Source organism: Triticum urartu, chromosome 3, assembly GCF_003073215.2.
Source record: "Triticum urartu cultivar G1812 chromosome 3, Tu2.1, whole genome shotgun sequence".
Classification (NCBI taxonomy): domain Eukaryota; kingdom Viridiplantae; phylum Streptophyta; class Magnoliopsida; order Poales; family Poaceae; genus Triticum; species Triticum urartu.
The window spans coordinates 498,300,882-498,372,970 of NC_053024.1; the positions used below are offsets into that span (position 1 = coordinate 498,300,882).

A 72,089-nucleotide genomic window follows, 5' to 3' on the forward strand; every position below is an offset into this window, starting at 1 on the left:
TCTTGATCCAGCAAGGGGGGAGGAGAGGTTGACGGAGATCCAGCAGCACGACGGCGTGGTGGTGGATGCAGCAGTGATCGCAGTAGGGCTTCGCCGAGCTTCTGCGAGAGGGAGAGGTGTAGCAGGGGAGAGGGAGGCGCCAAGACTTGGGGTGTTGCTGCCCTCCCTCCCCCCCTTTATATAGGCCCCCTAGGGGGGTGCGCCGGCCCTAGGAGATGGGATCTCCTAGGGGGCGGCGACCAAGGGGGTGGAGTACCCCCCAAGGCAAGTGGAGGCGCCCCCTCCCCTAGGGTTCCCAACCCTAGGCGCATGGGGGGGCAAGGGGGGGCGCACCAGCCCACCAAGGGCTGGTTCCCCTCCCCACTTCATCCCATGGGGCCCTCCGGGATGGGTGACCCCACCCGGTGGACCCCCGGGACCCATCCGGTGGTCCCGGTACAATACCGGTGACCCCGGATCTTTCCCGATGGCCGAAACTACACTTCCTATATATAATTCTTCACCTCCGGACCATTCGGGAACTCCTCGTGATGTCCAGGATCTCATTCGTGACTCCGAACAACTTTCGGATTATTGCATACTCATATCTCTACAACGCTAGCGTCACCGAACCTTAAGTGTGTAGACCCTATGGGTTCGGGAGACATGTAGACATGACCGAGACGGCTCTCCAGCCAATAACCAACAGCGGGATCTGGATACCCATGTTGGCTCCCACATGCTCCTCGATGATCTCATTGGATGAACCACGATGTCGAGGATTCAAGCAACCCCGTATACAATTCCCTTTGTCAATCGGTACGTTACTTGCCCGAGACTTGATCGTCGGTATCCCAATACCTTGTTCAGTCTCGTTACCGGCAAGTCACTTTACTCGTACCGTAATGCATGATCCCGTGATCAACCACTTGATCACATTGAGCTCATTATGATGATGCATTACCGAGTGGGCCCAGAGATACCTCTCCGTCATACAGAGTGACAAATCCCAGTCTTGATCCGTGTCAACCCAACAGACACTTTCGGAGATACCCGTAGTATACCTTTATAGTCACCCAGTTACGTTGTGACGTTTGGTACACCCAAAGCACTCCTACGGTATCTGGGAGTTACACGATCTCATGGTCTAAGGAAAAGATACTTGACATTGGAAAAACTCTAGCAAACGAACTATACGATCTTGTGCTATTCTTAGGATTGGGTCTTGTCCATCACATCATTCTCCTAATGATGTGATCTCGTTATCAATGACATCCAATGTCCATAGTCAGGAAACCACGACTATCTATTGATCAACGAGCTAGTCAACTAGAGGCTTACTAGGGACATGTTGGTGTCTATGTATTCACACATGTATTACGATTTCCGATAACACAATTATAGCATGAATAAAAGACAATTATCATGAACAAGGAAATATAATAATAATCCTTTTATTATTGCCTCTAGGGCATATTTCCAACAATATGTTCATGTTGTTTCCTAGTGATCCGTGCCTCTTTTGAGGATGACCAGTAAGGATGATTTGTTAATCTTGTGGTGCTCTATCCATCCATGTCTTTGTTTGAAATTATGGAGCACCCTAGCTTGAGTCAATCGAGCTCTACCTTTTCTATTTTGTAAATCCTGGCAGATTGTCTACTTGTTAGCGATTTTGCCGAGGATGTTGTTGTTGATCCGTGTATGCTATGTTGTTGTTGTTGCCATGTCTAGCTTATATGATATGTATTCTTGATGGGTGTATGCTTAGTTTGTCATGCCTTGCTCTGTAGTGAGTGCATCGAGCTCGTAAACATGCCTACTCGTTAACAGATTTGCATGCTCCAGTTTTTCACTAAGTCTGTAATCTGATTATGTTTTTGCCATGTTCACATGCTTGCAATTGTATTTTCTGATCCCTTTTGGCTCAAGGTCACTAAGGGACTTTTATTAAGCTCTTTGAGTAGCTTCATGGCATGCTTTACTTTGCCATGTTAAGTTCCTGTAGCATATAGTTTTATTGCTCTAAAGTGTGCTACCTGATCTGAAATTCCAGGCTTGTGTTAATTTCACTAAGTCTGAAACCTGTTTAACAATTGCACTTTTGCCATGCTTGTTTGAGCATGTTAATGGATGAATTGGCCGTAACTCAGTGTTCATCTTTTGTCAAGTATCATGAGTGGATCCCTGCCATGTATTTTTTTGCCATGTTTGAGTGTTGTAGCATGTTTAACTTGTTGCATTTATATGGCTACTTGCTGTTTATCGCAGACCGGTGCCATATTTGTTTTGCTTGCCATTTCCAAACCGTGCCTCCGATTCCGGTGATCTTTATATCGATTTCAACCGAAATCACCTCACCTTTCAAGTGGAACACTTGGATTTCCAAGTTGAGGCCAGGTTCAATCATTCCTTGTCAAATCATGCATATGCATCGCATACCACATTCCGCATATCATACCATGTTCATGTGTTGGTTGTTTACTATGTTGTGTGCTTCTTTCCGGTGTTTGCTTCTTTGGGTTGGTTCCGGTAACGTCCCGTTTGTGAGGACCCATTCGACTACATCCGTTTGTCTTCTTCATGGACTCGTTCTTCTTCCTTGCGGGATTTCAGGCAAGATGACCATACCCTCGAAATCACTTCTATCTTTGCTTGTTAGTTGCTTGCTCTTTTGCTATGCCTATGTTGCGATACCTACCACTTGCTTATCATGCCTCCCATATATGTGTGTGTGTGTGTGCGTGTGTGTGTGTGTGTGTGAATATCATACAAAATATCAAGTTCATTGTTTATCATATTTAAGATAATTATAAGCCAATATGAATGGATGGTGGAGAAACAATTTTCTTGATGAGTATACATGTGGTTCGCTACAAAACTACAAGCTAAAAGCATATCCTCACACAACCTCTTTATCTCGGTGACGAGTGAACCAAAAGCGACAATATGATGACATAGGTCAAAAGACACCTCTGCACAAAAAGGTTACGTTGGACGACAGATTGCAAGCATGCACAATGAAGATAACCATGTGTACAGTTTTGTGACTTCGGTGCAAGATAAGCAAGATATCTATCCATGTTTATACATATCTTCCTTTTGTGAAAGATAATAATTCATATAAACCTCTGGGATATCTACTTTCGGCGTGGAAAGTCTATGAGTCCAAAATGGAGTGATAAACATGATAGCAAGCTGCATTCATAACTAAGATACCTCTAATCCACATGAAACTTAGTTTCTTCGATAAATCAATAAATGGTCACCGTACAAGATTACAAACCTCCCCATATAAACCAGATATCATTAAGACCCACACAGAGGTTAATCTAAAAAGCCAGTTACATCGAATCATATCAAAAGTCATCATGATATAATCATCTTTCTTCAAGAAATGCAAATAACCTATTTGCAGACATGATATGTCTCCAACATATCTATAATTTTAGATTGTTCCATGCTATTATATTATCTGTTTTGGATGTTTTATATGCATTAATATGCTATTTTATATTATTTTTTGGACAAACTTACTAACCCAGAGCCCAGTGCCAGTTTCTGTTTTTTCCTTGTTTTTGAGTTTTACACAAAAGGAATATCAAACGGAGCCCAAACGAGCTGAAAATTTACGGTGATTTTTTATGGACCAGAAGAAGCCCACGGAGCATCGGAGTTGGGCCAGAAGAGTCCCGAGGCAACCACAAGGGTAGGGGGTGCCCCCTAGGCCACGCCCCTGGCTTGTGGGTCCCTCGGGAACCCCCTGGCGTGAGACTGACGCCAAAAATTCTTATAAATCCTGAAACCCCGAGAAAGAAACCTAGATCAGAAGTTCCGCCGCCGTAAGCCTCTATAGCCATGAAAAACCAATCGGGAGCCCATTCTGACACCCTGCCGGAGGGGGAAACCATCACCGGAGGCCACCTTCATCATCCTGGCGGTCTCCATGATGAGGAGGGAATAGTTCACTATAACACCCCAAATGTAACTTTCCATATTTGTAACTCCGACTATTGCCATTTTCGGCTTTAAGTTATGAGATTCCCTTCGTGGTTGGGTTTTGTCTTTGTTTTGCATTTTGTTCATGTCTTGCATTCCATATCATGTCATCATGTGCATCTCATTTGCATACATGTTCGTCTTATGCATCCGAGCATTTTCCCCGTTGTCTGTTTTGCAATCCGACACTCCTACATGCACCGGCGCACCCCTCTTGTCTCTTTTCGTGAACAAGTGTTAGACGTTCTCGGAATGGGTTCAGATTTGCCAAGTGGCCTTGGTACACCACCGGTAGACCGCCTGTCAAATTTCATTCCATTTGGAGGCCGTTTGATGCTCCAACGGTTAACCGGGTAACCGCAAAAGCCTCTTGTCTATTGCAGCCCAACACCCCTCCAAAACAGCCCAATAACCCATCCAAACAACTTCCATGTCCTCCGTCGTCGGATCACGATCGTGTGGGCGAAAACTACACCTCATTTGGAAACTCCTACCTCCTCCTAACTATAAATATGTGCCCTCCCCGAAATTCTCGGGCAGATAAACCCTAACCTAACCCTCTCCGCCGCCGGACACGTCCGGTCCGCATCGGACGAGTCGCCGCCGCCGCCCGCGGCCACTGGTGTGCTTCCAACTGGCGCGCCGCCGCCTCCCACCACACCGGCCCGCGGGGTCCGACCGCCTCACCACACCTCCCTGCTCCGCCCTCCGCCGTCGTGCTCGCGTGCCGCCGTCGCCACTTCGCCGGCCACCGCGGCCAACCGCGTCACCGGCCCGCCACTTCGCCATCGCCGTCTCGGCTCCGCCTTGCCCCGCCGTTCCGCCCGGTCGCCGCTCTGCCGCGTCGTCCGCCCGCTCGATCCGCTCCTTCCCCGACTTCGGCGAGCTCCCTCCGCTCCGGCCGGCCATCTCCCTCGACTCCGGCGTGGATCTCGGTGATCCTCGAAGTCCGCGCCAACCGGGACCAAATCCACCCATCCTTTTAACCAAATGCCGCCCGGTGTCCCGATCCACTCCGCCCCGGTACCGCTCCGTCCCGCGTTGACTTTCGCGGAGGTGAAATTCCGCCAGGTCCCGGAGCTCTCTGTTATTTTTATACCCTGTTCGTCATGCCATATCTCCATGACCATAGCTCCGTTTGATGCATATGATATATCAAAATGTTCATTGTGAGATGCTCTTCATTTCATTCCATTGTGACATGCTTGTTTGAGTTCGTCTTGATGCCCTAATCATTTATGCAAGAGTGCTATAAAATGTTTACTGCTACTACTTATCAGATTATGATGATTTGTCATTTTTGTCACATTTGATGTGTGCTCCATATGAGCATGAGCTCTACATGAGTTTTGAACCACATCATGACATGCCTTCGTTTGCTATGATATGTTCCTGTAGCATGTTGTTTGCTTGCTCTAAACATGGCTTCTGGCATGTTAGTATTTTCACTAAGTCTGTGAAGCTGATATCTTTTGGCACTTTTGCATGCTTGTTTGAACCGCTCTTGTGTGATTTAGCCGTAGCTCAGTGTCTTTTTTGTCAAGCATCTTATGTACATCACTCCATGACTTTGTTGCTATGTTGGAGTGCAGTAGCAGTCTGTTGCATTCTAGTATGGCATCGTGCTGTTAATCGCAGAATTGTGTCATTCTTGTTTTCTTAACACAGTAAGAACAAAACGAACGGTAAACGTTTGGCACCTAGGCAAAGGCTACTAGAAATATAGCTAAAGCTGGCTTTAGTAGAGTAGAAAGGTCGCCGTGTGAACCAAACGGTTCAACTACGGATAATCATTCTTTCCCTTCCGGAGCATGCATATGCATTGCATATCATGTCTTGCATGTCATGTCATGTTTTGCATCATGTGGCTTGTGTATTGCACCATGATTGATTGTTGGTCCTTTGCTTGTGTTCTTGCTCTGGGTAGAGCCGGGAGACGAGTACATGATTGAGGAACCTGTTGAGTACGCTAACGAGGATCAAGCTTTCGACAACTCTGAGAACTTTGCAGGCAAGATGACCATACCCTCGAAATCACTTCTATCTTGTTCGCTCTATTGCTATGCCGCGCTTCCTACCACTGTCTATATCATGCCTACCATATTTCCATGTCAAGCCTCTAACCCACCTTTCCTAGCAAACCGTTGTTTGGCTATGTTACCGCTTTTGCTCAACCCCTTTTATAGCGTTGCTAGTTGCAGGTGAAGATGAAGTTTGTTCCATGTTGGAACATGGATATTGTTGGGATATCATTATTATATCTTATTTACTTTAATGCATCTATGTACTTGGTAAAGGGTGGAAGGCTCGGCCTTTTGCCTGGTGTTTTGTTCCACTCTTGTCGCCCTACTTTGCGTCATACCGGTGTTATGTTCCTTGATTTTCCGTTCCTTACGCGGTTGGGTGTTATGGGAACCCCTTGACAGTTCGCGTTGAATAAAACTCCTCCAGCAAGGCCCAACCTTGGTTTTACCATTTGCCTACCTACCACCATATACCTTTCCCTTGGGTTCTGCAGACTCAAGGGTCATCTTTATTTTAAACCCCCCTGGGCCAGTGCTCCTATGAGTGTTGGTCCGAAACGGGAAACCTGCGGGGCCACCTTGGGGTAACTTGTGGTTTGGTTTTACTCGTAGCTTGACCTATCCGGTGTGCCCTGAGAACGAGATACGTGCGACTCCTATCGGGATTTGTCGGCACATCAGGCGGCTTTACTGGTCTTGTTTTACCATTGTCGACATGTCTTGTAACCAGGATTCCGAGACTGATCGGGTCTTCCCGCGAGAAGGAATATCCTTCGTTGACCATGAGAGCTTGTGATGGGCTAAGTTGGGACACCCCTGTAGGGTTTTGAACTTTTGAAAGACGTGCCCGCGGTTATGAGCAGATGGGAATTTGTTAATATCTGGTTGTAGAGAACTTAACACTTAATTAACTTAATTAAAATGAATCAATCGCGTGTGTAGCCGTGATGGTCTCTTTTCGGCGGAGTCCGGGAAGAGAACACGGTCTCGTGTTATGCTTGAACGTAAGTAGCTTCAGGATCACTTCTTGATCACTTATAGCTTCTCGACCGTGTGTTGCTTCTCTTCTCACTCTCATTTGCGTATGTTAGCCACCATATATGCTAGTGCTTGCTGCAACTCCACCTCACTACCTTTTTCCTACCCATAAGCTTAAATAGTCTTGATCTCGCAGGTGTGAGATTGCTGAGTCCTCGTGACTCACGGTTACTTCCAAACAGATGTAGGTGCCGATGATGCCAGTGCAGGGGACGCTACCGAACTCAAGTGGGAGTTAGACGAGGATTCGGGCCGTTACTATGTTTCTTTTTCGGATGATCAGTAGAGGAGCCCAGTTGGGACGATCGGGAATCTAGCAATTGGGGTTGTCTTTCTTTATTTTGGTTCCATAGTTGGACCTTTGATTGTACCTTGGATGATGTATGGATTATTTATGTATTGTGTGAAGTGGCGATTGTAAGCCGACTCTTTATCCCTTTCTTATTCAGTACATGGGATGTGTAAATATTACCCCTCTTGCGACATGCCTACCATGCGGCTATGCCTCTAAGTCGTTCCCCGACACGTGGGAGATATAGCCGCATTGTGGGTGTTACAAGTTGGTATCAGAGCCTTCCCCAATTTAGGAGCCCCCTGCTTGATCGAATCGCTGACGTTGTTGAGTCTAGAACAAAATGTTTTGAGTCTTAGGATTATATATATCGGAGAGTAGGATTCTTTTTACTCCTCAGTCCCTTCGTCGCTCTGGTGAGGCCTCCTAACGTAGATTTTTGACTCTTCTCTCCTTAAATTTCACGATTTTTTTAGGATCACGCGGGTATCTTGGAATCGTTCCGATGGTTTTGTGATGAGAACATTGTTCTTGGTGCCTCCTAACATTTAGGGGTTGTGGAAGTGTCCCGGGGAATTGAGCTCTGAGGTGTTGTCGTCACAATTTTATCGTTGCAGTTCTGGAATACCTGAGTTCGCCGACATCCAAAATCTCTTTTATGCAGTTGTTGGTGAGATAACCTCGACGTCACCCAGTACTAGGGCGGGAGTTCGGTAGTATTGCCATAACTCGTATAATGGATGCTTTTCGAAGGTTGAGGTAAATGATTTCCAAAGGTTTCTTGGTTATGTGTTGAAGGATGGATACAGCTGGATGTAGGATTTGTTAGTTTTGGGTGAGATATTATGCTTCCCCTGTATCCCCAACACCTGATTGCATAACCAGAAAGTTTCGGGAGTTTTATAGGTGGGAATTCATGTAGCTCTAGTATTTCTTCCCATAGATATTTGGTTTGTGATTGGGTAATCCTTACCATTTATTTGTTCATATCTGTACCTTGTTGCTTTATTCTTATACCTTTATCTAAGTGGCTTCTCAACCTTAATGGAAGTGTGATGATTTACTTTGGAATTCATTCATTCATCCTTTTTCGAATATTAAGACTTTATGTTGCAATTTCGATCCATTGATTCAGCTTGAATATATGTCTTTCAAGATGCTAATGGATGTCAACCTCTTCAGGATGGCTCCTCCAACGCGTCAGAATCCGGACCGCAATGATGGGGATCAGTCGAACCCTCCGCCACCACCTCCACCTCCGGAGGCATGGCAAGCCGTCATGGCAGCCACCAACGCCAACACTCAGATGCTTTTGCAACTCTTGCAAGAGCGCAACCAAGGGCAAGGCAACCAAGGAAATCAAGGCCAAGGCAACAATTACCCTCAGTTTGCTACCCTTAAGCAGTTCCTCATAAACCAGCCGAAGTCCTTCAGCAATTGTGTCGAGGCCACAGACGCTGACGACTGGCTCGTGGATATCTGCAAACATTTTGAATGTAGCAATGTCAGGCCTGAGGATTTTGTCAAGTTTGCTTCGTTTTAACTCAAGGACCAAGCTGCTGAGTGGTATCAACAATACAGAGATTCCAGAGGAGGTCGTGTGATTACCTGGAATGATTTCCGCCGAGACTTCAAAGCTCATCACATCCCACCAAGTGTTGCTGAGAGCAAGCGTGAGGAGTTCCGCAGTCTCAAGCAAGGCAGCATGTCCGTGTATCAATACAATATCCAGTTTCAGAAACTTGCTCGCTTCACTAAACAAGATGTCCCTGATGAAAAGAGTATGATTTATCAATTCAGAGGTGGCCTTAGAGAAGATATGCAATTAGCTCTCGTGCTTCTTGAGCCGACTAAGTTTGATCAATTCTACAACATGGCACTAAAGCAAGAAGTTGCTCAGCTCAAGTGTGAGGCATCTAAGAAGAGAGTCAGGGATGTAGTTCAATCTTCTTCTTCATCACAAGTGGGAGCTAAGCAACAGAAGTTCTGGTTGCCTCCTCCTCTGTTTCGTCAGCCTTATCAGCAGAAAAGCAAAGGTGGCAATGGATCTTCCCACCCACCCAACCCAGGCTATCAGAACAAAGCTCAGTCTCATACTCCAAGGTCAAGTGCTCCTTATCACCATCCGCTCTCAGAGGTTACTTGCAACAAGTGTCAGCAGAAAGGGCACTATGCAAACAAGTGCTTCAACCAAAGGAACCTTCCACCTCCGCCTCCTGTGAGATCTGCCAGCAATGCAGTGGTCAAGCATAATCCCAAGCATGCTAAGGTCAACATGATGAACGCAGCTCAGGCAGAGGATTCTTCAGATGTGATCATGGGTAACCTTCCAGTTAACTCTATTCCTGCAAAAGTTCTTTTTGACACTGGTGCATCGCATTGTTTCATGTCAAGATCGTTTTTTTCCAAGCATGACTTCACTACTTCACTTTTGGTTAAACCCATGGCTGTCATTTCTCTGGGTAAACATTTGAGCTCTAGTTTGATAGCTCCTGATGTGTCAATTGAGATGGGCAACTATAAATTTCTGTCTTCTCCAATTGTTCTTGGTGACTCGGATATTGATCTAATTCTCGGCATGGACTGGCTTTCTAAGCACAAGGCTTAGCTTGATTGTGCTGCCAGGCAGATTCAATTGACACACTCTTCTGAGGATGTGATCATCTATGCCGCTTGTGATGATACCATTCGACTGTTTTCTCTCAATGAGAAGGGCGAGTTGAATGCCATCTCTCAGATTCCAGTCGTTTGTGAATATCAAGACGTCTTTCCAGAAGAGCTTCCAGGAATGCCTCCTCACCAGCCAGTTGAATTCATTATCAATCTTGAGCCTGTCACGGAACCTGTTTGCAAACGTCCTTATAAGCTTGGACCAGAGGAGTTGAAGGAGTTGAAGAAACAACTCGATGAACAAGAGCGTATGGGTCTGAACAGACCGAGTTCATCTCCATGGGGTTGTGGTGTTCTTTTTGTCAAGAAGAAGGATGGAACGGAACGACTCTGCTTCGACTACCGTCCATTGAACAAGAAGACAATAAAGAACAAGTATCCACTTCCCAACATCAATGAGCTTTTCGAGCAACTTAAAGGTGCCCAACTATTCTCCAAGCTTGACCTCCGTATGGGTTATCATCAGATTCGCATTCATGAACAAGATATCCCCAAGACAGCATTCAGAACAAGCTATGGTTCTTATGAATATACTGTCATGTCTTTCGGCCTTGTCAATGCTCCTCTAATGTACTCTCGCATGATGAACTTCATCTTCAACCCTTATACAAATGATTTCGTCCTGGTGTATCTCGATGACATCTTGGTCTTTTTCCAAGAATTAGGAGGATCATGACAAGCATTTGAGATTGGTGCTTGACAAACTCAGAGAGCATCAATTCTATGCGAAGTTTTCCAAGTGTGAGTTCTGGCTTGACGAATTTCTTTACCTTGGTCATATCATCTCCACCAAAGGCATCACTGTTAATCCCAAGAAGGTGTCTGCAATTGTGAATTGGGAACCTCCTCAGAATGTTAAGCAGCTCCGCAGTTTTCTTGGGCTTGCAAGATATTGTCGAAGATTCATTGAGAATTTCTCTAAGATTGCAAAGCCTCTTTCTAGCCTCCTCCAGAAGCATGTCAAGTATGTCTGGCTGCCTGAATGTGACGTTGCCTTCAACACCCTCAAAAAGAAGTTAGTCACATCTCCTGTCTTGACTCCTCCTGATGAATCCAAGCCATTTGAAGTTTTCTATGATGCTTCCTTGCAAGGTCTCGGTGTTGTGTTAATGCAAGATAAGAAAGTTGTGGCCTATACCTCTCGTCAGTTGAAGCCCAACGAAAGGAACTACCCCACTCACGACATTGAGTTGGTGGCAGTTGTCCATGCATTATTAACATGGAGACATCTCTTGTTGGGAAGGAAAGTGGACATCTTCACGGATCATAAGAGCCTCAAGTACATCTTCACTCAACCCAACCTCAACCTCAGGCAGACTCGTTGGGTCGAAATGATTCAAGAATACAATCCGAGTATCGAATATACTCCAGGCAGGGCCAATGTCATTGCAGATGCTTTGAGCAGGAACGCTTACTGCAACAACTTAATTCTCAATCCCTTCTAACCGGACCTTTGTGAAGCTTTCCGCAAACTGAATCTCCAAGTTGTTCCTCAAGGCTTTCTTGCCAATCTCCAAGTCTCTCCTACTTTGGAAGATCAAATTCGTGAGGCACAACTCCTAGATTCCATGGTGAAGAAGGTGAAAAATGGGATTGCCAAGAGCCAACCCAAATACAAGTGTTATCGCATTGATGACAAAGACACTCTATTCTTCGAGGATCGAATTGTGGTTCCTAAAGGTGATCTAAGGAAAGTCATTATGAACGAGGCGCAAAATTCCCTTCTATACATTCATCCTGGAAGTACAAAGATGTACCATGACCTCAAGCAGTCGTATTGGTGGACTCGAATGAAGCGAGAAATTGCTCAGTTCGTGAATGAATGTGATGTCTGCAGAAGGGTGAAAGCTGAACACCAACGGCCAGCTGGTCTTCTCCAATCTCTTGCTATTCTAGAATGGAAGTTTGACCATATTGAGATGGACTTCGTGACTGGATTTCCCAAGTCCAAGCGTGGAAATGATGCTATCTTCGTTGTCATCGACAAGCTTACTAAAGTGGCTCATTTCCTTCCAATCAAAGAATCTATCACAGCAGCTCAGCTGACAGAGCTATACACCTCCAGGATTGTCTCTTTGCACGACATTCCGCAATTGATATTTCCAGATCATGGAAGCATCTTCACTTCTAAGTTCTGGGACTCCATCCAAAAGGCCATGGGCACCAACATTCGCTTCAGCACAGCCTTTCATCCTCAAACTAGCGGCCAAGTCGAGCGAGTCAATCAAATCCTTGAAGATATGCTCAGGGCTTGTGTCATTTCCTTCGGTATGAAGTGGTAAGATTGTTTTCCATATGCCGAGTTCTCCTACAACAACAGCTTCCAAGCGAGTTCGGGCAAGGCCCCATTCGACAGAGACTGGTGAACGCCAACTTCTTGGCAATGACTTAATCACAGAAGCTGAAGAAATGTGTAAAGTCATCTGTGAAAATCTCAAACCCGCGCAATTGCGCCAGAAGAGTTACTATGATAGCAAGCACCGTGACTTGGCTTTCGAGATAGGAGACCATGTCTACCTCCGCGTCTCTCCAATGAAAGGTACTCGTCGCTTCAGTATCAAAGGGGAGCTTGCCCCTAGATACGTGGGTCCTTTCAAGATCATTGGCAAAAGAGGCGACCTCGCTTATCAACTTGAGCTTCCGTCCAACTTCGCAAATGTGCACGATGTGTTTCACGTGTCACAACTTCGCAAGTGCTTCAAGACTCCTGAGCGCACCATCAACTTCGAAGAGATTGATCTCCAAGAAGATCTGTCTTATCATGAGCATCCCGTTGCTATTCTTGAAGAAACCGAGCGCAAGACTCGCAACAAGTCTATCAAATTCCTGAAAGTGAAGTGGTCACACCATTCTGACCGAGAAGCCACCTGGGAGCGCGAGGATCACCTTCGTTCCGAATATGCGGAGTTCTTTCAATCCTAGATCTCGGGACGAGATCCTCTCATAGTGGTGGAGTGTTGTAACACCCCAGATGTAACTTGCCATATTTGTAACTCTGACTCTTGCCATTTTCGGCTTTAAGTTATGAGATTCCCTTCGTGGTTGGGTTTTCGTCTTCGTTTTGCATTTTGTTCATGTCTTGCATTCCATATCATGTCATCATGTGCATCTCATTTTCATACATGTTCGTCTTATGCATCCGAGCATTTTCCCCGTTGTCCGTTTTGCAATCCGACACTCCTACATGCACCGGCGCACCCCTCTTGTCTCTTTTCGTGAACAGGTGTTAGACGTTCTCGGAATTGATCGAGATTTGCCAAGTGGCCTTGGTACACCACCGGTAGACCGCCTGTCAAATTTCATTCCATTTGGAGGCCGTTTGATGCTCCAACGGTTAACCGGGTAACCGCAAAAGCCTCTTGTGTGTTGCAGCCCAACACCCCTCCAAAACAGCCCAATAACCCATCCAAACCACTTCCATGTCCTCCGTAATCAGATCACGATCGTGTGGGCGAAAACTGTACCTCATTTGGACACTCCTACCTCCTCCTACCGATAAATATGTGCCCTCCCCGAAATTCTCGCGCAGATAAACCCTAACCTAACCCTCTCCGCCGTCGGACACGTCCGGTCCGCACCGGACGAGTCACCGCCACCGCCCGCAGCCACTGGCGTGCCGCCACGTGGCGCACCGCCGCCTCCCACCGCGCCGGCCCGCGGGGCCCGACCACGGCCCTCCCGGCCCGCACCGCCCGACCGCCTCCCCGCGCCTCCCTGCTCCGCCCTCCGCCGTCGCCACTTCGCCGGCCGCCGCCGCCAACCGCATCACGGGCCCGCCACTTCGACGCCGCCGCCTCGGCTCCGCCTCACCCCACCGCTCCTCCGCCGTCCCGTCCGATCGCCGCTCCGCCGCGTCGTCCGCCCGCCGGATCCGCTCCTTCCCCGACTCTGGCGAGCTCCCTCCGCTCCAGCTGGCCATCTCCCTCGACTCCAGCATGGATCCCGGCGATCCTCGAAGTCCGCGCCAACCGGGACCAGATCCACCCATCCTTCGAACCAAACGCCCCCCGGCGTCCCGATCCTCTCTGTCCCGGTATGGCTCCGTCCCGCGTTGACTTTCATGGAGGTGAAATTCCACCAAGTCCCGGAGCTCTCTATTATTTTTATGCCCTGTTCGTCATGCCATATCTCTATGACCGTAGCTCCGTTTGATGCATGTGATATATCAAAATGTTCGTTGTAAGATGCTCTTCATTTCATTACATTGTGACATGCTTGTTTGAGTTCATATTGATGCCCTAATCATTGATGCAAGAGTGCTATAAAACGTTTACTACTGCTACTTATCAGATTATGATGATTTGTCATTTTTGTCACATTTGATGTGTGCTTCATATGAGCATGAGCTCTACATGAGTTTTGGACTACATCATGCCATGCCTTTGTTTGCTATGATATGTTCCTGTAGGATGTTATTTGCTTGCTCTAAACATGGCTTTCTGATGTTATTTCTGGCATGTTAGTATTTTCACTAAGTCTGTGAAGCTGATATCTTTTGCACTGTTGCCATGCTTGTTTGAACCTGCTCTTGTGTGATTTAGCCGTAGCTCAGTGTTCATGTTTTGTCAAGCATCTTGTGTACATCACTGCCATATACTGTGTTGCTATGTTGGAGTGCAGTAGCTTAGTTTCTTGTTGCATTCTAGATGGCATCGTGTAACGCCCTCGATGCGGCTATAGCTCCCACGTGTCGAGGCACGACTTAGAGACATAACCGCATTGAAAGCAATGTCACAAGTCAGGCAATCATTACAACATCCCATGTAATACATAATAAAAGAGGGAGATAACATAGTTGGCTTACACTCGCCACGTCACATCAGAGTACATAAATAACATCCATCAAACAAACACTCATGGCCCGTCTACAGCGCCAAAATGGAAAAGAACCCAACATGCGACAAGGCCCTGAATCGAACCCCAACTAGGCACCACTACTGATCATCGGGAAAGGAAACATAATAACGCTGAGAGTCCTCGTCGAACTCCCACTTGAGCTCGTACTCGTCACCTGGAGCGGAATCACCTGGACCTGCATCTGGAATTATAGTATTTGTGAGCCACAAGGACTCAGCAATCTCGCACCCACGCGATCAAGACTATTTAAGCTTATAGGACAGGATAAGGCAAGTATATGTGGAGCTGCAGCAAGCGACTAGCATATATGGTGGCTAACTTATTCGCAAAGGAGAGCGAGAAGAGGAGGCAAAGCGCGAGCGAGAAACTAGAAGGAACAACCTGCGCAAGCATTACTCCAACACCGTGTCCACTTCCCGGACTCCGCCGAAAAGAGGCCATCACGGTAACACACTCAGTTGATTCATTTTAATTAATTAAGGTTTACGTTGTCTACAACCGGATATTAACAAATTCCCATCTGCCCATAACCGCGGGCACGGCTTTCGAAAGTTCAATCCCTGCAGGGGAGTCCCAACTTAGCCCATGACAAGCTCTCACGGTCAACGAAGGAATAGACCTCCACCCGAGACACACCGATCAGACTCGGTAACCCGGTACAACAAGACAATTCGACAGGTTAAAACAAGTCCAGCAACACCGCCCGAATGTGCCGACAAATCCCGATAGGAGCTGCACATATCTCTTTCTCAGGGCACACTCAGATGAGACTAGCTACGAGTAAAACCAACCCTCAAGTTTCCCCGAGGTGGCCCCGCAGGCAGCTCAGTTCGGACCAACACTCAGAGGGAGCACTGGCCCGTGGGGGGCTAAAATACGATGACCCTTGGGTCTGCAGAACCCAAGGGAAAGAAAAGGGTAGGTGGCAAATGGTAAAACCAAGGTTGGGCATTGCTGGAAAAGCTTTAATCGAGGCGAAATATCAAGGGGTTCCCATTATAACCCAACCGCGTAAGGAACGCAAAATCCGGGAACATAACACCGATATGACGGAAACTAGGGCGGCAAGAGTGGAACAAAACACTAGGCGAGAGGCCGAGCCTTCCACCCTTTACCAAGTATATAGATGCATTAAGATAACATAGCAATATAATGATATCCCAACAATTAAATAAATGTTCCAACAAGGAACGGCTCCAATCTTCACCTGCAACTAACAACGCTATAAGAGGGGCTGAGCAAAGCGGTAACATAGCCAATCAACGGTTTGCTAGGACAATGGTGGGTTAGAGGTTTGACATGGCAATTGGGAGGCTAACAAGCAAAAGGTAGGCATCGTAGCATTGGCAAAGCAAGAGCGAGCAAACTAGCATAGCAAAGATAGTAGTGATTTCGAGGGTATGATCATCTTGCCTGCACAGTTGTCAAAGTTGACTGGATCCTCACAAGCAAACTCAATGGGCTCCTCGGTAGCGAACTCGTCTCCCGGATCTACCCAACAAGACAAACAAGCAACAAGGATACAATCAACCACGTGCAAGACCAAGCAATATGATGAAATGATGACATGCTATGCGGGATGCGATGCGGGATGCAAAATGCAAGATATGACAGGAAATGCATGAACCTGGCCTCAACTTGGAATTCCAAGGGTGCCACTGGATAGAGGGGATGAAATCGCTTGAAAACGATATAAAGATCATTGGAATCGGAGTTACGGTTTGGAAATGGCAAGCGTTTTAAGATATGACACCGGTCTGCGATTTACAGCAAGTAGGCATCTAAATGCAACGAAATGAACATGCTACAGCCACCAAACATGAAAACAAAATACATGGCAGTGATGTGCACAAGATGGTTAACAAAACACTAGCACTGAGCCATAGGCAAATTCATCCATTAAGAGGTTCAAACAAGCATGGCAAAAATGAATATGCAAAACAGATTCCAGACTTAGTGAAATTAACACTAGCCTGAAATTTCAGATCACGAAGCCCTCTTCGGAGCAGCAAAACAACATGATAGATGACCTGAACATGACAAGTAAGAACATGGCATGGAGCTACTCAACAAGATTAACAAAACACCCAAAGTGACCTGGGGCCAAAAGGGTTCACAAAATACTCTACCGAGCTCACGAACATAGCTCGAACACCATCAGTTTTCAGACTTGGTGAAAACTGAGACATGCAGAAATTTAACTCACGAAGGCATGTAAACGAGCTCGATGCACTCACCATGGTGCAAGTCATAGCAAGGCAAGCATATAACCAGCAAGAAGGCACAATATGCTAGCTACACATGGCAAGAACAAAGGCATAGCATGCATGGAACACTAACGGTAGCATCGGCAAAGTCGCAAACAAGTTGACGATCTGACCAGATTAACAATGAAGCAAAAGTTGAGCTCGATTGAGTCAATCTAGAGCACTACACATATGCAAACAAATACATGGATGGATAGAGCATAACATAAATATCAAAACTCCCTTACTGATCATCCTCAAAAGAGGCACGGATCACTAGGAAACAAGCTGGACATATAGCATCATGAACTAAAATATCCCAGACTTAGTGAAAATCACTAAGTCCCTGAAATCAGCAATCTCAGGTACCTCTCTTCGCAAGCTTGCACAAGACAACACACACATCCTAAAAATGCATGGGTGGCACCTCTGGAAAGAAGACCAAATGCTTAACAATTCATCCCAAAGGGGCACAGGCATATCATGCACGGATTAAACATGGAAAAAATGACAAAAGTACATGATGAACTAACGGATCTGCAATTTAACTCACAAAGCCTCCTTCTAATAGCATTTTGGGCAACAAGATGACCTCAAATGCAAATGATGCAATGAAATGAAATGATGTACATGTCGAGACGAAGATTTTGATATATAATATGCCCAAATCGGAGTTACGGATGCAGAGATACGGGTCCTCGAATAGGAGCATATGGAATAAAAATCTAGGGACTTAGTGAAAAAAAACTACCCCAGGATCCAGATCTAGGGTTCGGGCACGCGGCCCGAGACGGCGGCGGATCTCGCCGGGATTCCTGTAGACGACGGCGGCGGCCGGAGAGGAAGTAGCCGGAGCGGGGAGGGGGGCCGGACGGCGAGGAGGAAGCGGCGCGGCGGGCGGTCGCCGGAGCCGGGAGCTCCTCTCCCTGGCGCGGGCGTCGGCGAGGGCTTGGGGCGGCGGGGCGAGGTGCTCCGGGCGGCGGCCGGCAATGGCGCCGCGGCGGCCGGAGCGGGCGAGCGTCGCCGGGCTCGGGAGCGGCGACTGGAGGAGGAGGCGGGCGGCGGAGCGGGCCGGGAGGGCCCCGCACGGGCCTCGCGGGCCCGCGGGCGGCGGCGAACTGGGGACCGGCCCCGGGACACGTGGCGGCGGCGGATTCGTCCCGCGGAGCCGGGCGGACACGTCCGGCGCGCGATTTTTGTCCGGCGGCGGCGGGAGGAGTTGGATCTAGGGTTAGGGGGGAGAAGAACCGTGGATTTCGGAGGGGGTGTATATATAGGCATAGAGGGAGCTAGGAGAGTCCAAATGAGGTGCGGTTTTCGCCCACGCGATCGTGATCGAACGCCCTAGGACATGGAGCAGAGTTTGGTGGGTTTTGGGCCAAATTGGAGGGGTGTTGGGCTGCAACACACACGAGGCCTTTTCGGTCCCTCGGTTAACCGTAGGAGTATCAAACGAAGTCCAAATGACCCGAAACTTGACAGGCGGTCTACCGGTAGTAAACCAAGGCCGCATGGCAAGTCTCGGTCCAGTCCGGAAATGTTTGAACCCCACACACAAAAGAAAGCTAGAAATGGCCACCGGAGGAGAACGAAGCGCCGGAATGCAAAACGGACAACGGGGAAAATGCTCGAATGCATGAGATGAATATGTATGCAAATGCAATGCATGTGATGACATGATATGCGATGCACGAAAAACGAGAACAACACACGGAGACAAAGACCCGAACCCGAGAAATAAATATAAGTTAACGCCGGAAACGGCAAGAGTTGGATACAAATATGGAAAGTTACATCCGGGGTGTTACACATCGTGCTGTTAATCACAGAATTGTGTCATTCTTGTTTTGCTTGCCATTTGCAAAGCATGCATCCGTTTCCGGTGATATTTATATCGATTTCGACCGAAATCATCTCATCTTTCCAGCGGCACACTTGGTTTGCCAAGTTGATGCCTTGATAATTCTTTCCCTTCCGGAGCACGCATATGCATTTTATATCATGTCTTGCATGTCATGCCATGTTTTGCATTATGTGGCTTGTGCATTGCACCGTGATTGATTGTTGGTCCTTTGCTTGTGTTCTTTCTTTGGGTAGAGCCAGGAGATGAGTACGTGATCGAGGAACTTGTTGAGTACGCTAACGAGGATCAAGCTTTCGACAACTCTGAGAACTTTGCAGGCAAGATGACCATACCCTCGAAATTACTTCTATCTTTGCTTGCTAGTTGTTCGCTCTATTGCTATGACGCGCTTCCTACCACTTGCTATATAATGCCTCCCATATTGCCATGTCAAGCCTCTAACCCACCTTTCCTAGCAAACTGTTGTTTGGCTATGTTACCGCTTTTGCTCAGCCCCTCTTATAGCGTTGCTAGTTGCAGGTGAAGATGAAGTTTGTTCCATGTTGGAACATGGATATTGTTGGGATATCATTATTATATTTTATTTACTTTAATGCATATATATACTTGGTAAAGGGTGGAAGGCTCGACCTTTTGCCTGGTGTTTTGTTCCACTCTTGCCGCCCTAGCTTCCGTCATACCGGTGTTATGTTCCTTGATTTTCCGTTCCTTACGCGGTTGGGTGTTATGGGAACCCCTTGACAGTTCGCTTTGAATAAAACTCCTCCAGCAAGGCCCAACCTTGGTTTTAGCATTTGCCTACCTACCACCATATATCTTTCCCTTGGGTTCTGCAGACTCAAGGGTCATCTTTATTTTAAACCCCCCTGGGCCAGTGCTCCTCTGAGTGTTGGTCCGAAACGGGAAACCTACGGGGCCACCTCGGGGCAACTTGAGGGTTGGTTTTACTCGTAGCTTGACCTATCCGGTGTGCCCTGAGAACGAGATACATGCGACTCCTATCGGGATTTGTCGGCACATCGGGCGGCTTTGCTGATCTTGTTTTACCATTGTTGAAATGTCTTGTAACCGGAATTCCGAGACTGATCGGGTCTTCCCGCGAGAAGGAATATCCTTCGTTGACCGTGAGAGCTTGTGATGGGCTAAGTTGGGACACCCCTGCAGGGTTTTGAACTTTCGAAAGCCGTGCCCGTGGTTATGGGCAGATGGGAATTTGTTAATATCCGGTTGTAGAGAACTTGACACTTAACTAATTAAAATGAATCAACCGCGTGTGTAGCCGTGATGGTCTCTTTTCAGTGGAGTCCGGGAAGAGAACACGGTCTCGTGTTATGCTTGAACGTAAGTAGCTTCAGGATCACTTCTTGATCACTTATAGCTTCTCGACCGTGCGTTGCTTCTCTTCTCGCTCTCATTTGCGTATGTTAGCCACCATATATGCTAGTGCTTGCTGCAGCTCCACCTCACTAACTTTTTCCTACCCGTAAGCTTAAATAGTCTTAATCTCGCGGGTGTGAGATTGCTGAGTCCTCGTGACTCACGGTTACTTCCAAACAGATGTAGGTGCCGATGATGCCAGTGTAGGGGACGCTACCGAACTCAAGTGGGAGTTCGACGAGGATTCAGGCCATTACTATGTTTCTTTTCCGGATGATCAGTAGAGGAGCCCAGTTGGGACGATCGGGGATCTAGCAATTGGGGTTGTCTTTCTTTATTTTGGTTTCGTAGTCGGACCTTTGATTGTACCTTGGATGATGTATGGATTATTTATGTATCGTGTGAAGTGGCGATTGTTTCTTATTCAGTACATGTGATGTGTAAAGATTACCCCTCTTGCGACATGCCTACCATGCGGCTATGCCTCTAAGTCGTGCCCCGACACGTGGGAGATATAGCCACATTGTGGGTGTTACATTCACCCTCGGGGTGAGGGTATGTACGAGTAGCTATGTGTTTGATCTCTCTCTCTCTCGTGTTCTTGATTTGGCACGATCTTGATGTACCGCGAACTTTGTTACTATAGTTGGATCATATGGTGTCCCCCCCTACCTTCTTGTGATGAATTGAGTCTTGCTCTTTGAGGTTTCGTTATGTTGGATTGAGTATTGGATTTGAGAACACTTGATGTATGTCTTGCGATGGGATATCTGTGGTGACAATGGGATGTTCTATTGATTCACTTGATGTATGTTTTGGCACTCAACTCGCGGATTCCCGAGGTGACATTGGGATAATCTATGCATAGGGGTTGATTTATGTTTTCGTCCTACATTCTCCTATAGAAACTTTGGAGTGACTCTTTGTTGCATGTTGAGGGATTGTTATGTGATCCAATTATGTTAGTGTTGAGAGAATTTGCACTAGTGAAAGTATGAACCCTAGGCCTTGTTTTCAAGCATTGCAATGCCATTTTTGATCACTTTTGTTACTAGTTACCTTGCTGTTTTTATATTTTCATATTACAAAAACCTATATCTAATATCCATGTTACACTCGTATCACCATCTCTTCGTCGAACTAGTGCACCTATACAATTTACCATTGTATTGGGTGCGTTGGGGTCACAAGAGACTCTTTGTTATTTGGTTGTAGGGTTGTTTGAGAGAGACCATCTTCATTCTACGCCTCCCACGGATTGATAAACCTCAGGTCATTCACTTGAGGGAAATTTGCTACTGTCCTACAAAACTCTGCACTTGGAGACCCAACAACATCTACAAGAAGAAATGTTGCGTAGTAGACATCAACACCCCCTTCCATTTCTACCATAAAGGCCCCTAGCTATATGTTTTATGGTTGTTAGTATGTTTTTAAGCTTTCTTCTGTCAGAACCCTCGTGCATATGATTTTGAGGCAGAGTGGGAAACCTTTATTTCAGTTTTAGCAACAATCCAAAGAGAAAGTAAGATGTCATAGGATCACAAACACCGATTTGTGTACAAAGATTGTGTCACACTCCATACCACTAGTGTACCACTAAGGCAACTAAGTGTGGCTCATGGCAATCGAATGAGTAACCATGTAAATACAACATCAATAAAAGGTAAAATAGCTTTACATGTAAAAACATGTCGTGTACGTTTTCTAGTAACCGGCATGAGATAAGAAAGCCATCAATCTACATCTAACTTTAGGGTACCAAGTTCATTGCTCATCCCGACATATAGATGTATAGACAACTTTGTACGAAAGTGTGCAGTAATCATGATAACCTTTTCAAAATCAAGTGGAAGTTATACCATAATTGAATACATGGTGTAATGTAAGTAAGATATCAATTAACCGACTATGAAAAATGCCATGTCTGCGTTTCAATCGAACACGCACTTGGAAAGTTTACCAGTTTACTGAAAGATATGCAGTTTCGCGAGATATGAAAAACTATTGTACAAATAATTACTCCTTTTGCTCCTCATACTTGTCCATATGCAAATAACATATAAAATATAATGTTCATTGTTTATCATCTTTCATCTTTAAGACGATAGCAAGCCAATATCTGTGGTTGGTGAAGGACACAATTTTCTTGATGAGTATACATGTGATTTTTGTACAAAGCCGCAAGCTAACACATATCCGAACACAACCTCTTTATCTCGATGACGAGTGAACCGAAACTGACAACATGATGACATAGGGTCAGAAGACACGTCGCGCAAAAAGGTTACAATGGATGACAGATTGCAAGCATGCATCGCTAAGATAACCACATGTATGGTTTTGCGACTTCGGTGCAAGATAAGCAAGATATTTATTCATATATATCTTCCTTTTGCGAAAGCTAATAATTCATATAAATATCTACTTTCGGCGCGGAAAGTCTATGTCTGATATGGAGTGATAAACATGATAGCAAGCTGCACTCATATCTAGGATAGCACTCAGTTTGTCTGATAAATCCATAAATTGTCATTGTACGAAATTACAAAACCCCCATATACCATCACAATAGTAGCTGACAGTATGGAAAACCATCTTACATTTTAAGGCATAGAGGGAGTAATATTTATTATAACGTTCAAAATCAAGCGAACAGATCACTCCACTCCAATACTCCATGGCCGTACGATCAAATCGAAACAAGCAGCACGAGAATCTCTAAAGCTCGAATGGACCGAACGAGCCAACATTAATTACGCTCCGAAGGAAGACCTCGAAGTAAATGCGCATTACGCTCGCGATAAAAAACCGTACGGGCCGGCCACACGGGAGCAAAGTGCTCCCACGAAACCCCCGTCGCCAGGGTTCCCTCCTGGCCGCCCTGCCATTCCCCGCACAAGGCCAGTGCGTACCGACGCTTCCCCCACAGCCTGGAGCCGAGCCGCCGTACTTTTCACTCTCTCGCCGTCTCGCGCTCTCCTCCCTCCTCGTTCCCGGGCCTCAGCTCTCAACTCCCTCCCAGTTACTTCCTCCTCCACCTCCTCCTTCCCCTGGCCTCGCCCGCACGCCGCTCGATCGTCGCCTACCTAGTACCTACCATACATACCATCACACCTACCGCCCCTCTCCCCCACTGCCTCTCTCGCCCGCACCGCCAAACCCCCCCGCGTCAGCGATCGAGCCCTGCCCGCCCGTCCGAATCCGAAGCCGCCGGGCAACTCCTTCCGCCGAAGCGAAGCGGGCCGCCTCGGGCTCTCCGCCACCGCGTCCTCCTCCGTCCGCACTGCGCCGCTGGTGCTGGATTGGCGTGGAGATCCACCCGGACTTGTTCCTCCTGCCGCTGGTAAGCCGGCTTTCCCTCCCTTCCCTGTCTGGATTCGTTTCGCTCTGATCTAGTCGGTCGGTCGGTCCTGGCCTGCGAGAATTCGAATCCGAATATATGGGCCGCGCCCTGTGCAATACGTGTAAATGCGTCCGTACCGGGAAATATACTCGCTGCAGGTGCGGATTCGCTCGCTGGTACTCCGCCAGCGTACGCCGCCCATCCGTATGATTCGGTTCCTGTTTTTGCTCGGCGCGCGCAGCATCTCAGGCAGGGGTGTTATTGTCCTGCGACCCCAGAGAATCGGGCTCGAGGTGCGGGCGCCCCTGATTCCTCCCGTTTCGGTCATAAATAGCCGCCGGAGGGAAGGCTTGAGCTACAGCCCGACGCCATTACATGGTCGTCTATGGGATTGTGGCCTATACTATGCTTACTGTATGTTCATGCGTAGAGTGGTCTGTTTTACCTTTTCCATTTTTACCCACGGTTTTTACCGAGTTGCTAAATTTTGGTAAATAAAAGCCTGGATCTACACCGCAGAGTATGCCCCCATGTACTCATATCGGGAGTGGGCCCAGTTAGTGACGTGGATAGGATTATTGCCGACATTTTTGGCTGCCAGCATGAACAGCGCCCACTCGTCATAGCATCTAGTGGATAAAATGTGAGTTAACTGGAACTGTACATCATGCTATGCTTGGTTGTATGCAACAGAATATGCAAGTTGCCCTGGAAGTTTCTGATGAGACATGGGAAACTTTCATGTGATGTTGCGGGCTGGCTTCTTTTTCGGAAGCTGATTTCCATCAGGATGCACGTCAGCTGTTGAGACGTGATTCACTTCTATTTAGTTAGCAATCCTTCATTGTACGCCACTAACTGAGCTTTACTAACCACAAAGGTTGCCCTTTCCCCTGGGCAAAGCCAAAGCCTCACGCAGTTCACATGTCCTCACTCTTTTCAGTTGGATGTTTCTATCAAGTTTTTTTTTTTTTTGAATTTGAAAAGTAACAAGTAGCCGACTGTTTGTCTCAAGTTTGCGCTTATCATTGTACTTCTAAATAGTCTGTTAATCAATCATGCATTTTGTTGTTCAAAAGACAATCCATTCTCACCATCAGAAGTGGACAAGGTGTATAGATGGGTTTAGATTAAGCAAACCCTGACTTGCTAAAAAGTCGAAGTATTTGGTTTCTGCTGCAGAACTGCCAATCAGTTTAGTAGTACTGCAGATGGGGTGAAAGAATCCCCGTGCAGATAATTAGATATAAGAAAAGCTCTGGTCTCTACTAAACTTTGTCTGAGTGGTTTCTGCTTTTCTTGAGATCTGTATTAAGTTTCTTTTTTATTTTGCAGATATCAGCCAGACTGATCAGTGGTCATATTGAATACAAAGCTTTCTCGTATGGTTTTTGTTAGCATGCAAAAGATGGTGCCCATGGGTTTGGAATGAGGGACTACACTACCTAGAAATGGATGAAACACCAACTAGTTCTGGGCGATCTGAAGCTACTTCATGTGAACCTAGTTGGTGGCCGCCAGACTTTTTGGAGAAGATAGAATCTGTCGCCTTAGCAAGAGAACAAGAAGTTTTGGCTGAAAAAGAATCGCGATCCAGTCTGTCAAATTCAAGGTCCTCATCCTGGAAGGCTTCTCAGTTACTGTGGTCAACTGGAACTTATTCAGGGTTCATTCCAAACGGTTTCTATTCGATCATCCCGGTGAGTACCCCCCCTCCAGTAAGCATGTTTTGTTCTTTGGAGACATAGTCCTTACAAAAGAACTACACTAGATTATTTGTGCATGTCATGTGGCTTTTGAGTTAGATGCTCCCAAATTCATGTCAAGCACTTGCTTTCCAAAGAAGATGCTTAATGCTCCATCTAAACTGGTGGCTATGGAAGTGGACTTAATTTGATTTTTTTGTTCTTTTGGTGGCTTTGTATTATTTCAGTGTAGTAACGATAAATCTGAAAATGTAACAAACTGCCTATATTTTTGAAGGGCAGCATTCTTTTAGACCATCACATTTCATATGGTTCAGAAAGTGCCACAGTTTTGCAGAATGTCAACCTTTCCAATGTCTTTTCTCAAGTTGTTTTCTCGGAAAACGAGGAATCAAGTTCCTAGGTCATAAAACTATGGATCATTGGAGAAACACTAGAATTTGGACTTATGATTTCGCAACAATTTTTACTTCTCTTCTCAATCTGATTATTAAGTCCCGAATGATTTAGAGGATGTTCTGCTTTTGTTCAGTTCTTTGTGGTTATGTTTTTTCCACCTGTGGTGCTCTCATACAGGATAAAAAGCTGAAGGAGAGTTTCCCAACAATACCATCACTAACTGACCTTCAAAGTCTTGAAGCAGATGGGCTTAAGCCTGAAATAATTGTTGTAGATGCTGAAAAGGATAAGAAGATTTTCATGTTGAAGCAGCTTAGTGGCGCACTTGTGAAAGGATTGAACAATCCAGCTCTAGTGATAAAGAAGATAGCAGGTTTGGTAAGTTCTAGAAATTATAATCCGATACAACTGTCTATTTTTCACATACGCAATTCCTCATTGGGGGCTTTGTTGATCACTTCTATGGTATGATCTTGGGATACTTTTGAGGCTGAATGGACATGTAAAACCAATTTTGGTTAAAACTTTCGGTTAGAGTAGTATTGGTTACTGATATCTTAGTTAGTCCTTGCATTAGTTACATCAAATCGTTCTTATTGAATTGATGCTGAAGTAAGAAAGAATTAACTTATTGCTTGATGTATCTAATAGAACTTGGCAAGTTATTCCCGAACAGGTTTTTGACTGCTTCAAGGGCCAAAGCTCTGATGCAAGTCCAGGAAGAGCTTCAACCGAAGATACTCACTTCTTTGGAAATAGAGGACCCCAACTTCTTGGGCAGATAAGGCATGGGTCATGCCGACCCCGAGCTATCCTATTTAAAGTTCTTGCAGATGCTGTTGGCCTTGAGAGTAAACTTGTTGTGGTATGTTGACATCCCTTTTCAATCTTTTGTATATTTCAGATATTTCTTTGCGCATCAAATAATATTCCGTGTTCATGTTATATTTAGGATAAAAATTAAGTTCAAATGCTTAAAATTGTTTCCTTCATAGGGTCTACCTGATGACGGTGCAGTTGGATTTGTGGACTCCTACAAACATATGTCTGTGGTAGTTCCGCTGAATTCTATGGAGCTACTAGTTGACCTTATGCGATTTCCCGGCCAGTTGATTCCTTTTTCAGCCAAGGCCATCTTTATATCACATATCTCTGCTGCGGGTGAGAGTGATTCAGCTGAAAATGACTCGTGTGATTCTCCCCTGGAGCCCAACAGTCCTCTATATGGATTATCTGATAAAGTTGAAGCTGAAGGGTATGCTTATGCATTAAATATCTCTAGTTATGCAATTCAGGCCTTTATAGTTTTTCAATATCACTATGAGTATAATGATAGAGAGCTAATAGTTCACTCACTGGACAAAATGTTTGTTGGCATATTGAGTGGCTCACACCCTTTTATGGATGAACTTATACCGTGAACCTTTGAACAGAAAGCATGGCCTCCCACTGTCATTAAAGTTCAAAAATAAAATAAAATAAACAGATAGCATGGTCTGATTATAGAGAAAAAAAATCATTGTTTGTGTTGTGGGGCAGGCTATTAATGACTTTTAAATATAATCATGCAATAGAACTGTAAGATTGATAATTATTCTAGCATATATATGCTTGTTGAAACAAGTAATTTTGTAAGACATGGTGATGTATGCCCCTTGCTGGTTTAGGTTGGTTGGTTGGACATTATTGATTGTATGGTGGAACAGTGAATCTTCACACTGGCCGCAATAGAAGCTGAGATAGGTTATTTGCATGAAGAGAAAATACAGAATATTTGAGAAATTTACGTCGGAAGTTATATCTGACAACATTAACCAAATAAATAAATTGTACAGAAGAAAATCAGTCATGGATATTTTAATTGTATAGTTGTTGTGGTATGGTTCTAAATAGCGTCTGTATCGGCTGATAAATTGCTGATATTGCGGTTTGGGCTGCCTGCTTATATCAAGTATGGTCTGATATTTTGGTCACATCAGCCCCAGTATTGGTCATATCGGCCGATATTTCGCTCATATCGCTCTTTCTACACCAAATCTACGAGCATGGTATCCGATATTTTGAACTTGAAATTACCATTAGAAAAGGTTACATGCTCAGGTTGTATTGGTTCTTTCATTATTTTTTTGTGCAATCCTTCTGTTAATTTTTCCTAACTTTCTAGAGTTTATATTTGAGCAAGATAAAAATATTCCATCTCTATCTCAGTACAGAATCGAAGCTTCATCAAATCTATCTGGGCGTTCATTGCGTAATACAATGTTGAGATCGAGAACATTCTCAGAGGGGAAATTAAGGTATCACCTAATGATATAATATTAGTCACTATCCATGGTAAATTTTGCTTTAGTATACACCCCATCGGGGATATGGCTTTTGAATTCTAGTCACTTACAAAGCACAGTTCCATACTTTCCTCTGATTGTAAGTATTATTGCAAGGATAATAATCATTTTTATTGCATAGTACATACTACATTACATAAATCAATGTACACATGCATGCGGTGGATTTTGCCATGCCTGCATGCAGAATTTTAAAGCAAGTTAGCGTTCCAACCCAACGCTTACATCATACTCTAGGGTCATCTCAAGTTCTCAACATCCATCTTATAGCCGCGATAGCTTCTTGGCTTGGGCCAGCCCATCTTACATCAAGAGGGTCTCCTGGAAGGGGCGTGAGACAAGCTGCTGGACAAGTGTCTTGCAGTGGGAGTTGGAGAAGCTTGCACATTCTGGAACATGTCTGTCAGTGTAGGAAGTAGATCGACATAACGAAGATGAGTTGGGAGTCAGTCGGGTGAAGGAGGCCATGACAGAGGGGTGAGCTGAGTGGTGTTGCAAAACTGGAATTCATCACATTACCAATTAAGGACTAGTTTGAATCCCCACCTTTGATCTACATTAAAACTCGTAAACTATTAAAAATGTCGTGCACCACACGTTGTGCCCAGCATGGTACGCCGGCATCCCAATCTTCAGCCCACCACCCCTTGCAGGATGTGGGACCCATGCCGTATTGTGCTCCCCGCCGAGGGGGTTGGGAGTGTGTTCTGGTGTGATGCCTAGGCAGGCGTGCCCTCAAGAGCGGCAAAGATCTTTGATATCTACCAGAACATTGATTCCTGGTCCTTCACCAATAAGATGGAACTCTTCGGAGAAGATTGGCATTTCCAGAAGTATGGTCGGCGCTCCGCTGCGCGCTCCCTAGCTCTCCCCTACCCACCTAGCCTCCAGCCCCGCCGCCGGTGACCCCTCGCCGGCTGCCTTCCCCCCTCCCCCCCTCCTGCCCCTGCCCCTGCCCCCTACCATGGCGGACTCCGGTGCTGACCCTGTCGACCGTCGCGTGGCCCTCTCTGGCGAGCGCGTGTCCTCTGGCGACGCTCAGCTCGGAGAGCGAGTCCCCGGCGCGCTTGTACAGCGACGTCGCCCGCACTCCGCCGCCCCCTTCGGCCCCATAGAGGCAGACTCCATCGCCCTCCCACGGCTCCACGGCGGCGCGCCCCAGCCTGCCGGCTAGAAACCGCCTTGGCCCCCGCTCGGAGGTGCACCGTGTCTCAGGCGGAGACGTGGTGGACGAGGACGGATACCAACTGCCTCGGCGCCGGAACCGCCGCCGTCACCAGCGACAGGCGGCCACCCCCAGCCCTCCGGTGCCTCGCCGACGGAGCCCCTTGCCCGAGGAAGTCGCCGGGTTCTGCTTCCGTTGCCTGGACCACCGCCACCGTGTGCGCGACTGCACCAACGACATCCGGTGCCACACATGCTTGCAGTCTGGCCATGACTCCCGTTCCTGCGACCCGAGCCGCCGAGACGTGGCGCCACATCGTCAAGAGCACGCCAACCCGGCCGTCCCGGCACACGCGCGGCCGTTGTCCGCGCTCATTCCGCTGCCGCCCCCCGCAGGCCGCAACCCCTGCCATGGCGCCACCGATGGTCGACGCGCACCCGCTCGAGCCCGTGCGGGTCATCATGGCGCGCACCGTCGAGATGGAGGACGCGGAGATGGTCTTGTCCCGCGCGATGGTCGCGTCCATCACCGGCAACCGCCCGTCTATCTCCGTCGACGAGGTTGTTGCGCTGCTCTGGGACTCATTCGACCTCGGCGACGGCGACTTCACCGTCCACCGCCACCACCTGGAGGACTTTCTGATCCTCTTCAGCTCGCTAGCCATCAAGGAGCGGCTCGCCGGCGACCATTTCATCCGCTCGCCACGCTTCTCCCTCTCGATGCGGCCATGGTGCAAGCTCGCACACGCCGGCTGCAGAGTGAGTTCGAATTCCACGTCGAACTCGAGCTGTGCGGTGTCCCTGCCCAAGCTTGGCACCTCTCCACCGCCGAGCACATCCTCGGGCAAAGCTGCTGGATCGAACACCTTCACCCCCATACCCGCTCCCGTGCCGACCTCGCCACCTTCCGGCTATCTGGGCGCACGCACGACCCTGACAAGATCCACCGTGCTGCCATTCTGGAGGTGGTCGAGCAGGTGCCGGCGGCCTTGGACTCCGACGCGCCCACCATCAGGACTCTGACCTACCCCATCGCGCTCGCCCGCTCCGTCATGATCCGGGCGCTGGCGACTCCCAGGCCCTGGGCGCATGGCCAGACCACGAGTGCGGCGCTAGTGGGAACCGTGATCCCGCTCCCGACCGCGGCCTGGGACGCGCGCGCCGCCGCGGACGCACAGACGCGCCCGCTCTCGGCCGGGCCGACGGCATGGCCATGGACGAACTGGGCTGGCGCGTTGCCCGGCAGGCACGGCCGGATGGCCTTTCCTCGTCGCTGGCGTGGCCTACCAGCTCCGGCGCAGCGCCGCTCGCGAACCCGCTGCGTACGGGCATGCTGCCCTGGCCAGGCCAGCGCGGGGGCCACCGCCCGCATCACCATGCCAGAAGAGGAAAAGGCAGAGGAAAGCAAAAGCAGCAAACAACCGAGGGCCAGTCTGGCAGCGCTGACGCGGCCGCCGCAGACGGCCAGCTAAGCCTGGTCGGAAAGCGTGTCGATCCACAACCGGACGTGAATTCAAATCTGGTGGCCAGCAACGATCCCAACGACGATCTTGTGGGCCAAAGCTCGGGTCCCCCTGACGCATCGGCTTGTCGGGAACCGGCCCCTGTCACCTCGCAGGAGGGATCTGCAGCGCCAGAGACCCGACCGGGACAAAGCGGAGATACCGCCCCACCCGGTCCAGAAGTGGGGCTGGATTCCGCTGACTAGTCCGCCGCCACCAACCCCACATGCGCTGCCTCGGGCGGGGAAACGCACCCCCTCTGTGCCAACCCACCCGCCCATGCAGACGGGCTGTCTCCACCTGCTGCCGCGCGGCCGACCCATAGCCCAGCGGGCTTGGTAGTGATCCTGCAGTGGCCCGTGGCTACACCACCCCCACTGAGGCCCACTGAAGACCCGATGTCCCCAAACGCTGGGGCCGTGACAACCCAAGGCCCAAGTGGCCGCACGCCGAGCCGGTTCGCATCGCCACCAATTACGCTACGGCAATCTCGAGGCCGCACCACGCCACCGTCCTGGACCCTTGGGGAGTTCCTGGCCACCGCCACGAAACATCTCAACGCCGCCTTGCCGGCCCCGGGGAAGAAGCCGCGTCGACCACTCAACTTCGCCCCTCTCCGTGGACGATCTGCAGCTACGACCTGCCAACCGAGCGCTCCCCCCACGACGGAGCGACGCGCCCACGTGCAAATCCTGCGCACCCTCGGGATCATCAGAATCGACCAGAAGATTATTGCCGCAGAGATGAAGGCCTATGACGGCATGTTCGCGGCACCGCTACCCCTGACGGTCCTCAAGGCCATCACCACACTGGTTGACAGCGAGATCCCAGTCTGCATGGCATCGGCTGCGACCGGCGAGGCACGCGTCGACATTGCATGCGAGGGCTAGTCCAGTCTAGGCGCGTCTACCCATCGATCCCGTTTCCATGGATCACGGCCTTAAGATCGCAATCTGGAACGTGCGCGGCATGAATGCGCGGGCTCGCCGACGTGCTATCCGGTCGCTGCTGGACACCACCGGGGCCTCCATTGTATGCATTCAAGAAACGAAAATGGAATTGATCTACTCGGCTATTGTCTTGGATGCGTTTGGTTCCGAATTCGATGACTACACGTACCTCCCAGCCGATGGCACGCGGGGCGGCATCTTGCTAGCGTGGAAGAGCAGGGTTGTGACCATCACGGACCCAATGTTCACCACCAATGCGATCACCGCAAAGGTGGCCACGGCCACAGGCACACCATGGTGGCTAATGGTGGTATATGGCCCCCAGGAAGATGCCGACAAGATCACCTTCCTGCAGGAGCTTCGCGAGATCCGAGCCGCCTGCCCCGACCCGTGGATGGTTTGCGGCGACTTCAATCTCATCCGCCGCGACGACGGCAAAAACACCGGCAAGTCAATCGGCGCAATGATGGGCAAATTTCGCCGTCTCACAAATGACCTCACGCTCAAGGAGATCTACCTCAACGGGCGGTGCTACACATGGTCCAACGAGCAATCACCGCCGACACTTGTGCAGCTCGACCGTGTACTTTGCACCGTAGATTGGGAGGACGCGCACAGCGGATGCCACCTGCGATGCCTTGCGGCTGTGGTGTCGGACCACGCCCCGTTGCTGCTGGACTGCTCACCCACGCCCACCTCGCACAGACGGTTCCATTTTGAGGAATACTGGCTCTGCTTGGACGGATTCCATGACGTGGTGACCGCGGCCTGGGGCTCTACACACCACGCCGATCCCTTCCACCGGCTCATGCTCCGGCTCCAGGCGACGGCGGCGAGACTTACTAGCTGGAGCTCCAGGTCTACGGGCAACATCAAGGCCAAGCTTGCGATCTCACGGGAGCTCATCTCGCGCTTCGACCAAGCCCAGGAATCGCGCAACCTCTCGCCATCGGAAGCCTGGCTCCGCAAGCAGCTCAAGATATCCTATCTTGGGCTCACATCCATGGAGCGCACGATCGCCCGGCAACACTCTCGCATCACCAACCTCAAAGACGGTGACGCTAGCACCGGTTTTTTCCACCAGCAGTGCTCGTCCCGTCGGCAGAAGAACCACATCTACAGCCTGGTCGCGGACGGTAGGGTGCTCACGGACCACATTGACATGGCGGAGGCAGCCTTCGCTCATTTTGAGGCCTTGCTTGGCATGGCGACTGCCCGGGAGCACTCCCTGGACCTGTCACAGCTCATTGAGCCGACCGACCTCGCCGACCTCGATGCGCCTTTCAGCGCTAAGGAGATTTGGGAGGCTGTCAAGTGCCTCCCTGCTCGCAAGGCGCCGGGCCCAGACGGGTTCACAGCAGAATTCCTCCGCGCATGCTGGACCATCATCAGGCAGGATTTCCTTGACGTGTTCCAGCAACTATATGACTTGCGAGGAAGGGGGTTCTACAAGCTGAACCAAGCATTTGCTGACGCTGCTTCCAAAGAACGCCGCCGCCCATGGGCTGCGCGACTACCGGCCGATCTGCCTGATACACCTTGTGGCCAAAATCTTCGCCAAGGTGCTCTCAATCCGCCTCGGTGCCAAACTGGACCACCTGGTTAGCCGCAACCAAAACGCTTTCATCTCGGGAAGGAGCTTGCACGACAACTACGTCCTTGTCAAGCAGTCACTCAAGCTGCTGCGCCAACTGGGAGCTCCGAGAGTCATGCTCAAGCTCGACCTCACACGCGCCTTCGATTCCCTATCATGGCCATTCCTCTGAGGTTTTGCGCTAGTATGGATTCGGGAACCGATTCTTGGAGTGGACGGCCATCCTCCTGTCTTCTGCCAGCACGCGCATCCTCCTGAGCGGCGAGCCCCCCCCCCCCCTATGGCTCCGGCAGGGCGACTCCATGTCCCCGCAGCTCTTCGTGCTCGCCGTCGACACTCTGGGACGGCTCCTACGACGCGCACACAGCCTGGGCATCCTGCAGCCACTACACCCACGGCGACACATCCCGGCGATTTCCCTCTACGCCGACGACGTCATGGTCTTCTGCCACGCCACGGTGGATGACACAACTGCGATCAGGGAGATCCTCGCCTTGTTCGGCAGGGCCTCCGGCCTGAAGGTGAACTACACCAAGAGCTCCGCCACCATCCTGCACGGCGACCAAGCGGCCACGGAGATGATCGCGCACCTCGGCTGCCCGGTGGTGACCCTTCCCATCACCTACCTGGGCATCCCCATGTCTATGTGCCGCCCATCTGCCGCCCAGCTACAACCCATGGTGGATGCGGTCGCCGCGCGCCTACCGACCTAGAAGGCCTGGCTGATGATTAAAACCGGGCGGGCCTCGCGCTGGTCAAGTCGGTTTTGTGTGCCATCCCGGTGCACCAACTGCTTGCGTTTGCGCCTCCCAAAAAAACCCTCAAGCAGATCGAGAAGATTCAGCGCGGTTTCCTTTGGGATGGACGTGTCGCTGCCAATGGTGGACACTGCCACTTGAACTGGAACAGAGTATGCCGCCCTATCGAGCTTGGGGGCCTAGGCGTGCGAGACCTCGAGCGTGCCGGCCTCGCCCTGTGACTACGCTGGTTATGGTTCTCCAGAACGGACCCGGAGCGAGCATGGCAAGGGCTAGACCTTCAATTCTCGCCCACGGAACGAGCCTTGTTCTGGGCATCCACGTTCACGGTCATTGGGAATGGGCAGACCGCCCTGCTCTGGGAGGACCAGTGGATCGGCGGCCAATCCGTTTGCGAGCTCATGCCTAACCTTTACGGCTGCATCCCCAAGCGACGACGGACGGCGAGAACTGTGGCGGACGGGCTCAATGGCAACTCCTGGGCATGCGACATCCAAGGCAACCTCGGCCTCCATGAAATTGGTTAGTATCTGCAGCTCTGGCAGATCATGCAGCGCACCGACCTCTCCACCACACCGGACAGGTTGATCTGGAGATGGACAGCGGGCGGCAACTACTCTGCGCAGTCCTGTTACATGGCCACCTTCCATGGATCAACGGCCTGCCGTTCCTGGAAGCTAATTTGGAAATGCTGGGCGCCGCCACGAGTCAAGTTCTTCCACTGGTTGGCCAACCAGGACCGCTGCTGGACGGCGGAGAGGCTGGCTCGCCACGGCCTCCAGCATCATCCCCGCTGCCTCCTATGTGACCAGCAGCCGGAAACGGTGCGACATCTGCTGCTGGAATGCCCCCTCGCCCGACAGGCATGGCACGAGACCCTGGCCTGGCTACGCATCCCGGCCCCGATCCCCATGCAGGAACTATCGCTTACGGACTGGTGGAAACATGCCAAGGAAGACACGCCGCTGATCCTACGCAAGGCCCTGAATTCTGTCGCGTTGCTCGTGCCATGGATGGTCTGGAAGCACAGGAACAGCTGCGTCTTCGACAATGCGACGCCATCCCTCAACACGCTTCTAGATAGCATTAAGGACGAGGCCCGCTCATGGGGGGCAGCTGGGGCACCTGGCCTCCGACTTGTGCTGCCCCAAACCTGGGATGTACATTAATTAACCGGCTGTAATCCGCACATCCCCGGATGATTGTAACTGAACCTCTCCCTTTTCAATGAAAAGAAACGCAAAGCTTTTGCGTTTTCTCGAAAAAAGATGGAACTCTTCCTTCTCTTTCATAGATTGAAAGTTGCTATTGCCGAGATGTCTTGTTTGTTTTGTCAGAATTTTATGTAATAATCTCATACTTGTGTCAATATTTTGAGTTTTTACTGCCTTTTCCATTGCATTTTCTAAGAAATTGTTCGTTGTTTAAACCAGCACATCATGTAGTGAGCCAAACATCGCAAATGCCTTCTGGAGGCGAAGCCAGAGGAGAGGAGTTGCTGAAGAACCTCGTGGTGCTAGCTCAAGGTTTCCACTCGACTCTAGGCATTAACTGCTTTAGTAAAATTCTGTAATCCCTTGTATTGCTGTTCGTAGTTCTTTCCCTACAACCTTATTGCTGAGAGGTACTAAGGTATTTTTACCGAGGGTTTAATGCACTGATTTTTAGGTTCTATGCATTGTTCATAGGCTTGGGAAATTCCATTTTGACGAATTACATGCTCTTTTTTGTTTGATTTGCAGATGCACTCATACACGCCTTTCCTAAAATCATCCTATTTTGCATTCACCAAAACTAGCACTAATATTACCATATCACGTGCATGCTTATAATTTGTATGCTTTTCTGTGTTACCAAATGTTTATCTAGTAGTGAGTATTCTCTTACATGATAGGAACTATAAGCATCGATCTATTGTTTCATTGTGTCTTCCTCCCAGTTTCTGGTGGTATATATGTTCTCACAGGATACTTTTGTCGCTTTCCCCTGTTGTAGTCCTGAGCATCCATTAATGAGGGCCAAGGGAAGATCTATACTTGGTGGTGACCGGCAATCATTTCAAGAATACACCGATAGAGTTACTTTAAGGTTTGCCAGTGTTTTTTTATTGGTGTGGTGTTGCATTTTTTAATGTTCTTTTGCTGGTGCAACTATTTTCCATTGTATATCGATTGACCAATTTGTTTCAGTTGGTCAGCTTGACTGCCTACTGCCACAAATACAAACTGCTGGCCTTTATTCCATTATGTTCTTCCTCTTATTCACTGTTAGTAGCAACCATATGATTTGATATACATATATATGTATCTAGGAGGTAAATGCAAGCTCTCTAAAAGAAAAGGGGCAACCAATACAAGTGTTGCGCACGATAGATGATGAAATCTACCTTTTTTTAGTTAACCACTAACCTTATTCCCAATCATAATATTACCTTTGTGTTGCTCTTCGTAATGGAAACTAGTTTGAAATATGTTTCTCTTACATTTCTGTTTTTTTATCTCCACCCATATGTCCATCTCCATGGTTGTGGACTCAAATTCCTTGTTAGTTTTTGAGAAGCCAAATTAATTTGCATCCTTTACCCTTGTAAAGAACAAGAACTTGTCTTATGTCAGTTTTTCTTTTCTTTTCTGAAGCTTCTTTTCATAATCATGAAAATAATTCGGATAGCAACCCCATTTTTGAATAAATCATTACACACTTGCAGATCAGATGATCAGGGTGTCACTACTACACCGAACCCTCGAAGAATAAGACGAAGAAGCATTAGCATCACACCTGAGATTGGAGATGACATTGTGAGGTAATTCTTGTTTTGAACTATATGATGGGGTTGGTGTTTCCATGGTTGTATTAGAAGTTTTGTAGGTGCGCTTGCTTGTTGCCTTCAATCCAGTATAGCAAGATTCAAGTGTCACTGAATACTTTGCTCATGGCCATGTATAGATGCTAGATATCCTAGAGCATGTGTCTGTATTCTGTTAGATATGCTCATCGAGCATCAGGTATTCACTGTTTAAATCTTAAATCTTGACAGGGCAGTTCGGGCTATGAATGAAACACTAAAGCAGAATCGCCTCCAAAGGGATCATGTTAATGATGGTTCATGTTCATATATTGGGGCGGACGAAAGCAATGCAAATGACTGCCCAAATAATGTACATTAGTTTTTCATTGTTTTATGTTATATATGTTGGCTTTTCATCTCCTGTGCGTGTAATTCCCTTGTGAATTTCATCAGCTTGGATCCTAATTTCATTTCATTCTTAGGATGATAAATCTGGGACGAACAATGGCTTGAGAAACCGAGCTGGTTCTACTCAGAAGGCTATGTCATTGCCTACTTCTCCTCATGACTATGGGGGCGAAATTTCTGAAACAAGCAATAATTGTGATTTTATAAGCGAAGAGAAGATGGTATTTGCATGGAACAGGGTTTTGCAAAGCTCTCCTTTTAATAAGCCTCTATCGCCTTTCCAAGAGTGGAACATAGATTTCTCTGAGCTTACAATTGGTACACGGGTTGGAATAGGCAAGTCATCTTGAACTTCCTCACACAAATTTACTATTGTCGACTTGATGCATGTGTTTTGAAATGAACCTTTCCCATTCTTTTGTTGTTATGCTTGTGTTCTTTGCAATGATAAGTGTTTGCTGCTTTTAGTATGGTATGATATGTTTGTAGTATGCACTCAGAATCAAATGATCAACAAAATGTTATTATTTTTTTGTATGACTTATCTACAATGCTCTCATAATCAAATGAATCGGATTCAATTATATCCTAAGTCTTACACACTGTCTTGATATTGTTATATCTGTCTTCATATTTTGACTTCGCCAAAGCTATTCATGAAATCTTATTATTGTTTTACTGAAAGTTTATTAAAATAAATCAAATATTCAGGTCAAACTGTGTAAGTGACATCTTTTTTTTCTGAGAATTTAAAGATGTCACTATTAAATGGCGGCTATTCCGCTCTGATAGTTAGAATCAATGAGTAGACATGCTAATAAACATGGAGACTTGTTTGGACCATTTGATAGTCATCATAATGCAGTCTTCTGTTTCATATTCAAATGCTCTAGCTTGAAATTGTCTGTTTTCCTTTGTGTTTTTATTCGTCAGCATTTTTTTTAGCCTGACAAAATTGCAGGCTCACCTTTGTCGAAATGCTTCTCCAGGATTCTTTGGAGAGGTTTTCCGTGGTATATGGAATGGCACTGATGTCGCCATCAAAGTATTTCTGGAGCAGGATCTGACGACTGAAAACATGGAAGATTTTTGCAATGAGATATACATCCTGAGGTACCTGAGCCACTCTTGATTCACTAATGTGGTTAACCTTCTGTTTTTCATTATCTGCACGAGCGCATTAATAATTTTACTATTCCTTTTCAGCCGGCTGCGGCATCCAAATGGTAAGAGCTCATTTTGACAAATGCAAACTATAGTATGAAACTACAATCTCAGCATCTCTGTTTGAGGCATCAACTGCCATATGTTAGGAACAGGGCTCTTAAACGAACTTTTCTATTCTGTTCTGTAGTAATATTGTTCCTTGGGGCATGCATGGTACCTCCGCACCTGTCAATGGTTACTGAATATATGGAAATGGGATCACTGTACTATCTCATCCATATGAGTGGTCACAAAAAGAAACTCAGCTGGCGCAGGAGGCTGAAAATTATTCGTGATATATGCAGGTTAGCTCTTACCCTGTATACAAGTGATGTTACTCTATACATGTCTATTAGCTGTTATTTGATGTCCTGGAACTTCTGGGAAAATACTCAATCCATTTGATGTAATTCTCTTACCGTTTAGAGCTCAAATCCTCAATCTCGTCCCAGCTCCGACCACTTTTTATCATTAATTGCCCGTCTAAAAGGAATTATTTTGTGAAAGGGGATTGATGTGCATACACCGCATGAAGATAGTTCACAGGGACCTGAAAAGTGCCAACTGTCTGGTGAACAAGTATTGGACTGTCAAGATATGTGACTTTGGCCTTTCTCGAGCGATAACAGATAGTCCTATGACTGATAACTCCTCTGCTGGCACACCAGAATGGATGGCCCCTGAGCTCATAAGGAACGAACCCTTCTCAGAAAAATGTGACATTTTCAGCCTTGGTGTGATAATGTGGGAGCTGTGCACATTGAGCCGCCCATGGGATGGGATCGGCCCAGTTAAAGTAAGCATTCATCGACTTTCATCAAAACGTCTGCAATATAACCGAATTATCTAAAGAGATTCTCTTAACTGAACCATATGCGGCATTCTGATCTCCACCGTGCTGATCATTTAATCATGTCTGGTGCATCCCTATTTCTTGATGGTTATACATGTTAGTAGGCAAAGCAGTTCTTTTGCTCCAAGAGTTGTTCACTGAACTTGAGAATTGGCATTTTATAGGTGGTGTATGCAGTTACTGAAGGGTCGCTGCTTGAAATTCCAAAAGGGCCTCTTGGCAAGTTAATTGCAGGTAATGATGCTTTCAGAAGCGATATTTTTCTATTCCAGGTTAACGGTGGAACAAGTCTGGGATCACTTTTGAGTCAGTGTTCTTCAGCTTATTCTGTTTTCAGTTTCAGCTTAGGGACAATTGTTTTGTTTACTGCAGATTGCTGGGCAGAGCCCCAGGATCGGCCGAGCTGCCAGGAGATCCTCGCTCGCTTGCTGGACTGCGAGTACGCTGATAGCTGAGACGAACCTGGCGAATGCTTTACAACAGACCTCCCAGTGCCTTGAGAGGTGGAACCGTTTCTCTGTATAAAACTTGTAAAAATCTAGCCTGTTGGTCCTGCAGACCGGCAGGGATACATATATTGAACTCTTGTATTTCGGCTGTATATCGGCGACCCTTTCTTTCAAATTTCTTAAGGAAAATTCTCTCCTTTTATAGAAGAATGTCGCAGGGCTAAGCTAGCGTGTCCTCGGATCTATCATTTGCTTTTCCAAGAAATTGTAGCCTGGGTACATCCGGTTCCGGTGGATGTGACAACCTCACTGCTGCCTCCGCCGTTCTCTGCATGTCACGTCACTTTTTTTAGGATGCCTCGCCAATTTGTCGGGCTTCAGTTGTCGACGACACTGGTAGTACTCTGTAAGAGCGATTAGATCACTAGGGGCGCGCTTGGTTCACATCTTTGTGTTAGGGCATTTTGCATACTTGTCCTAGTTGGGTCTGGTTGGACAAATATAGGCTAAAAACCAACGTTTGCATGTAGTTTGGTTACCTTCATTAGTCTTTTTGCATGAAGGAATCAATTAGTTAGCATGTTGTTTGGTTGCGTGCGTCACTATTGTTAAACAAACATGTTGTTTGGTTGCAAATGGCTAAAGATGCGATCATCACTTTTCACTAGTGATGACCTTACCACACACATTGACCATTGTCTTGTTCTAGCTAGAAAACAAATGACAGTTTATTCTAACTACTAGCAAATGACGGTACAAATTATTAAGAGCCAAATGACTGAATAAGGAAAGTTCAATGATGCTAAGTAGGTGTAAGTTCATCCTCTTCCTCTTCCTCTCCTGCTGATGTGCTGCTTCCTCTTCCTCGCTTCTATTGCTGTCTCTTTCTTCTTCCTCTTGTTCTTCTGCTTCATATCCTTGTCCGACCTCTAGTATCACACATTGCCTAAGCCCACTCCAACCTTCTGTTTTTCCATGCTTCGTTGTCGAACGCCTCCACACCATGGTCGGAGCTGACCACCTCATATGGAGTCACAACTTCCTCCTCCGGCACAAATTTATCAACTCCTCATTGTAGGATCGCAACATGCAAGAACAAGCTTCACCTGGGTAGGGTAAGGGTGGAATGTCTTCCGATCTAGGATCTTAAACCCGTTCTTCAGAGCTCCAAATGCCCTCTCAACAGTCACTCTAAGGATGGTTCCTACCAGCAAACTTGTTCATATGGTACCTAGTTTTCCTGAAGGGTGGAAGAACACCTGGCCGACATGCATAGCCAGCATCTCCAAGCTAGAACTTGCCATCGGGGATGTTGATGCCATCATGACGACTCATGTTGTCACTGAGAAGGTTAGCATCATGTGCTGATCCTTCCCAGCCAGCCAGCACATATGTGAACTTCAGATCGAAGTCAACTTCAGATTGTAGTGCTTCCTCCCTCTGTATGCTGCAACTTATGACCTCGACTCTCTAGCAGTGACATGAGTACCATCTATTGCTCCAATGCAATCCTGGAATGACATTACAATATGTTGTTAGTCTACTACATAACAATAACAACATATGAAGGCATGAACTACATACTGTAAGTGCTCACCTTGAAGTATGGATACCATCATGGGCTAGTGCGAATTTTGGTAGGAGTCCAGCCGGTTGGTGACCTGATCATCTCTCCTCCGAGCTCCCCAACAACATACAACACTTGCTCTCCCGAAGGTGTTGACCACCCTGAAGCTCTGATTATGACCAACAACATGGAGGAACATGGCCACTTGCTCTTCCACAGTGGCATGGATGCTATCTTCTAGCAGCCCCCTGCTCCTAAACGTCTGCACAAGCCTGGAGAAAGGTGCTCTTTTCATTCAAAGCATCTATAGAGCCTTCGTGTCGTTGCAGTTGTAGATGTAGTTCAGATTCACTATCCTCTCTTGATCCTGGATTAACATCGGATCATACTGTATGCAAGGTTTCTCATTTCGACGAACAACTCTCTTATGGACCAACATGATCCAGGACTGAACCACAACTATCAGGGATGCTGCCTGTGTGTTGGGGAACATTGCAGAAAACAAAAAATTTCCTATGGTTTCACCAAGATCCATCTATGAGTTCATCTAGCAACGAGTGATCGGATTGCATCTACATACCTTTGTAGATCACGCGCGGAAGCGTTCAAAGAACGGGGATGAGGAAGTCGTACTCGACGTGATCCAAATCACCGGAGATCCTAGCGCCGAACGGACGGCACCTCCGCGTTCAACACACGTATGGTCAGCGTGACGTCTCCTCCTTCTTGATCCAGCAAGGGGGGAGGAGAGGTTGATGAAGATCCAGCAGCACGACGGCGTGGTGGTGGATGCAGGGGTCACCGCAGCAGGGCTTCGCCGATCTACTACGAGAGGGAGAGGTGTAGCAGGGGAGAGGAAGGCGCCAAGACTCAAGGGTACGGCTGCCCTCCCTCCCTCCCTATATATAGGCCCCCTAGGTGGGGGGGCGCCGGCCCTGGAGATCCAATCTCCCAAGGGGGCGGCGGGCGGGTGGAGTGCCCCCCAAGGCAAGTGGGGCGCCCCCCACCCTAGGGTTCCCAACCCTAGGCGCAGTAGGGGCTGGTTCCCCTCCCACTTCAGCCCATGGGGCCCTCCGGGATAGGTGGCCCCACCCGGTGGACCCCCGGGACCCTTCCGGTGGTCCCGGTACAATACCGGTGACCCCGAAACTTGTCCCGATGGCCGAAATAGCACTTCCTATATATAATTCTTCACCTCCGGACCATTCCGAAACTCCTCGTGACGTCCGGGATCTCATCCGGGACTCCGAACAACTTTCGGGTTACTGCATATTATATCTCTACAACCCTAGCGTCACCAAACCTTAAGTGTGTAGACCCTACGGGTTCGGGAGACATGTAGACATGACCGAGATGGCTCTCCGGTCAATAACCAACAGCGGGATCTGGATACCCGTGTTGTCTCCCACATGCTCCTCGATGATCTCATCGGATGAACCACGATGTCGAGGATTCAAGCAACCCCGTATACAATTCCCTTTGTCAATCGGTACGTTACTTGCCCGAGATTCGATCGTCGGTATCCCAATACCTCGTTCAATCTCGTTACCGGCAAGTCACTTTACTCGTACCGTAATGCATGATCCCGTGACCAGACACTTGGTCACTTTGAGCTCATTATGATGATGCATTACCGAGTGGGCCCAGAGATACCTCTCCGTCATACGGAGTGACAAATCCTAGTCTTGATCGGTGTCAACCCAACAGACACTTTCGGAGATACCCGTAGTATACCTTTATAGTCACCCAGTTACGTTGTGACGTTTGGTACACCCAAAGCACTCCTACGGTATCCGGGAGTTACACGATCTCATGGTCTAAGGAAAAGATACTTGACATTGGAAAACTCTAGCAAACGAACTATACGATCTTGTGCTATGTTTAGGATTGGGTCTTGTCCATCACATCATTCTCCTAATGATGTGATCTCGTTATCAATGACATCCAATGTCCATAGTCAGGAAACCATGACTATCTGTTGATCAATGAGCTAGTCAACTAGAGGCTTACTAGGGACACGTTGGTGTCTATGTATTCACACATGTATTACGATTTCCGGATAACACAATTATAGCATGAATAAAAGACAATTATCATGAACAAGGAAATATAATACTAATCCTTTTATTATTGCCTCTAGGGCATATTTCCAACAGCCTGAACTAGAAGCTTTGTATGTTCATCCACAACCTAAGCGACATCCATGATGCGGTCAACGATGGCACTATCGACCCTAAACGCTCCTATCAAACGACGTAACACATACCAGAGGAGGGGGAGGGGAAGGGGGTAGCTTACCAGCTTCGAGGTCGGGGGAGACATGGCAGAGACGAGGATGGCTGGACGGAGACGAAGAAGAAAGGGAGAAGCAGTTGCCGCTGCCGGGGAGTGCTCTTGCCACCTCTTGCCGCCGTAGGGGAGTGGCACAACCGCAAATCTGAGTCACCGCCGTAGTCACATCCGCAGATCTAAGTCGCCACCGCCGCCGATGCCAACAACATAGAAAGATTTGTCCTATAACTAGAGGTGAGCGAGTAAATGGGGCTGGTGAGGGTATATTTGGTGCCACCCCGTGCAACGTCCCGGATGTAACATTCCATAATTGTACCTCCAACTCTTGCCATTTCCGGCAATGTTATACTCCCTCCATTCCACAATGTAGTGCTTCCTCTATCTCCGTGCTTCAACTTTGACCATAAATTTAACTACCAAGACCGATTGCGGCGGGAGTAAAAATTATATCAGTGAATTCGTATTCGAAAGAAGTTTTCAATTATATAATTTTTTCTCCCGCCGCAGTTGGTCGTTGGTTAAATTTATGGTCAAAGTTGGACCTCGGGAAGCGCGGGCGCACTATATTTTGGAATGGAGGGAGTATGTTATATCATCCGTGGTTGGGATTTCTCGTTTTGCATTTTGTTCATGTCATGCCATCATCTTCTGCACTTGTCATCTTTATGTTGCATCTTGGTCATGTCAAATGTTGCATTGTTGTTGGGGATATTACTACTGGAGGTAAACCGGCCTTGTGTAGCCGGGTTAACTCCTTGAAGATTAGAAGCCCATGAAGATGCAAGGATGATGGCGCTTCACAAAGGCCCAAGGCCCGAAGGCGGGTTAAAGCCTGTAAATGTAAACCGACCTAGTCATGTAACTTGTATTGTAAGATAGGAAGGATAGAGACCGAACCAGACACGTTTATGATCCGGCTTCGGGACTCTGTAGCCCGGCGGGCGTCAACCTATGTATATAAAGGGACGACCCGGCAGCGGTTTAGGGACAGACAACAACTCGAGAGCTAGACAAAGCGGATTCGCTCCCTGGCCTTCGAAACCCTAGCAATACCAATCACAACTAGACGTAGGCTTTTACCTTCCTTGAAGGGGCCGAACTAGTATAAAACTCCACGTGTCCCCTTGTCCGGTTTAACCCCTTTAAGCTAACCCGTAGCGATGGCTCCACGACTAAGTCCTTTCACAAGGACATCTGCCGTGACAAACCCATGACAGTTGGCGCCCACCGTGGGGCTATCGCACGATGGTTTTGAGTTCTTGAAGGGAAACTTTGATGGACTTAAGGGATACGCTGTGGGCCGGATGACGAAGAGTCATCGCGGCAAGCTCTACATCGACAATGCAGGATGGGGTCCCGAGGCCGATTCAATCGAGTACGGATACCGGGTCCCCTTCGATGGGATTCATGTCTTCATCGGCAAGATCGACGAACCGACCCCTGAGCTGGACATCTGCACCGACATCATTGAAACGGCTCAGCGTGCAAGTTCTTCGCCGGTTCAGCCCGTGGCAAAGCATGTTTTCGTAGGTGTCATCCATGGAGCGAGATACGAGGACGGGCCGGTGTCCGATGGAGAGACCGTGGTCTGTTCTGATGACGGGTCTTCTGGAGAGACCGAATCGCTTTACCAGTTACAGGACGACCGGATTGATGGAGGATCCGAGGGCAACAGTATTCCGGATTCCCCTGATCTGCCAAACCAGGCCGCCATCTTCATGGCCGGCTCACAATCAGCGCCTCATTCATCGGCCGCCACAGCAATACTCTCCGGTTCAACAACGGCCACACCGACAGGGGCAGGAAGCTCTGCGCCGCCTCCGGCCCAAGTCCTGTCCGATTTGTTCGACGCTTTGGCAACGTTGATGGCCGCGGAGGTGGATGCAGCGGCCAGGGATCAGCACAATGCGGAGATTGCAAAGGTGAAAGATCAGATAGCTCAGGCTAAAGCGGACCTGGTGACAGAGAACGCTAGGATGGCTACAGAACAGGCTGAATTGGAAGCACAGGCCTACCGGATTAGGCTGGATCACAATGCTTCAGAGGAAGTCATGAGAAGAAGGTACCGATCGCGTCTCTCATCGGTTTATGAGCCGCAGAATCTCTTCAACACACCGGGAGCAGGAGCTGGTAACCAACCCATACTAAACCGGGCGGAGGCACCAGGAACGGAAGCGCCGGTTCAACCGCGCATGATGGACCCGCCTCGCCAGAGCAACGTTGTGCCACAGTATGTACCAACACCTCCCGGGCATTATTCCAACCCGTTGGACAATATTGTGGCCGCCGCTTCACGCCTGGCAGCCCTCCCAATCGATGGCGAGTCACTAGTTGCAGTTGAAGCACGTCGGGCTAGGGATCTCCTTCAAACAAAGCTAAATCAACAGCAGGCATATTCACACAGTCGTGAAAGGATTCATTCCACTCCCCGTCCAAGCCGGAGCTATAGTAGACATGTTGAGGATGAACCGGCTCTGTCCAGCAGTGCGCGTCGCCGAAATTCACCACGAGGAAACAACCCGGCAGGGGAAGGTGCTAATGTGCATGATGTTGTGGACCATGGCCGCGCGCGTTGGGAGGCCGAGTTAGCATCTTGACACAGAGCACGACAACATACTCCAGTTCACCCTACCGCTTCAGTAGAGCCAGGTGTGGTGTTCAGTTCCTTAGGGGTGCCGTGTCTCACCCCCGCTTTGCGTAATGTGAGACTGCCCAAGGACTTCAAGGGACCTCACAAGGTACCAAATTACACCACCGATTTGCAACCAAAGGCGTGGGTGGAAAGCTATGAGATGGCAATGGAGATGTTAGATGTGGATGAGGCAGTGTGTGCTAAATATTTCACCATGATGTTGGAAGGAACAACTCGTACTTGGTTGAAGAGCTTACCAACCAACTCTGTCGGATCATGGACTGAATTGAAGCACCGGTTTATCCAGAACTTCAAAGATAAGTAAGCAGCCAATGTCAATCGTGGATCTGGCCGCTTGTGTCCAAGAGGAAGGGGAGTCCACGACCCATTGGGTCAAACGGGTCTCAGCGATTTTGCACTCATCAGATCGTATCAATGCAAACACCGCAGTGTTAACATTAGAGGGCAATTGCCGTTTCCTGCCACTCAAACAGAAATTAGGAAGGCTCAAACGTCACTGCAATGATATGTCAACGCTCATGGCCGCTTTGGTTAAGTACGTCGATTCATATAATACCAAGGACCTGGATTCAGAGGAGGACAAACCGGGGAAAGGGAAAAAGAACGGCAACGCCAAGGGTCAGCAGCATAATCCGGCAGGCCATGGGAACAGCGGTAAGCGCAAGGCCGACAACAGCTTGGACTTTGTTGCTAACACCAATGCTCAGGAGAATGGCCAGCGCCGTAAGGGCAAGCAGCCCCAGAGGGGTGGAGGTTCAGGCCCCAATTTGGAGCGCCTGTTAAATCAGCCCTGTCCAAAGCATGGATCAAAGGAGAAGGCAGCATCACATCTTTGGAAGGACTGTTATATCATGCGGGATTTCAAAAATTCCAATATGTTCCAGTATGATAATGGCCCGCCCGGCGGTTCAGGAGGTGGTTTCCACGGGCCGGGTTATGGAGGTGGTGGTTCCGGTTCAGGGTTTCAAGGCAACCAAACCGGACACATCAATCAAGGGCACCAAGGCAACCAGGGAGGCTACAACCATCAGGGGAATCAGCAGCAATAGCAGCAGTCGGGTTACCAGAGCAATCCCAAGCAGCTAAACAACGGGCAATATCATGTTTTCACTACTAGTTTGTGTAAGCGTGATCAGAAACTTCACAAAAGGGCGGTAAACTCTGTTGAACCGGCAGTGCCTCAGTATTTACGCTGGTCTGGGCAACCCATTTTATGGAGTAGAGAGGATCACCCACCCCGGGTTGATAATCCGGGTCACTTGGCCCTGGTGGTAGCCCCGCAAGTCGGGGGATATAAGTTTACTAAAGTGCTCATGGATGGCGGAAGCAGTATCAACATTCTGTATTATGACACATTCCGTCGTATGGGGTTGACAGATAAGAATCTTAAACCGTCAAATACCGTTTTTCATGGCGTGGTGCCTGGTAAGTCTGCATATCCTGTTGGCAAGATAGCCTTAGAGGTGGCTTTTGGAGATGATTATGATTCAAGGTCAGAAACATTGACGTTTGAGGTGGTAAAAATCAAAAGTCCGTACCACGCATTGTTTGGGCGGCCGGCTTATGCTAAATTCATGGCAAGGCCATGTTATATTTATTTACAGCTTAAAATGCCAGGTCATAAGGGGACTATCACAGTACATGGAAGCATAAAGATCGCTTTGGAATGTGAGGAAGGTGATGCGGCTTATGCTGAGTCGGTTTGTGCCACGGAGGAGCTGAAATTCTATAAGGAGCAAGTTGATCCGGCAGACATGACTTCTTTGAAAAAGCCAACTACGGAACACGATCCGGCATTGAAGTTTAAATCGTCCACATATACTAAGATGGTTGACTTTGTTCCTGGCGATTCATCCAAACAGTTCAGCATCAGCGCTAACCTGGATCCCAAATAGGAAAGCACGCTGATCGAGTTCATCCGTGAGAATCGGGACATCTTTGCATGGAAATCTTCTGACATGCCAGGTGTACCGAGGGAACTCGCTGAGCACACACTCAACATTGATCCTAAGTTTAAACCGGTCCGGTAGTTTCTCCGCCACTTCAATGAAGAAAGACGTAAGGCTATTGGTGAAGAGGTAGCCCGTCTGTTGGCCGCAGGGTTTATTGTAGAGGTCTTTCATCCAGAGTGGCTGGCTAATCCGATGCTGGTTCTTAAGAAAAATGGCACTTGGCGTATGTGTGTGGATTATACAGATTTAAACAAAGCTTGCCCCGCAGACCCCTTTGCTCTCCCTCGCATTGATCAGATAATTGATGCGACGGCAGGTTGTGACCGTTTGTGTTTTCTGGATGCGTATTCTGGTTATCATCAGATCAAGATGGCAGTTAAGGACCAGGAGAAGACAACTTTCATAACTCCCTTTGGAGCCTTCTGCTATGTTTCCATGCCTTTTGGACTCAAGAGTGCCCAGGCAACTTACCAGCGACGTGTTCAGAATTGCCTTCATAAGCAAATTGGGCGCAATGTTCATGCATATGTGGATGATATTGTGGTAAAGTCCAGAAAGGAGGAGACATTGATAGATGATTTGAGAGAAACCTTTGACAATCTCTGGGTTTACAAGATGATGCTCAATCCGGAGAAGTGTGTCTTTGGTGTCCCGGCAGGCAAGCTCTTGGGTTTTCTGGTGTCAAACAGAGGCATTGAGGCTAATCCGGAAAAGATTGCAGCAATTACATCCTTGGCTAAACCGGCGTGTATCAACGATGTTCAACGTCTGGCCGGCCGGATTACAGCCTTGAGCCGGTTTATCAGTTGCCTTGGAGAGAAGGCCATCCCTTTATATCAGATGCTCAAGAAAACAGATAACTTTGTTTGGAGCGTGGCAGCTGATAAAGCGTTCAAGGATCTAAAGAGGCAGCTAGCTGAACCGCCCGTGCTTGTAGCGTCGATCGATAAAGAGCCGTTATTACTATATGTGGCTGCTAATGCCTGGGCTGTTAGCGTAGCTATTGTGGCAGAGCGCAAGGAGCTTGGCAAGGAATATTGAATGAAATATGCCCTAGAGGCAATAATAAAGTTATTATTTATTTCCTTACATCATGATAAATGTTTATTATTCATGCTAGAATTGTATTAACCGGAAACATAATACATGTGTGAATACATAGACAAACAGAGTGTCACTAGTATGCCTCTACTTGAGTAGCTCGTTAATCAAAGATGGTTATGTTTCCTAACCATGGACAAAGAGTTGTTATTTGATTAACGGGATCACATCATTAGCTGAATGATCTGATTGACATGACCCATTCCATTAGCTTAGCACCCGATCGTTTAGTATGTTGCTATTGCTTTCTTCATGACTTATACATGTTCCTAAGACTATGAGATTATGCAACTCCCGTTTGCCAGAGGAACACTTTGTGTGCTACCAAACGTCACAACGTAACTGGGTGATTATAAAGGTGCTCTAAAGGTGTCTCCAAAGGTACATGTTGGGTTGGCGTATTTCGAGATTAGGATTTGTCACTCCGATTGTCGGAGAGGTATCTCTGGGCCCTCTCGGTAATGCACATCACATAAGCCTTGCAAGCATTGTGACTAATGAGTTAGTTGCAGGATGATGGATTACGGAACGAGTAAAGAGACTTGCCGGTAACGAGATTGAACTAGGTATAGGATACCGACGATCGAATCTCGGGCAAGTAACATACCGATGACAAAGGGAACAACGTATGTTGTTATGCGGTCTGACCGATTAAAGATCTTCGTAGAATATGTAGGAGCCAATATGAGCATCCAGGTTCCGCTATTGGTTATTGACCAGAGACGTGTCTCGGTCATGTCTACATTGTTCTCGAACCCGTAGGGTCCGCACGCTTAAGGTTTCGATGACAGTTATATTATGAGTTTATGCATTTTGATGTACTGAAGTTTGTTCGGAGTCCCGGATGTGATCACGGACATGACGAGGAGTCTCGAAATGGTCGAGACATAAATATTGATATATTGGAAGCCTATGTTTGGATATCGGAAGTGTTCCGGGTGAAATCGGGATTTTACCGGAGTACCGGGAGGTTACCGGAACCCCCCGGGAGGTATATGGGCCTTAGTGGAAGAGAGGAGAGGTGGCCAGGGCTGGGCCGCGCGCCCCTCCCCCCTAGTCCGAATAGGATAAGGAGAGAGGGGGCCGGCGCCCCCCTTCCTTCTCTCTCTCCTCTTTCCCCCCTTACCGAATCCTATTCCAACTAGGAAAGGGGGGGAATCCTACTCCTGGAGGGAGTAGGACTCCTCCTGGCGCGCCACCTCCTGGACGGCCGCACCCCCCCTTTGAACCTTTATATACGGAGGCAGGGAGCACCCCTAGAGACACAAGTTGATCCACGTGATCATATTCTTAGCCGTATGCGGTGCCCCCTTCCACCATAGTCCTCGATAATATTGTAGCGGTACTTAGGCGAAGCCCTGCGACATTAGTACATCAAGATCGTCACCACGCCGTCGTGCTGACAGAACTCTTCCCCGACACTTTGCTGGATCGGAGTCCGGGGATCGTCATCGAGCTAAACGTGTGCTAGAACTCGGAGGTGCCGTAGTTTCGGTGCTTGACCGGTCGGGCCATGAAGACGTACGGCTACATCAACCTAACGCTTCCGTTGTCGATCTACAAGGGTACGTAGATCACACTCTCCCCTCTCGTTGCTATGCATCACCATGATCTTGCGTGTGCGTAGGAATTTTTTTGAAATTACTACGTTCCCCAACAGTGGTATCCGAGCCTAGGTTTTATGTGTTGATGTTATATGCACGAGTAGAACACAAGTGAGTTGTGGGCGATATAAGTCATACTGCTTACCAGCATGTCATACTTTGGTTCGGTGGTATTGTTGGATGAAGCGGCCCGGACCGACATTACGCGTACGCTTACGCGAGACCGGTTCTCCCGACGTGCTTTGCACATAGGTGGCTTGCGGGTGACAGTTTCTCCAACTTTAGTTGAACCGAGTGTGCCTACGCACGGTCCTTGCGAAGGTTAAAACAGCACCAACTTGACAAACTATCGTTGTGGTTTTGATGCATAGGTAAGATTGGTTCTTGGTTAAGCCCGTAGCAGCCACGTAAAACTTGCAACAACAAAGTAGAGGACGTCTAACTTGTTTTTGCAGGGCATGTTGTCATGTGATATGGTCAAGACATGATGCTAAATTTTATTGTATGAGATGATCATGTTTTGTAACCGAGTTATCGGCAACTGGCAGGAGCCATATGGTTGTCGCTTTATTGTATGCAATGCAATCGCGCTGTAATGCTTTACTTCATCACTAAGCGGTAGCGATAGTCGTGGAAGCATAAGATTGGCGAGACGACAGCGATGCTATGATGGAGATCAAGGTGTCACGCCGGTGACGATGGTGATCATGACGGTGCTTCAGAGATGGAGATCACAAGCACAAGATGATGATGGCCATATCATATCACTTATATTGATTGCATGTGATGTTTATCTTTTATGCATCTTATCTTGCTTTGATTGACGGTAGCATTATAAGATGATCTCTCACTAATTATCAAGAAGTGTTCTCCCTGAGTATGCACCGTTGCGAAAGTTCTTCGTGCTGAGACACCACGTGATGATCGGGTGTGATAGGCTCTACGTTCAAATACAACGGGTGCAAAACAGTTGCACACGTAGAATACTCAGGTTATACTTGATGAGCCAAGCATATACAGATATGGCCTCGGAACACGGAGACCGAAAGGTCGAGCGTGAATCCTATAGTAGATATGATCAACATAGTGATGTTCACCAATGAAACTACTCCATCTCACGTGATGATCAGACATGGTTTAGTTGATTTGGATCACGTAATCACTTAGAGGATTAGAGGGATGTCTATCTAAGTGGGAGTTCTTAAGTAATATGATTAATTGAACCTAAATTTATCATGAACTTAGTACCTGATAGTATCTTGCTTATGTATTTGATTGTAGATAGATGGCCCGTGCTGTTGTCCCGTTGAATTTTAATGCGTTCCTTGAGAAAGCAAAGTTGAAAGATGATGGTAGCAATTACACGGACTGGGTCCGTAACTTGAGGATTATCCTCATTGCTGCACAGAAGAATTACGTCCTGGAAGCACCGCTGGGTGCCAGGCCTGCTGCTGGAGCAACACCAGATGTTATGAACGTCTGGCAGAGCAAAGCTGATGACTACTCGATAGTTCAGTGTGCCATGCTTTACGGCTTAGAACCGGGACTTCAACGACGTTTTTGAACGTCATGGAGCATATGAGATGTTCCAGGAGTTGAAGTTAATATTTCAAGCAAATGCCCGGATTGAGAGATATGAAGTCTCCAATAAGTTCTATAGCTGCAAGATGGAGGAGAATAGTTCTGTCAGTGAGCATATACTCAAGATGTCTGGGTATTGTAATCACTTGATTCAACTGGGAGTTAATCTTCCGGATGATAGCGTCATTGACAGAATTCTTCAATCACTTCCACCAAGCTACAAGAGCTTCGTGATGAACTATAATATGCAAGGGATGGATAAGACAATTCCCGAGCTCTTCGCAATGCTAAAGGCTGCGGAGGTAGAAATCAAGAAGGAGCATCAAGTGTTGATGGTCAACAAGACCACTAGTTTCAAGAAAAAGGGCAAAGGGAAGAAGAAGGGGAACTTCAAGAAGAAACAACAAGCAAGTTGCTGCTCAGAGAAGAAACCCAAGTCTGGACCTAGCCTGAAACTGAGTGCTTTTACTACAAGCAGACTGGTCACTGGAAGCGGAACTGCCCCAAGTATTTGGCGGATAAGAAGGATGGCAAGGTGAACAAAGGTATATGTGATATACATGTTATTGATGTGTACCTTACTAATGCTCGTAGTAGCACCTGAGTATTTGATACTGGTTCTGTTGCTAATATTTGCAACTCGAAACAGGGACTACGGATTAAGCGAAGATTGGCTAAGGACGAGGTGACGATGCGCGTGGGAAACGGTTCCAAAGTCGATGTGATCGCAGTCGACACGCTACCTCTACGTCTACCTTCGGGATTAATATTAGACCTAAATAATTGTTATTTGGTGCCAGCGTTAAGCATGAACATTATATCCGGATCTTGTTTGATGCGAGACGGTTATTCATTTAAATCAGAGAATAATGGTTGTTCTATTTACATGAGTAATATCTTTTATGGTCATGCACCCTTAAAGAGTGGTATATTCTTATTAAATCTCGATAGTAGTGACACACATATTCATAGTGTTGAAACCAAAAGATGCAGAGTTGATAATGATAGTGCAACATATTTGTGGCACTGCCGTTTAGGTCATATCGGTATAAAGCGCATGAAGAAACTCCATACTGATGGGCTTTTGGAACCACTTGATTATGAATCACTTGGTACTTGCGAACCGTGCCTTATGGGTAAGATGACAAAAACACCGTTCTCCGGAACTATGGAGAGAGCAATAGATTTGTTAGAAATCATACATACAGATGTATGTGGTCCGATGAATGTTGAGGCTCGTGGCAGATATCGTTATTTTCTCACCTTCACAGATGACTTAAGCAGATATGGGTATATCTACTTAATGAAACACAAGTCTAAAACGTTTGAAAACTTCAAAGAATTTCAGAGTGAAGTTGAAAATCATCGTAACAAGAAAATAAAATTCCTACGATCTGATCATGGAGGAGAATATTTGAGTTACGAGTTTGGTGTACATTTGAAACAATGTGGAATAGTTTCGCAACTCACGCCACCCGGAACACCACAGCGTAATGGTGTGTCCGAACATCGTAATCGTACTTTACTAGATATGGTATGATCTATGATGTCTCTTACTGATTTACCGCTATCATTTTGGGGATACGCTCTAGAGACGGCCGCATTCACGTTAAATAGGGCACCATCAAAATCCGTTGAGACGACGCCTTATGAACTGTGGTTTGGCAAGAAACCAAAGTTGTCGTTTCTGAAAGTTTGGGGCTGCGATGCTTATGTGAAAAAGCTTCAACCTGATAAGCTCGAACCCAAATCGGAGAAATGTGTCTTCATAGGATATCCAAAGGAAACTATTGGATACACCTTCTATCACAGATCCGAAGGCAAGATTTTTGTTGCTAAATTCGGAAACTTTCTGGAGAAGGAGTTTCTCTCAAAAGATGTGAGTGGGAGGAAAGTAGAACTTGACGAGGTAACTGTACCTACTCCCTTATTGGAAAGTAGTACATCACAGAAACCTGTTTCTGCGACACCTACACCAATTAGTGAGGAAGCTAATGATAATGATCATGAAACTTCAGAACAAGATACTACTGAACCTCGTAGATCAACCAGAGTAAGATCCGCGCCAGAGTGGTACGGTAATCCTGTTCTGGAAGTCATGCTACTAGATCATGATGAACCTACGAACTATGAAGAAGCGATGGTGAGCCCAGATTCCGCAAAATGGCTTGAAGCCAAGAAATCTGAGATGGGATCCATGTATGAGAACAAAGTATGGACTTTGGTTGACTTGCCCGATGATCGGCAAGCAATTGAGAATAAATGGATCTTCAAGAAGAAGACTGACGCTGACGGTAATATTACTGTCTACAAAGCTCGACTTGTCGCAAAAGGTTTTCGACAAGTTCAAGGGGTTGACTACGATGAGACCTTCTCACCTGTAGCAATGCTTTAGTCTGTCCGAATCATGTTAGCAATTGCCGCATTTTATGATTATGAAATTTGGCAGATGGATGTCAAAACTGCATTCCTAAATGGATTTCTGCAAGAAGAGTTGTATATGATGCAACCGGAAGGTGTTGTCGATCCAAAGGGAGCTAACAAAGTGTGCAAGCTCCAGCGATCCATTTATGGACTGGTGCAAGCCTCTCGGAGTTGGAATAAACGCTTTGATAGTGTGATCAAAGCATTTGGTTTTATACAGACTTTTGGAGAAGCCTGTATTTACAAGAAAGTGAGTGGGAGCTCTGTAGCATTTTTGATATTATATGTGGATGACATATTACTAATTGGAAATGACATAGAATTTCTGGATAGCATAAAGGGATACTTGAATAAGAGTTTTTCAATGAAAGACCTCGGTGAAGCTGCTTACATATTAGGCATAAAGATCTATAGAGATAGATCAAGACGCTTAATTGGACTTTCACAAAGCACATACCTTGACAAGATTTTGAAGAAGTTCAAAATGGATCAAGCAAAGAAAGGGTTCTTGCCTGTGTTACAAGGTGTGAAGTTGAGTCAGACTCAATGCCCGACCACTGCAGAAGATAGAGAGAAAATGAAAGATGTTCCCTATGCTTCAGCCATAGGCTCTATCATGTATGCAATGCTGTGTACCAGACCTGATGTGTGCCTTGCTATAAGTCTAGCAGGGAGGTACCAAAGTAATCCAGGAGTGGATCACTAGACAACGGTCAAGAACATCCTGAAATACCTGAAAAGGACTAAGGATATGTTTCTCGTATATGGAGGTGACAAAGAGCTCATCGTAAACGGTTACGTAGATGCAAGCTTTGACACTGATCCGGACGATTCTAAATCACAAACCGGATACGTGTTTACATTAAACGATGGAGCTGTCAGTTGGTGCAGTTCTAAACAAAGCGTCGTGGCGGGATCTACATGTGAAGCGGAGTACATAGCTGCTTCGAAAGCAGCAAACGAAGGAGTCTGGATGAAGGAGTTCATATCCGATCTAGGTGTCATACCTAGTGCATCGGGTCCAATGAAAATCTTTTGTGACAATACTGGCGCAATTGCTGTCACACCCTAGCTAGTTCAAGCATTAGAGTGTGCATCATGTTTAAATTTCTCTTAAATTTGAAATGGGGAAAGCAGAAACCCCAACACCCCCCTGGAAACAACTAGGGTTTACTAAAATTATTTTCAATGAACCTGAAATGCCCTTCTAAAAAGTTCACCCTCTTTGTCTTAGGATAGAACCTCTAGCAAAATTGGTGCACAATTTACTAGGTCAACAGAAGGTCATTGAATTAAATCATAAGTATTTGAATTTGGGCATTTAAATGCTATAAAATAATTTAAATGATCAAATAATTCTGGGAATAAATGTTTCCTGTTGGAAATAATCTAAACAGAGGCCACATTTATTTTCAGGATTTTTGGAAACGTTTTAGTATTTTTAATAAAGCTAAACAGTTGCAGTTAAATAGAAAACAGAAACAAAATCAAAAAAAAGAGAGAATGAAGCCCACCTGGGCCTTACCTGTGCTGGCCAGCCCACCTGGCTCGGCCCAGCTGACTGGCCTCGCCAGTCGTCGTCCTCCTCGCGCCAGAAGGCAGGGCGCGTGCTCGCGCGCGCCGGCCACGCGCCGGCCACCTCCTGCTTCTACTGACGCCCGGGAGACGCCTAGGGGTGCCACGCGACCCCCACGTCCCCCTCTCATCCTCGCTCACTCTCCCCCTCGTCTCCCTCATCCTCTCCCGCGATGGCCGAGCGCGGACCTCACCGCCGATCGCCGTAGTCGCCACTAGAGACACCCCCTCGCCCCTCCGACGAGCCCAATAGCTCCGCCTCGTCGCCCTGGACCTCTCCGCCGACCCACGCGACTCCAAACGCCGCCGAACGCCGCCTTCGCCCTCGTCTTCAACCTCGGGCACCCGAGCCATCTCCGGTCGATTCGCCACCGCCAGGACTTCCCCGAGCTCGCTGACCCCCTCTCCGACCCCGCTATGAGCTCCTCTTCCTCTTCCCCCCAGCTCCCGTGCTCGTTGGCCCCTGTAGCCGCCATTTCCACCGCACCCGAGAGCTCCCCGCCGCCGGCCATGGAGCCGTCGTGGCCAGAGCCACAGTGGCTCGAAGCCAAGCTCGCCGTTGTGCTCAGTGCAGCACCAGGAGCCCGTAGCCACCACTAGCTCTCTCTCCCGTGCACCGTAGCGTCGAAACCAACCTCGCCCGAAGTCCGGCCGCCGCCACGAGCTTGTTTCCGGCGAGCTCGCTCCACCCCAGCTCCTCCCACTTGCCCCACTAGATGCGCGCGAGCCCCAGCTATGCGTAGCACTTCTCCACCGTCGATTTGGTCACCGGAGGACCAAATCCGAAGCCCTCCGCCGTCTCGGGCCTCGCCGGCGTTGAGTCGCCGGCGAGTTGACCCAGTTTGACCCCTGGGTGGGCCCGGGTAGACCCCCCTGAGTCTATGACAGGTGGGGCCGGTCTGCTAACTAATTTAGGATTAGTTTTAATTAATTTTAATTAAATCAGTCACTGACATGTGGGCCCAGGCCCCACTGACAGCTAATTAGTGTTAATCTAATCCTGTTAATTAACTGAGAGGCTGACAGAAGGGGCCCACCAGTCAGGTTTGACCTGGGCTGGCGCCTTTGACCTGCTGAGGTCAGCATGACGCAATGCTGACGCAGTAATGCATTTCTGGATTTATTTTTATTCAGGAAATTCCAGAAAATGTTTAAAACTTCTAAAAATCATAGAAATTCAACCGTAACTCCAAATGAAATAATTTATATATGAAAAATTATCAGAAAAATTCAATCTATCCATCTGTAATGGTTTCATGCATGATAAAACAAGTTTACCTTGCTGTTTAAGCATAATAAGGAAATGCACTATTAAGGCCATGTTTAATGAGCTAATATTTGAATCTTTGATTCAAATGAGTTCATTCCTTTCTGTTATAGCTTGCATTAGACCAAGACACATTCATATTGCCATGTCATAGCATGCATCATATTGTTGCATATCGTCATGTGTTGATTGTGTTCCGATGTGTTCTTCGTGGTAGGTTCTGCCTCCGAGGATATTCACGAGTATCCAACTGAAGGGCAGTATTCCACTACCACTCCATCAGGCAAGCAACCCATTTATCATTCCAATACAAACCCATGTTCTCGCTTCTGCTCTTGTTTACTGCATTAAGACAACGCGTTTCAAAACTGCTGTGTGCTACGGTAGTTGAACCCTTATCCTCTGCATGACCTGTCATTGCCACAGTAACTAGATGAAACCCACTAGCATGTGTAGGAGTTGATTGAGCCATGTTTTGTGATTCCTACCTTGCTATGCCTGCTATGCTTAGAGTTGTGTCAGGTCTGGTTCATCTGGGTAATGGGCTAGAGTGAAATGATTATGTCGGTAATGCGAGGGATGTGTGGAACATGTTTTGGTAAAGGTATCGATGAGAGGCCATGTAGGAGTACATGGTGGGTTGTTTCATTGAGGCCGTCCCTAAGAACTGAGATCTGTATGTGTGATTTTAAGATTCAGCTACTACCATGCATTGGGATCCTTAATTGACCCTCTCGGCTTCTTAATCACCCTAGTACTCTGTCCAGGAGTTGCAAATAGTTTCTGGTGTTTGTAGGTTATGTGTTGGCGGCCGTGCATAGCGCTGACCCTAGGGGTGGGCTATGTTGCGGTAGATACACCGTGGCCGGGTATGCCGGGCGCCCGTTTGGCGTCTCGGGACCCTGTTCACATCGTTCGGGGCCGTATGTGGAAACCTCGGCCGGACTCCCTGCGGATGGAACCTGGATAGGCGATAAACCTGGACTAGAGACTTAAGTGTTTAGGTAGGCCGTGGCCGACACCCTCGTTGGGCTTCTGCTTGAAGGTTGCCGAGTACATGTCGTGTAAACGGCGGTAAGTGGTGAAAGCGTGTATGACGAAGTACACCCCTGCAGGGTATAAAACTATTCGAATAGCCGCGTCCGCAGTAAAGGACTACTTGGTTGCCTATACAGTTCATAGACAAGTTAATGGATACTACTAAAAGACTCAAGATAAGTGTGAGTACCGAGGATGGCCCTCTCGTAGGATGACGAGGGAGGATCCCCGGTGGAGTATTGTGTTGGTGAGTAGTGGACTCGTGTGCGAAAACTATTTTACTGGTGAAGTTCCGTAGGATAGCTTAGCCAAGAGTCAAAGCTGGCTTGCTGCATTAACCCCACCACCTTCTTGAGAATAAGCATGTATAGTAGGTTCTGATGTAAGACTTGCTGAGTACCTTTGTACTCATGTTTGCTTAATTACTGTTTTCAGACGACAACACCACCCCCTCCGATGGGTTCTACGTAGACCTTGACGTCGACGAGTGACTAGCCACCCAGGTGGTGATCCTGGCCATGGAGGGCCCTATATAGATAGACAGGCTTCGAGAAGCCTTCTTTCTTTCTAGAGTCTGTACTCAGACTAGTTGCTTCCGCATGTGCTTGTATGATTGTATGACTTGAGTGTCGGATCATGTGACCCCTATCTGTATGACATGTTATGTATGGCTCTCTAGAGCCTTTAAATAAAGTACTTGAGTTGTAGAGTTTTGTTGTGATGCCATGTTGTATGTACTCATATCGGGCATATTGTGTGTATGATTGAAATGCTTGGTATGAGTGGGATCCGACAATCTAGTTGTTTATCCTTGACAGCCTTTCATATGGGGAAATGTAGTCTAGTGTTCCTCGAGCCATAGTAGTCCGCTACAGCCCGGTTCACCGGAGTCCCGCTAGCCCATCACTACTGCTCAGGGCGCTTGACTGGCCGGCATGTGATTCACTTCATTCCTATGTGTGTCCCTTCGGGGAAATGTCACGCGGTGACTTCCGGAGTCCTGCCTAGCCTGCTACAGCCCGGGTTCCCCGGAGTCCTGTTAGCCCAGTGCTACAGCCCGGATTCACTCGCTGATGACCGACATGCTCGATGTGATTCAGGTATGCCTGTCTCCATAGGTCTGTGCCGCTTTGAGTTCACGACTAGCCATATCGGCCCGGGTTCTCTGTCATATGGATGCTAGCGACACTATCAGATACGTGAGCCGAAAGGCGCAAACGGTCCCGGCCCATGGTAAGGCAACACCCGTGGGATACCGTGCGTGAGGTCGCAAAGTGATATGAGGTGTTACCAGCTACATCGATGTGGCTTGGAATCGGGGTCCTGACAATTGCCTTGGCAAAGGAATCCAGATTTCACAAGAGAACCAAGCACATCAAGAGACTCTTCAATTCCATCCGGGATCTGGTCCAGGTGGGAGACATAGAGATTTGCAAGATACATACGGATCTGAATGTAGCAGACCCGTTGACTAAGCCTCTTCCACGAGCAAAACATGATCAGCACCAAGGCTCCATGGGTGTTAGGATCATTACTGTGTAATCTAGATTATTGACTCTATTGCAAGTGGGAGACTGAAGGAAATATGCCCTAGAGGCAATAATAAAGTTATTATTTATTTCCTTACATCATGATAAATGTTTATTATTCATGCTAGAATTGTATTAACCGGAAACATAATACATGTGTGAATACATAGACAAACAGAGTGTCACTAGTATGCCTCTACTTGAGTAGCTCGTTAATCAAAGATGGTTATGTTTCCTAACCATGGACAAAGAGTTGTTATTTGATTAACGGGATCACATCATTAGGTGAATGATCTGATTGACATGACCCATTCCATTAGCTTAGCACCCGATCGTTTAGTATGTTGCTATTGCTTTCTTCATGACTTATACATGTTCCTAAGACTATGAGATTATGCAACTCCCGTTTGCCAGAGGAACACTTTGTGTGCCACCAAACGTCACAACGTAACTGGGTGATTATAAAGGTGCTCTACAGGTCTCTCCAAAGGTACATGTTGGGTTGGCGTATTTCGAGATTAGGATTTGTCACTCCGATTGTCGGAGAGGTATCTCTGGGCCCTCTCGGTAATGCACATCACATAAGCCTTGCAAGCATTGCGACTAATGAGTTAGTTACGGGATGATGGATTACGGAACGAGTAAAGAGACTTGCCGGTAACGAGATTGAACTAGGTATAGGATACCGACGATCGAATCTCAGGCAAGTAACATACCGATGACAAAGGGAACAACGTATGTTGTTATGCGGTCTGACCGATAAAAGATCTTCGTAGAATATGTAGGAGCCAATATGAGCATCCAGGTTCCGCTATTGGTTATTGACCAGAGACGTGTCTCGGTCATGTCTACATCGTTCTCGAACCCGTAGGGTCCGCATGCTTAAGGTTTCGATGACAGTTATATTATGAGTTTATGCATTTTGATGTACCGAAGTTTGTTCGGAGTCCCGGATGTGATCACGGACATGACGAGGAGTCTCGAAATGGTCGAGACATAAAGATTGATATATTGGAAGCCTATGTTTGGATATCGGAAGTGTTCCGGGTGAAATCGGGATTTTACCGGAGTACCGGGAGGTTACCGGAACCCCCCGGGAGGTATATGGGGCCTTAGTGGAAGAGAGGAGAGGTGGCCAGGGCTGGGCCGCGCGCCCCTCCCCCCTAGTCCGAATAGGATAAGGAGAGAGGGGGCCGGCGCCCCCCTTCCTTCTCTCTCTCCTCTTTCCCCCCTTACCGAATCCTATTCCAACTAGGAAAGGGGGGGAATCCTACTCCCGGAGGGAGTAGGACTCCTCCTGGCGCGCCACCTCCTGGCCGGCCGCACCCCCCTTTGAACCTTTATATACGGAGGCAGGGAGCACCCCTAGAGACACAAGTTGATCCACGTGATCATATTCTTAGCCGTGTGCGGTGCCCCCTTCCACCATAGTCCTCGATAATATTGTAGCGGTGCTTAGGCGAAGCCCTGCGACATTAGTACATCAAGATCGTCACCACGCCATTGTGCTGACGGAACTCTTCCCCGACACTTTGCTTGATCGGAGTCCGGGGATCGTCATCGAGCTGAACATGTGCTAGGACTCGGAGGTGCTGTAGTTTCGGTGCTTGATCGGTCGGGCCGTGAAGACGTACGACTACATCAACCTAACGCTTCCGTTGTCGATCTACAAGGGTACGTAGATCACACTCTCCCCTCTTGTTGCTATGCATCACCATGATCTTGCATGTGTGTAGGAATTTTTTTGAAATTACTACGTTCCCCAACAAATATCCAGTTCAACGGCCGGTTTATTATATCAGCGAGGTGCTCATTGAGTCAAAGCAGAGGTATCCGCATTGGTAGAAGCTGGTGTATGGAGTGTTTATGGCAAGCCGGAAGCTTAAACATTATTTTCAGGGCCATCCCATCACAGTGGTCAGTTCAGCTTCTCTGGGTGATATCATTCAAAACAGTGAAGCAACTGGGTAGATTGCCAAGTGGGCTATTGAGCTTGGACCTCATGGGCTCAAATATATACCCCGCACAACGATCAAATCCCAGGCACTCGTGGACTTCATCAATGATTGGACGGAGTTACAGGCACCTGAAGAGAAACCAGATAATACATATTGGACTATTCATTTTGATGGGTCCAGACAGTTGGAGGGCTCGGGGGCTGGAGTCATACTAACTTTCCCACGAGGTGACAAGTTTTGTTATGTCCTCCGTTTATTGTTCCCTTGTACTAACAATGCAGCTGAATATGAGGCTTTGCTCCACGGTCTTCGGATGGCTAAGGAGATGAATTTGAGCCGGGTTAAATGCTTCGACGATTCAGATCTAGTGGCTCAGCAGGTGTCTGGCACTTGGGATTCTAAGGACCCACTCATGGCTACATATCAGCGAGAGGTGGATACAGTGGCTGGTCACTTTAAGGGTTATCAGGTGGACCATATAGACCGGCGAAGGAATGAAGCGGCGGATGCTTTAAGTCATCCTGGTTCCCAGCGTAAACCGGTCCCACCAAATGTCTTTCTTGATGTATTGCATAATCCGTCAGTCAAGGTGCCAACCGAAGAAGATTTGGCCATTCCTGATCCAGAGGCTCAATTGGTGGCAGCTTTGCATGCCATACCGGATTGGACAATCCCATATCTGGCTTACATGAACCGGGGTGAGTTACCAGGCGATGAAATGTTGGCTCGACAGATAATCCGGCGTTCCAAATCCATGACCATACTCAACGGGGAGTTACATCGCTATAGTGTTTCAGGAGCAATTCAGCGTTGTGTTTCTCCTCAAGAGGGTTGTGGGATTTTGCGAGAAATCCATGAAGGGGATTGCGGTCACCACTCCGGTTCAAAGTATTTGGTTGCTAAAGCTTTTCGCCATGGTTTTTACTGGTTGACAGCGCATGCTGATGCGGAGGATTTAGTCAAGAGACGTGACGGTTGTCAAAAATTCGCTCGCCATGCCCACATTCCGGCCCAAGAGTTGAGGATGATTCCAATAACTTGGCCGTTTGCGACTTGGGGGCTTGATATGGTTGGACCCTTCAAGCGATCCAAGGACAAAAAGACCCACCTGTTAGTAGCAGTTGATAAATTCACCAAATGGGTGGAAGCAGAGCCAGCCAACAAGTGTGATGCAGCCACGGCGGTTCAATTCATCAAAAAGGTGATATTCCGGTTTGGTTTTCCACACAACATTATAACTGATAATGGTACAACCTGTCAAAAGGGGAGATGGAAGAATTTTATCAACGTGAGCACATCCGGCTCGATTTAGCATCGGTGGCTCACCCCCAGTCTAATGGTCAAGCAGAGAGAGCAAATCAAGAAATTCTACGAGGTGTCAAACCCAGGCTTATGGTTCCCTTAAAGCGGACACTGGGTTGTTGGGTTGAGGAGCCACCTTCTGTGTTATGGAGCATCAACACCACACCCAATAGGTCTACGGGTTACACACCTTTCTTCATGGTCTATGGAGCGGAGGCAGTTCTTCCTAGTGACATCCGTCACGACTCGCCCCGTGTGACAACTTATGTTGAAGCTGATAATGAGAAGGCACGTCAAGATTCTCTAGACCTGTTGGATGAAGAGCGTGATCTGGCAGCAGCACGATCGGCGATTTATCAACAAGATCTCCGATGTTATCACAGCCGCCAGGTTAAAACCAGAACCTTTCAAGAAGGCGATTTGGTGCTCCGGCTCATCCAGGATCAGACTGGTATGCACAAGTTATCCCCACCTTGGGAAGGACCCTTTGTGGTCAGCAAAAATCTGCACAACGGGTCTTACTACCTCATTGATGTTCGAGAGCATAAAGACTCACGTCAATCGGAGGAGGAGACCAAGCGGCCATGGAACATAGCTATCCTTCGGCCTTACTATACTTGAAGCCATAGTCTCTTCATCTGTACATAATTATGACAGTGTATATATCTAATAAACCGGAGCCTCTGTTATAAGCGGGGTATCTGTTCTTTTTACATCCTGTGTGTGTTATACAAGTTTGCTGACAAAGCGGAGTTTTTATTAATCCGGTCTTAGCAGTTGCACGGATATAAAGAAAATCACTAGGGGGCTTGGTCAGATTTGAACTACAGCTACACCTCTTGATCGGTTTTGAAACCACAAAGGGATATCACTAGGGGGCTTGGTTGTCATCACACCATAGCTACACCTCTTGATAGGCATTTAGGCCACACAAGAATAATATGTGGAGAAAAAGAGAGTGTTGCACAAAGCACAGACTCAAACATGGGCACACACTGAGCACATCTCACAAAGTTACTTGGGGGCTCTTTTTGCAAAGCAACAAAGAGTTTGAAAGGACCCTTGTAATTGGCTATCAAGCCACGGCTTGGAAGCTTGGTGTATTCACCTAAAAACCCGGGTTAACCTGCCTTCATCAAGTAATCCACTCCTGTCCAGGTAATCCTGGTATGACCCATCGAACGTTTGACATGTCAATCTTTTATAGACCCTAAACTTGTCAAAGTTAAAATGATGATTGGTTAATTGGAGGCCCATCTTAAAAGGCTTTGTTAAATGGTTTAACTCAGAGGCCTGGCATCCCATGAAAAGCCTCGATTTGGAGCCTAGCAGCTCGTAAAAAGCCTTGCATATTTTCCTTTTTGAGTTTTATTTGTTGAAGTTCCTAAGTATTTTTTTGATAAATCAGCGTCCTTGACCCGGCTTGCTTTTCAACTACAAGTTATCGGCACATGATCAATTATAAACCGATGTTTATTGACCCGGTCTGGTTTGACTAAATCACCAGTGTTATAAAGAAAACCCGGTAGTTATCCCGGTCCGGTTTAAAATATAGATCGACATTACAAAGATGGGGTTATCAATGTTCCGGATTGGTATTAACACCTTTGCCGTATACACCGTTGGTCAACCAATGAGGTATGTTATGTATATTGCTTTTTGTACAAACACTTCGATTATTTCATCTATGTATTGTACACTTCCTGGACATTATGACCCGTCTAGCGGTAGACCGCTAGATACTTTTAAGTTGTTGTACCCAGGAACACGATTCATCATGGGTTATGTATAAATATATCTCAAAAGGTGGCAAAAGTTGTCATGATGCATTACAAAACATGCTCGACGGCATGGCAGATAATGGAGTTTTGGCTATCTTATTACAAGAAGCTTTCAAAGCGGCTCCAATGGCATAATTGTTTTTCACAAGGTCGGCACACAGTGGCCAGTAAACCGGCGACCAGTTTAGGACGCTTTGTCTGGACGGTTTGATGGTTGAGGGTCAGTTGGTGTGGGCACTTCTTCATCCCTCCCCAGACGCTGGAAATCAACCGTCGACCAATTGATTCCAGTTAAAGCTTGAAATACTGCTTCCTCATGGATAAGATTGGAGGGGTTAATATCAGGAGCATAAGTGTGCTTACGAATCAGAGGCACAAGTTCTTCAACTTCATGGATGTCGGCCGGCTGTATTTTCCCTTCAGCGTCATAAACCGGTTGAAAATGGGACAAGTCTGTATCATCGGCCAATTTGCTGGCTACTGGCCGCATCTGTTTAGTCAGCCGCCGGAGGTCATCATTATCAAAGTTTGAACCATCTTCCTTCACACCTGGGTATCCTTTAATGATATCATTAGCTTCAAGGTATGGAATCCAGGCTTTGGCTCGAATAAGTGCGGTTAAAGCTCCGGACCTGGCAGCTGCCCTCTTCAATTTGGCAATACGAGCTGGTAACATGGCCAACTTCTCAAGTGTTTCTTTAATCAAAGTTGGGGCCGGTTTGTTGTAAGCTGTTGTGCAAATAGCCCGCTGAGACCCAAAGTACATCTGTTCAACCAATGTATATGCCGCTTTGAGCTTCATCTGCATGTCTGTACCAAGATGAGCGATCCGAGTGGCTGCCAAAGATTTTTATCAACATTCTGGTCAGTAATAAGGTTCATTGACTTGCGCAAAACACATAAGCAGACACTTACCAAAGATAGCAGAAGTCATAGCATTGATTTGGCGTTTCAAACCAGCTAGTTCATCTACAACTGGTTTCAGGGCTGCCTCGGCATCTTCAACTCTTTTGGTTCACCCGGACTTTTCGGATTCCTAGTTAGCACGGTCTTTGGTGAAAGTTTCCTTCAGATTTTCCATTACGACCAGGGCTTGGGTCAGCTCCTCAGCTAGTTCATCTACAACTGGTTTCAGGGCTGCCTCGGCATCTTCAGCTCTTTTGGTTCACCCGGACTTTTCGGATTCCCAGTTAGCACGGTCTTTGGTGAAAGTTTCCTTCAGCTTTTCCATTACGACCAGGGCTTGGGTCAGCTCCTCTTTGGCTTTTGCAGCCTCTGCTTGTTGTGACTTTACATTCTCTTACAAGTCAGAGTTTCGGGCATCTTTGCTTCTCAGTTCAGCCTGCAACATTGAAGGTCTATTAAGCAACATGTTATATATGTTTTAAGTACAAAGCGTATAACAAGTTATGCACTTCATACTTGGGGGCTAATGCCTATTTTCTCTAAAGCACTACATTTTATACAAGTCTCCAGAACAATGCAAGCATTATCCTTGACACTTGGGGGCTAATGTGCGTGTGTTCTAAAACAGATGTATGGGCTAAAATCCGGATTAATTTGCCAAGTTAAACCGGCCTTTGGGGGCTATGCTGCAGAAAGTTGCTTAATTGTTAAAAGATAAATCTTGTCTCTTCTTAGAGACCTGCCATTGTGAGGATCAATGATGAGAAACTTGAACTGTTACAAATACCCGGTTTATGATTAATATCATAAAACGACCCTTGGGGGCTACTTGAGATAGTGTTTCGGCTATAAATCAATAAACAAAGGGAGAGGAATTTACCTCATATCGCTCTTTCATCAAGTTCACCAAACCGGCCTCATAGTCCCGGTTTGAGTGCAGACGGTTCAAGAAGCCAGAGTGAAGCTCTTCAGCGTTAAGATGAGCATAGCTTGATAAATCCCTGCTCCATTTGCCTTTTTCCCTAGCAGCTTGCTCTTCTTTGGCACTATGTTGAGCCAAGATGACGGGGTGGCCAGGAGAGCTATGGCCCATTCCAGTAATGATAACATCGTCTCCTTGACCTTCAATATGTTTGGCTGGTGACAATGGAGTATCAGCATTTTTCACTGGACTAGCCCGGTTTGGCTCTGCCGGTTCAACGTCAGGTGCGGCAGGTTCAGCGTCAGCTGGTTCATTGGTATTTTGGCCTTGAAGGGGCGGTTCGCCAGAGGAGGCTTCAGGATGAAGGCCCTCCGGTTCACAAGTTTGTTCCGGTTCACCTCTGGTTTCTTCTTCAAAAGTGGCCGGGTCTTCGAGCGGATTGGTAACCCGAGCTTTCTTGATGGGTCTGGCTTTGGCCCAGCAAACAAAAATATAAAAGGATCAATATCTTATTCAAGTACTATGTTGTATTGAAGGAAAAGGTTTATCGACTTACCCGGCTACAATTTTTAGAGGAGGGAGTTGAGTTGTTGTCGACTCGCCAGAGGATGAGGGAGGTGTCACCTGATAATTTGAATCGGACGGATTAAGAGGTTGTCTGAAATAACCTGCCTTGGGGTAAGAATGTTCAGAAGTAGGAGAGACCTCAGACCGGCGCTTCCGAACCGGGGTATCAGGTAAACTGGCTGAAGTGACCTGCTGGCCACTGTGCCGGGTTGTCTGGCGAGCTTCATGCTGATGAGTCTTCAAAATAAATGTTGGATCCAAGTGAGCAAGAGGATGAGAAAAACTTACTTTCCGGACTGCTTGGCGGGTTTTTTGTGTTGGCATAGAGTCTGAACCGGAGGAAAGGGTAATTACCTCTACATCATCAGCTTGACTGCCTTCTACGTCCTCCTGAGGAATATCATTGTTAATGAGATGCATGAAAAGAGAGCCAAGTGAGTCAAGTTCTACCTCAACTTCCGGATCATCAGTGTCATCATCAAGCTCCATGTTGATCCGATCAGCCGTTTTCCGTTTTGACGTCCGTTTGACGGCTTCGGTTTTTGGGCGAGATGGTTTGACCACTTTGTCCCCAGTTGGTTTTACCGCTTTTTCTATGGTTTTCCGTTTCCAGAAGGGGTCATCACTCTATACATACATACATACACAGAAGAAGGATTACAGGTTGCACAAGATAAAAATATTAAAGATGAAAAGGAAGTATAATGCTTACAGCAGGTGGTTTGTTCTTAGCATAGAAGGGACTCAAACCGGTTTGACTACAGGCCAGTTCCGATTCATTCAGAATTTTCTTTACACCTTCAGTGACTTCTTCATCAGATAATTGAAGGTTGCAATTGCGTTGAGGGTCGTCAACCTCACCGGTATATTCACACATTAAACCGGGACGCTGGCTTAGAGGCAAGATGCTCCAAGATATCCAACAGCGCATGAAATCCACACCTGTTAAACCGTTTGCCATAAAGGCCCGGAGTTTGGCGAGTTGAGGGGCATATTCCGCCCTTTCAGCGGAGCTTAAGCATTGCGGCATCGAATGGGTGTTGGAAAGACGGTGATCACAAAAGCTTGGAAGGGGATTTTCATCTTTGGGCGAAGTGTCTCTGCAATAAAACCATGTTTGGTTCCATTCCTTTGGGTGGCTGTGATGTTTGGCGTGAGGAAACTCAACCTCTTTCCGCTTTTGAATCGAGACACCACCAAGTTCAGTGTTCGAGCCATTTACAAACTCTGTGCGCCGGTTTAAGTGAAAGAAGTCCCGGAACAGTTCTGCAGTTGGTTCTTCCTGTAAGTACGCTTCACAGAAAACCTGGAAGTTACATAGGTTGGATACTGAATTGGGCTCAATGTCTTGGGGATGGAGTTGGAAATTGGCAAGTACATCCCGGTAAAACTTTGACCCTGGCGGTTTGAAGCCACGACTTATGTGCTCAATAAAGACCACCACCTCACCCTGCTTTGGGGTTGGAGGATTTTCTGTTCCTGGAACTCGCCATTTAATTTCAGTTTTCTTAGGCAAGGAGCCGATGCTGACCATCTCATTCAACTGAGTCTCAGTGACCCAGGAACGAGCCCAGTTGCAAGCAGTGAATTGTTTGGCCATTGTGAAGCAAACAGGCTGAAAATAAAAGGCCGGTTTATAAATCACTCATGATGATATACAAGATACAATAGGAGTAAGAAACGTACTGATATATGAAATGGCATAAACTAGAGACCAATGCAATAAGGGATAAAAGGTAATACCAGGACAGGAGTACTCAGACACTGTTAAACCGGAGTATAACTATGAAGGTAAAATTGTCCTCCGGTTTATCAGAGGGCTAATGGTATAGATTGCTTACACAAGGTTAAACCGCCTATGTTGGCGTAAGGAGAAACAATTTCACAGAGACATATGAAAATTTCGGATCTAAGGTAAGACAGAAAAGCAAAAATATTTTGACCTAAAAAGGGTAAGGCCTGAAACAGTTTATGAAGGACTACATCAGCTTTTGCGCATAAGGATTTATGGTGGTAACAGAAGATTAGCCACGACAAGGGATATGATAAGTGCAAAGCATTCATCTAGAGGCCAAGAAAGAACAGCACCAAAAGCTCTGATGAACTTCAAGAACCGCGAAGAGCAGGGAAACCCTAATGGATCTAGAAAGGAAGGGGGGAAGGACTTACTACGGCCACGGAAGCAACGGAGGTGTGCTGCAGAACTCTGGTGCAAACATGTCGATGCAGCGGCCGACGGTGAAGCAAAGGCGAGGCTTGGCGATGACGGCGGCGCACAGGTGCGGAGATGTTGCGAGGAAGAAGAAGGGGTGAAAGGATAGCGGAAAAAAAGAAAGGGGTCCTCTGCCCCTATTTATAAGGTGAAGCGATAAAACGGCAAGTGCGGAAATCGAGGAGCTCAAAAATGGATAAATTAATAAAGGTGTCGCCTCGGTGGCTGAATATACATTAAAAGAAGGTAATCTTCAGAATCAACGGATAGATGATGTCAGGGCGGTTTATCATCATCGTGAAGTATGACGTCACGGCGGTTTACAAGATCAAGGTGAAGATATGAGGAAGGAATTTCTCTAAGTGTTGAAGATTGACACGAACAAGTTCAAACCAATCTGGGGCCTAATGTTGGGTATATTACTACTAGAGGTAAACCGGCCTTGTGTAGCCGGGTTAACTCCTTGAAGATTAGAAGCCCATGAAGATGCAAGGATGATGGCGCTTCACGAAGGCCCAAGGCCCGAAGGCGGGTTAAAGCCTGTAAATGTAAACCGACCTAGTCATGTAACTTGTATTGTAAGATAGGAAGGATAGAGACCGAACCGGACATGTTTATGATCTGGCTTCGGGACTCTGTAGCCCGACGGGCGTCAACCTATGTATATAAAGGGACGACCCGGCAACGGTTTAGGGACAGACAACAACTCGAGAGCCAGACAAAGCGGATTCGCTCCCTGGCCTTCGAAACCCTAGCAATACCAATCACAACTAGACGTAGGCTTTTACCTTCCTTGAAGGGGCCGAACTAGTATAAAACTCCACGTGTCCCCTTGTCTAGTTTAACCCCTTTAAGCTAACCCGTTGTGATAGCCTGGCTTAATAGGGATGATAGACTACTCATATCAATAAGGAATTCCTTCTTTTCCAGGAGCCCATTCGGACAGAACTCCAAAGTTAAGCGTGCTCAGCTTGGAGTAGTGTCAGGATGGGTGACCGGCCGGGAAGTTGCTCCCGGGTGCGCACGAGTGAGGACAAAGTGCGCAGAAAAAGACTAGTATTGATCTGTGGGGCCAGTCTAGATCCCGCCAGGAGTAACGACCACCGGCGGGTGTGTCCGGGGCGTTACAAGTTGGTATCAGAGCCGACCCTCGCGGTTACACGGACGTTCCTGTGGCCCGACGAGGACGTCGGTTCCTCTGAGTGGGGGTGTATGTGATAGCCTGGCTTAATAGGGATGATAGACTACTCATATAAATAAGGAATTCCTTCTTTTCCGGGAGCCCATTCAGACAGAACTCCAAATTTAAGCGTGCTCAGCTTGGAGTAGTGTCAGGATGGGTGACCGACCGGGAAGTTGCTCCCGGGTGCGCACGAGTGAGGACAAAGTGCGCAGAAAAAGAATAGTATTGATCTGTGGGGCCAGTCTAGATCCCGCCAAGAGTAACGACCACCGGCGGGTGTGTCCGGGGCGTTACACCATAGCGATGGCTCCACGACTAAGTCCTTTCACAAGGACATCTGCCGTGACAAACCCACGACAATTGTGCTTGTGTGTTTTTGCATTCTCATAATCATCATGTGCATTGTCATATTCATGCATGTTGTATTGTTTCATGCTCCATTTGTGGTTCTTGCACCATCACTCCTCCTTCCTTCCCTTTCTTCCATTTCTACAAGTGCCATCTTGCCCTCCTCCATAAATGTTCATCTTTGCCTCATAATTCAAGCATTGTGTCACTTACCTCTTTGCCAAGTTTCACCTATTTTGGAGTTGATTTGGTTAGGTTCAAAAATGCCTCAAGTTTGAATTATATTCAAACTTGCTTTATTTTTCTGCCTCTAAAAATATCCAAAGCAATTTTGTAAAATGGTGCTATATTCCAGGAGCTTGGGGATATTTTTATATCTGCCAAATGCCTCTCCTATCCCCCTGGCCTTTTCCTTTTCTTTCATCTGTTAATTAGATGAGCAAAAAGTTCTAAAAAGGAAAAGGACCTCACCTGGGCCTCTCACAGCCCGCACTCGTCCACCTAGGCGCCCAG

The 72,089-nt window shown here is 47.5% G+C and overlaps 1 protein-coding gene across 1 annotated transcript; it reads left to right on the forward strand.

Moving 5' to 3' along the window:
- The first annotated feature begins 23,190 nt into the window (after positions 1 to 23,190).
- LOC125544582 (serine/threonine-protein kinase EDR1) lies at positions 23,191 to 40,057 on the forward strand. The gene is made up of 17 exons (XM_048708315.1): positions 23,191 to 23,692; positions 25,028 to 25,392; positions 25,975 to 26,175; positions 26,474 to 26,662; positions 26,793 to 27,052; positions 28,011 to 28,094; positions 35,544 to 35,636; positions 36,106 to 36,198; positions 36,818 to 36,913; positions 37,148 to 37,268; positions 37,381 to 37,642; positions 38,296 to 38,419; positions 38,513 to 38,532; positions 38,661 to 38,817; positions 39,020 to 39,308; positions 39,530 to 39,599; positions 39,738 to 40,057. Exons 2-17 carry the CDS (start codon positions 25,144 to 25,146, stop codon positions 39,818 to 39,820), a joined length of 2,391 nt encoding a protein of 796 aa, XP_048564272.1. The 5' UTR covers positions 23,191 to 23,692; positions 25,028 to 25,143; the 3' UTR covers positions 39,821 to 40,057.
- The last annotated feature ends 32,032 nt before the right edge of the window (positions 40,058 to 72,089 follow it).

Bases quoted from the DNA above. Each gene is read 5' to 3' on its own strand.
- LOC125544582 (XM_048708315.1), top strand. From the start codon at position 25,144: ATGGATGAAACACCAACTAGTTCTGGGCGATCTGAAGCTACTTCATGT. The intron at 38,818-39,019 runs GTTAGCTCTTAC...ATTTTGTGAAAG, and splicing joins ATTATTCGTGATATATGCAG to GGGATTGATGTGCATACACC. The intron at 39,309-39,529 runs GTAAGCATTCAT...GGCATTTTATAG, and splicing joins ATGGGATCGGCCCAGTTAAA to GTGGTGTATGCAGTTACTGA.